This window comes from Psammomys obesus, unplaced genomic scaffold, assembly GCF_907164565.1.
Source record: "Psammomys obesus unplaced genomic scaffold, mPsaObe1.curated_primary_1811, whole genome shotgun sequence".
NCBI lineage: Eukaryota > Metazoa > Chordata > Mammalia > Rodentia > Muridae > Psammomys > Psammomys obesus.
The window spans coordinates 2469909-2541804 of NW_026595981.1; the positions used below are offsets into that span (position 1 = coordinate 2469909).

Consider the following 71896-nt stretch of genomic DNA (forward strand, 5'->3'; position numbering starts at 1 on the left):
TCTTTTGGGGTATCACGATTTGGGCACAACACTATTTCATAACTGTAAATTTTAACTTATTTTTATTAATTACAGTTTATTCACTTTGTATTCCCCTGTAGCTCTCTCCCTCCACCCCTCCCATTCTTTCCCTCCCTCCCTCTTCCCCTCCTGTGCCCCTCCCCCAGTCCACTGATAGGGGAGGTCCTCCTCCCCTTCCCTCTGATCCTAGTCTATCAGGCTCCATCAGGGAGTGACTGCATTGTCTTCCTCTGTGGCCTGGTAAGGCTTTAACCCCCTGAGGGGGATGTGACCAAAGAGCAGGCCACTGAGTTCATGTCAGAGACACTTCCTGTTCCCATTACTAGGGAACCGACTTGGACGCTGAACTGCCATGGGCTACCTCTGTGCAGGGATTCCAGGCCATCTCCAGGTGTGATCCTTGGCTGGAGTATCAGTCTCAGAAAAGACCCCTGGGCCCAGACTTTTTGGATCTGTTGCTCTCCTTGTGGAGCTCCTGTCCTCTCCAGGTCTTACTATCTCCTATTTCTTACATAAGATTCCCTGTACTCTGCCTAAAGTTTGGCTATGATTCTCAGCATCTGCCTCACTACCCTGCAGGGTAGAGCCTTTCTGAGGCCCTCTGTGGTCGGCTCCTGTCCTGTTCCCTGTTTTCTCCATCCTCCAATGTCCATCCTCTTTGCCTTTCTGAATGGGAATTGAGCATCTTAGCCTGAGTCGTCCTCCTTGATTAGCTTCCTTAGGTGTACAGAGTTTAGTATGTTTATCTTATATTAATGTCTAATATCCACTTATGAGTGAGTATATACCCTGTGTGTCTTTCTGCTTCTGGGATACCTCACTCAGGATGATCTTTTCCAGTTCCCACCATTTACCTGCAAATTTCATGATTTCCTTGTATTTTATTGCTGAGTAATATTCCATTGTGTAGATGTACCACAATTTCTGTATCCATTCCTCAACTGAGAGGCATCTGGGCTGTTTCCAGCTTCTGGCTATTACAAATAAAGCTGCTACAAACATGGCTGAGCAGATGTCCTTGTATACTTTTGGATATATGCCCAAGAGTGGTATACTTGGATCTTGAGGAAGCGCTATTCCTAGTTGTCTGAGAAAGCGCCAGATTGACTTCCAAAGTGGCTGCCCAAGTTTACATTCCTGCCAGCAGTGAAGGAGGGTTCCCCTTTCTCCACATCCTCTCCAGCATGTGTTGTAACTTGAGCTTTTCATTTTAGCCATTCTGATGAATGTAAGGTAAAATCTCAGGGTCGTTTTGATTTGCATTTCCCTGATGACTAAGAACGTGAACATTTCTTTAAGTGTTTTTCTGCCATTCGATATTCCCCAATTGAGAAACCTCTGTTTAGCTCTGTACCCCATTTTTTAATTGGGTTACTTGATTTGTTGCTGTTTAACTTCTTGAGTTCTTTATATATACTGGATATTAGCCCTCTGTCAGATATAGGGTTGGTGAAGATCCTTTCCCTGTCTGTAGGCAGTTGTTTTGTTTTGATGACAGTGTCCTTTGCTTTACAGAAGATTTTCAGTTTCTCGAGGTCCCATTTATTGATTGTTGCTCTCAGAGCCTGTGCTCTTGGTGTTCTGTTCAGGAAGTTGTCTCCTGTGCCAATGAGTTCCAGGCTCTTCCCCACTTTTTTTTTCTAACAGGTTTAGTGCGTCTGGCTTTATATTGAGGTCTTTGATCCACTTGGACTTCAGTTTTGTGCAGGGTGATAAGTATGGATCCATTTGCATTTTTCTACATGCAGACATCCCATAACTGTAATTTTGCTGTTATAAATTGTAATATGTTTTCCAATGGTCTTTGGTGACCCTACAAAGGGGTTGGTCAACCCCCAAAGGGGTCGAGGCCAGCAGGTTGAGAACCAATTGTCTAGGGCCATCTTCTGAGCCCAACTGCCACTGTCCTCAGGGGTTCTGCTGGGCTTGTTAACTGTTGGTGTTCCCTCATAGAAGGGAGGGTGGAGGGACTCCCACCAGACCACCCCCACACTCCTAACCAGCTATATGCCATTTTGCCCTAAGGAAAGGAGACTAGGGTAAGGGGCTTCATCCATGCTGGTTTTAGACCTTCCAGCGTGACTGTTTTAAGGTCATCCACACTCCTACCCATAACCCCCAAACCATTCCCCTGTAAGCAAGCCTAATAGACTCACCGGTTCCCCAGGCTCAGCTTTGGTGGAATTATCTTTCCATTTGCCATTGAGACCACAGGAGGGAGGGGTAGACTCTGTTGTCTTGCCCAGGGAAGGAATTTTATCTCTTCACACACTGTGCCAGACCTAGGGGGCCATGGACACTCCTCAACAGCCATAACAAGCCAAGGGGTGGCCAGGAGGCAAAGTTCAGCTGTTACACGCAGGGTGCCAAGAGAGATTAGACAGAGGCAGGATGCCTGCCCCCTGCAGCTGCCACAGCCAGGCAATGAGGCCCAGGTCCAGTTTGTGGGGCAGGGCAGGGAAGGAAGCAGAGAGGGCGAGAAGTGTACAGTGCCAGCTCACGTGGAGGTCTCTCAGTTTTGGAGACAACCTTTTAAACCTGACCCTCTTGGCACCGAGTTAAAAAGCAGGTACCCACCATACCCGTGTGCTCCCCTGGATGTTAGCTCTTTTTGCAAAAGGCTCGGTGTTTGAAAATATCCAAAACCAATGGGTTGAGGCGATCATCTGCTAAAAGCCACATCTCTTCAAGGAGGCAAACGGACAACCACCCAGACATCAGGATGACAGTTATGGAAGGATCATGGAAAGAAGAGTCCTCCAGTCATCATGGACATTTGTCTCAGCAAAACCTTTTCAACACCTGGTCTTTTTAGAGTCTAGTGTCTTCTGAGAGTTAGCACAGAAAAAGAGTGTTGCTCACTGAGCGGGTCTGCTGACCTGGGGAATTGTAGCCAAGGTGAAAAATCCTGTCGGCCCCAACTCCCCCACATAAATCTATCCTCCACAGGAGGAGGCTTGTTTTTCTCCTGGCTTTCATGCTAAGGAAAATCCCAGCAACAGACTTGCTACTTTTAGCCATCTCTTGCCGCAAGAGCAGAGTGCACTGGGCAGAGCTCAGGGCCTTTTGTGAGGAAAGGGCCGAGCAAGCGGCAGCAGCAGCTGTCTGTCAGAGGGCTCACCTTCGTAAAGGCATTGTTGCCTTGGCCAGGGTGGCCTGGCTGCTAGGGAGGGTGCGAGGGGCCGGGGGAGGCCGCACTCTAAGTCAAGTGATAGAAGCATTTTCTTTGACTTCATTGCAGTCCGCCAGACTCATAAGCAAATGTAACAAGTTTGGCCTCTTGTCAAGCACCTGGTTAAGTCTTTGCAATAACAAGGCTATCAAATTCTAAATGATTACTTTTAAGCAAAATTAGTGATTTTTTATTTTCCTTATTTCTTAACCAGGAAGCTTGAGTTAAAAGATTCTGTGGAACTAGTGTTAAGATTTGACATTAAGTAGCCCTCAGGAGCTGTGGACATGGCTCCGTGGTAGAACTTGTCTAACTTGCACAAACCCTGGGTTCTATTCCCATCTGGCAAACAAGCCCTCAACACTCAAATCCTTTTACCACCCAATGATTGGGCAAAGCTTCCTGGCTGTGAAATGGAAGGCTACCCACAGGAAGTTGCGGTGTTGTGTTTGTGTTTACTTGGGAGTGTGCACACAGTGGCTCATAATGGTCAGGATCCTCAAGGAGAGGCAGGTGGCGCTTCAGACGCCATGTTAGGGGGCGTGGCTGCAGTGCTGAGACAGGACAGAGTGGAGCTCGGGGCTGCTGTGTGAAGCCAGGCTTCCCCTGGAGTGAGGCAATGCTCTGGCTGGCTTAGCAGTTACACAACGAGAACATGGAGCTAGCATCAGTGCATTTTACAAGGCCAAACTTCAACGTGGATTGTATCATTATACTATCAGTTTATTGACTTTTGTGGTGCGGGACTCAAAGCTCAGCAAGTGCTGTATGGCTGCGCCAAAGGCGGCCCTGACAGTTTTATCTTCAAAACATGGGTTAAGAACATCTCAGGGCCTGAGAAATGAGGTAATTTTTATTTTCTGGAGAATCAAGTTCAAAAAGTCATTTAAGGAGGAAGAGGACATGGTTTCTGACTAAAATACACACTTTAGACTTTCATCATAACCCCTGACATTTTATATTCTCCTTTATGTAAAAAAACGTGTATGTTATCTGCATCATGTATATGCCCAGTACCCAGAGGACAGAAGAGAGCATGACACAGCTGTGAGCTGGCATGTAGGTGCTGGGAATTGAACCCAGGTCCTCTGGAAGAGCAGCCATTTCTTCAGCCCTCTCCATTCTTGAGCCCAAACATCACCCATCTGTTCATACAAAGGCCTGCAGCATTCTGAGAAGTCTGTGTAGTAGTGAGATCACAAGCCCAAGAGGCTCAAGATTATCTTGCCAGTACAGATAACTACAGCCACGGCTATTTAGATATTTAATTTATTAAATTATATAACAAAGTTTCTTCTATACAGTCAGAAAATGCACATTTAGATGAGAACAAAAATTAAGTACAAATACAATAATATTGGTTCCAAGAAGCTATTTTAAAAGCAAAAAATTAGAAAGTGCATTTGGAAAAGAAGAGATTAAAAAGAAATCTGTATTGGCATTTTTCATGAGGAATCATCTTCCATCCGGATAAATGTGATTAGAACTGATTCTCTCCATCTCTGAAAGTTACTAGGAGATGGTACAAATATTTTGGTACGATGATTTTAGGTCATATATATATATATTTTTTAAAAGATCCCTTGAGACACGGCTCAGCTGTCCCAGCGTCTCCCCCAGATTATCATGCTCAGACCTTGCTTCTTGTTGCAGATCACCCCGAGAAAGGGGCATTCGGGCACACACAAGAATGGACGAGTTTGAGACCACAGTGGGAAATTTTACATCTTTTTGGAGACAAGGCCAAATAATGACTCCTACTGTAAAAGGAGAATAGCGCACATTCAATCATTTGAGAAGGTACGTTTGCTCTGTCACATTTGCTACAGATGACTTGGGCACAGTCATTTATCTCAACAACCTAACATTACAAGTCAAGTACTCAATGAATTTCCAAAAATCTTATCTAGACAAAGATGGAAGATAAACTATTAGATTGGGCCTGTTCTTAGAAGCCACTCCCTCAGGCGATGAGACAGGGCAGTAATGGAGTAAAGGTCAAGGTACCTCAACTCTACAGGGCCCAAGGTCACTGTGTCAGACCAGCGAGTATGCTTTCCATTCACATGCCCACAGCCAACATGGAAGCACTCAGGTTCAAGAGAAGGTCTTCCTTACCTGTCCCCATGGTGATCTGAATACACACATCTAATCTGAGGACCAGGAAAAAGAAAAAAAAAAAAAAAAAGACATTCTCAATCAAAGTAAATGTTGGTAGCAAGGAGAAGGAAAAACAACAGGTGAGGAGTGTGGGTGGCAGAGAACCCTTCGGCATGATTACAGACCACATGGCCAGGCTGGTGATCACCACGCCTGACCTCAGCAACAATGTGCTGCACATCCTCACTAAGTCACTGGTGTACCAAAGACAAACTGGAGAAATCTGCTGTCTGGAGCCAGGCTTGGTGGTACGTATCAGGGAGCAGCAGTCCAAAGTTCTTAGGAGGCTGAGGCAGGAGTTCAAGGCCAGCCAGGGCTAAACCGTGAGATGCTCTCAAGACGAACACTTGAATTCCAAGACTTTAACCTAGAATTTTCTGTTGTTTCCATTTTTCATATTTTTTTTAGCGAAGTGGGAAGTTCTGAATGGTTACTAAAACTAGTTTTCAAAAGTATTCTATAAAAAACAATGGCTAAGGAAACAAATCTTTCCTAAGAAACATTTCATTGGGAATCACAAATCAAAAAATCCTCTTACCTCAGGCTCTGACCAGAAATTCTTAACAGCCAACTCCTAAGCCTGAAAACTGGGTATGTAAGGATAGCCCAAAATAAGAGAAATAAACTTGAAAAAAAGTTGAATGTCTTAAAACTGAAGTTCCAGTTGGCAATCACAGGGTCCCATGCAGGGCGGAACCGGAAGGGGAGGGCAGCCCCCCTCTGGGCAGCACACTGGGAGGTTAGTCAGACTCCTGTCCCCAGCACCTACAAGCAACATAATTGTATGTGTTCATCTGAGCACTGCCTCCTGGCGAAAGTCCACCTGCCTTCAGCTGCTGTGCTGTGGCCTAGGGCAACGAGCCAGGCCATGTCCTAGCTTAGGATCATTCATCAGCTTTAGTGACTGAAACAAGTAAGCAAACCAGTAGAAAAGACTGGCAGTATATTTAAATAAATAACTTTATTTACGATACTTCAGATTTTTATATAAGCCCACTATAGAACAACCAAAGTCCCATAAAGTCTAGCTGAGGCACAACCGCCAATCAAGGCCCTTTGAAAAAAATCAAAGATAATAAAGTGTCAGGGAAGAGAAGTTCTGTTCTCCCAAAGAGACTTTAACAAATCAAATTCCCTGATTCTTAAGGTCCACAGAGGGGATTTAATTTCCTTTTAAGGACATGCCCAGTCAAGAAGCTGATTAACCCATATTTAGAAAAATAAACCCCATAATTAAGAAAAATATATCAAATGCCTTTCATACCCAGAATGTACTAACACTTCAACAGCAGAATGACCTCTTGGTCAGCCTGCCCACGAGCGGCACCACCCTCACACCACGGTGTGGGGAGCTACACTCTACTATCTCACTGCCACGGACAGTGTGCCTGAGGACATCCCGGTGGGGCCAGAGCCTTCTCTCTCCGTAAGCACACACTGGAGGTCTTTAAAATATCCGCTGGTGCAGTAAGACGTTACCAATTTACCGATGCTGAGATACAGCTAACCTGAAAAGCATTACAACTCTGTCACTGTCCAGGTAGCAGTCAGGTGTAGGTAGGAGGCGGGCACAATATACCTCAATGGTGACACCGTGGCATGGCCTGCGAGTAGGGAGGGGCCTAACAGAGGAGGAATGAATAGATGTGCACAGGGCAGGGTTCCAGTGCCATCAAGCTCGGTCCCTCCCTCAGGTCCTGGGGTTAATCTTCACATGGTGAGGGACCACTAGGGCAATGACAGACACTGGCTGTTTGTCACTGAAATGCAGTTTTATCATGTAGAAGCAAATATTAACCCAATGGAAGAAATAATAAAGCAACGACCAGCTCCTTTTACAAGGCCTGCCATTCTGATGTATTCAGTTGTACAGCTGACCCATGCTCAGGGCTGAAGAGAGAAGACACCCTTTCTCAGTGCTTTCCATTTCAGACCTCAACATGAAGCTGGCCTATCAACTCTTACAGATTCGGTGGGAAATGGAACTTTTCTTGACTGCCAAGAGTTAGGGACACAGAATAGAATCCAAGTCACAGCTGATTTCTCATCACAAATGTTAAATAAAAGGACAAGAATTATTTTTATTTACATCCAATCTCGTGGCTGAAAGCAATGCCATCTTTGGATGTGGAGAGCCTGGTGCTGTGAGGAGTCCAGCTTTGAGGCCTGCTGGTCATCAGGCTTCCCCAGTCACCGAAGCCCAGGTTTGGCTTCTGCTTGCTTACCTCCTAGAGAGAAACAAGCAACTGAAACCTTTTGTTGTTGTTGTTTTCAAAATTAAAAACAGAGTAATGTGTATTAGAAAAGACAGCAGAGAAAAACTGTGGCTTCAGCTCAGTCCGACCAGGTCAGAGCCATGGGTGCAGTTGAGAATTCATCTGGCTGGCGGGCTCACGGCCAGGACAAGCTTTCCTTCCTACATTCCCCACTCCAGGTCAGGGCTTGAAGGTGGTGGGCAGAGTCCTGGGAGCATCCTCTCAGTGGAACGCATACAGCAGCAACAGGATGGTACAGATGCCAATGACACCTCCAAGGATGAGCGAGTCTCGTCGTTTCCTAAGGTTGATCCTTTGTATCAGGCTGTTCACAGCAGGAAAGCGGTCTTTGGGAACCTTGGTTAAGGTCACACTTGTGAGAAGCCTCTTTAGAAAAGTCACAGCAATGACAAACAGCCATCAGTGACAGCAGTTACAAACAGCAAATGATCAGACAGTGTGGGAAGAGAAGAGCAACACACTCTCCCATACTCAATCCACCCAGTCCGTGTAAAGTGCACAAGAACAATGGAAGAAAATCAGTGGAGAAAATAAAGATGGCTGCTGGAGTCCACCGGGGCTTCTGGGTTTCAGCATGGGTGGGTTTGCGGGGCGGGGTGGCCTAGCACTCACCTACTTGCTCCTTTCCCTTTCCTGTCCATTGCCCCCCCCCCTCAGAGACAGGAGTGCTAAAGAAAACCTGATTCTCTGCACCCTAGAAAGGAACCCTTGGACTCATGCAACTGGGTCCTAATGAATAATTAACAATTTTAGATTTACTGTAGCAGGAAAATGGGCTAAATGTTATAGTTGCTCTATTATGAGAAAGAGAGCGAGAGAGATTGAGAGAGAGCTGGGCACGGTGGCTCACGCCTGTAATTATAGCACTCAAGGAAACTGAGGCAGGCGGATCTTTGTAAGTTCAAATCCAGCCTGATCTACACAGTGAGGCCAGGACTAGGAAAAAAAGGGGGGGGGTAACTGCCAGGTGGAGGTGGCTCATGGAGGCTCACTGAGTTTGAGGCCAGCCTGTACTATACAGTTCCAGGACATCGAAGGCTGTCTCAAAACAAACAAACAAACAAACAAACAAACAAAAAGGGGGAATTAGGAAGTTTCAAATTTGACTTTGGTAACATTCTACCACATCTTAGTTATATGTGGAGTCATGAGCACACTCACTGTAGGCGTAGACCACAGTCGCACTGTTCCACACTGCTGGAAAAATGGCCTTTGTTGATAAAGACATCACATCAAGTTCAAAAGGAGCAATGACCACACCCTCCTTGAGAAATGTCAGTTGTTCCTCTCTGTGACTCTTACGTCTGCTTGTGTATTCACAGATAGTACATATCTTTTTTTTTTTTTTTTAAGATTTATTACATATACAATGTTATGTTTGCATGTACACCTGCAGGCCAGAAGAAGGCACCAGATCTCACTATAGATGGTTGTGAACCATCATGTGGTTACTGGGAATTGAACTCAAGACCCCTGGGAGAGCAGACAGTGTTCTTCTCAACCTCTGGGCCATCTCTCCAGCCCGACAGTACATATCTTACAAATTGGATGATCATGACTCTAGAATTTCTTCAATATCTAGAATATATGAATACATACTACTGGCATCAGTATATTTATGAATGGAGAAAAAAAAAGGATAACTGACAGAGAAACAGTTTTTAAAGTCAGGATCAGGACATGCGTATCAAAGCGACAAGCCTTTTACAAAGTAAAAAACTGCCCACAGAAACAATCCTTCACTTTTCCTTGTCCAGTGCAGGAATAAACAAACCCTTTGGTGGCATAAAATGTTAGCACGAGGGGCTAGAGATAGCCAAAGGGACTCTGCTAGCTTGAGCGTGGCCAGCACGGCTCTGGCAGGCCTCACCCTTCTTCACATTCCCTCTGCCTTGCTAAAAACTGTTAGAATACTTCCCTGAAGCTGGCCACCAAGGTCTACTCCTTCATCTGGCCACGTCCTCCTCCTGAGACTGACTACCAAGATCTAGCTATCGAGGTATTTAGGTCCTGCAAAAGCCCCCTTTGGCTCACCTAATTAAAATTGAACACCTCATCCTAACCCGGGTTTGCCTTGTACCTTTATAAACTGCCTCTTTCCTGTGGGCCACGTCTGTCTCCTATCCAGACACAGTCCTTTGTCCCCGGGACAAGTATCCCTACCCCGCTGCTGTTTCCCTCCCCTTCTCCCTCATCTTCTGTCTCCCATCTTTCTCTTACTTCCTGCCTGTCTCTGGGACAAATGCATCTCCTTTGTTCTAAGAACTTGGTCTTGGGGTCCTGGCCCTACTTTTCCTCTCACAGCTCAGAGGTTAAGAGTGTTTGCTGCTCTGCCAGAAGACTCAGGCTCTGTTTCCACAACCCACACTGGGCAGTTTACCTTAAATCCTACACTCTCTTCTTGGCTTCTGTGTTCATCATGCTCACACACACCTGCACACGCACACACATGCGAACACACACACACACACACACACACACACACAGAAAAGACCTGCGAGGAGAGGAAGGAGACCCTGGGAAACAGCAGTCCTGCTGACAGTCACACTGATATAAGACCCAGGTCTGAACATTTGGACGCCAGGCGCTCTACCACTGCAGCCATCTTTTAGGCCCTGAGCACACGTTCTTTTGGAATGATGCGTGCTCGTCTGCAGCAGGCACTGTGCTTGACTTGGGAAAACTGCTCCTTTAAGAAGACTTGGAGTTTAGGGGACACATGCACGAAACATAGTGGGAACAAATTTGAGTGGACAATTTGGTTTTAACCAGTATGTAAAATAATCCCACTCTCCAGTGCTATTTCTCTTTTATTTTTGAGAAAGGGTTTTACTTTGCAGCCCTGGCTGGTCTGGAACTTGCTTGTAGACCAGGCTGGCCTCGAAACTCAAGAGATCTGCCTGCCTCTGCCTCTGGGATTAAAAAGGAACGTGCTACCGCACCTGGCTTCTATTTTATTTCTTATTAGTTCTATGACTTACGCAAAGTACACTTTTGTATTCACTAAGTTGCCTCTGCTCTTGCTGGTGACCAAGCTTATAGTTTATAATAAATATACACCAGCTTCCTTTGAGGCTGAGACCGGAGGATTACCTGAGAACCCGAGTCTAGGACTTCTTACTAGCCTGAGTGCTGTTTAACAGTCTCCTCTGAGATTGAAACACTCCAGTCTGCAGGGAAGCTCCTTATGTGGGAGGTAAACAACTCAAAACAGCCTCAGGAAGTCCCTGAAACTGACCAGATCCCTTCGGGCCCTCCCTGTATAACTAACATGCAGAGACTCAAATAAACCAGTGGCAAAGACCTTCTTGAAACCAAACCAGTAACCTACAAGAGGTTTAGACCAGTCACTTGACAGGAACAGTCACCCAGCCGAGCTGCCTGCTGGTTGTGCAGCATGCTGCAGGTTCCCTAGCTTTCGTGGGCGGTCACTCCTCCTGGGTGAGCCTCGGTGATGCAGCTTGTCTGAGTCATTTCTGCTCCTGTAAGTAACCACAGCAAAGCTCACTGGTTCCCAAGGGGCACTTTAGTGGTGTCTGCACTTTGGTCTGTCATGGTCTCCCTGTAGGAGTGAGCAGATGAGTGTGTTGTACCGCCCCAGGAATGACTCACTCCGTATTGACCTGTATGTGAGTACTGGAGATTCAAACTCACACTGGGCGACAAAGAGGTATCACTAGGGATGGGGGTTGGGGGGGTGGGTATGATTTGACTTGATGGAGAATGTACTGGGTCTGGGGAGATGTTCAGTGGGCGAAAGTGCTTACTATAAAAGCACATGGAACCGAGTCTCCAGAACTCACATAGAGTGCCAATGTATAGTGCAAGCATCTGAAACCCTGGTGCTCCTGTGGGTAGATGGAAGGCAGAGACAGGCTTAAGGGCCAGCCGCTAGCCTGGTGTAAGTAATGGGACAACAACAGAAATCCTGTCTCAAACTAGGTGGAAGATGACGGCCAGCATCTGAGGTTGTCCTCTGACCTTGACATGTGTGCCATGGAAACATGCAATGCACACAAAGGAAAAAAATCATGGGAATTTAAAATATGAATCTTCAATTTATATAAGACATACTTCCAGTAGATCTGGGCCAGGCCACTTTTCTGAGCCTGGTTTTTTTTTATCTGCAAAATAAAGTTCCTGCCTTCTCCCTTTTATGGGCATGCAGAATGAGCTATGAATAGAATTATGCTGTAAAAACTGTACAGCACTGTGTGAGCTATGAGTGGTTTGGGATGTGTAGTTTTTACACTTGACTAATAAAATGCCAGGGATATCCGTTTTCTCAGGCAAACAGAAATCAGGAGGCAAGAGCCCTTAAATTACTGTGGGCCAGATGATACTCAGCTTTTGAAAATCCTGAGTCTTTCCTCACAGTCATCCGAGCATCTCTGATGCAATCCTATTTCAAGCTGAGAAGCTAAAAACGAAAGAAGTAGAGGTCACACTAACAGGGAGACTACTCTGACCTGGGTGTCAGTCACCACAGTCCACCAGCAGGTACAGCACCCCTGCAGCGACCTTCCAGGAACCTGTAACTGGCCTGTCCTCCCAAGCGGCAAATTCAAGCACAGTGTGGGCGTGGTTGAGAACAACACAGGAGGGAGTACTAACACGGAGCCAGAGCTTTCAAGGACAAAATAATTTTGTGAGCAATTTTACACATCTAAATCTAATTAACTCTCTGGTGTGCTGTCCTCTAGAAGTGGTGTTAAACATGAGTTCAGGAAGTCCTCACATGATGAGATTGCTTAGCGGCCCTACTGCTGCCAATGATGGTGACCTAAACCCTATCCCATAAAACAGAAAACAAAACAGAACAAACCCTTCACCTCAGCAACACAGTTCAAAGAGGATACTGGCCAAAGTGTTCATTTTGCTGTGAATTGACTTGAGCATTCCTCTCTGTGAAGTCATATTTTCTTTTGTTGCCATAGCAATGCTTCAAGAGGAGAAAAAAGAAACAGTTGAGTTGGCACTGGAGAACTACGTTGCTCAAGTCTTCACACCTCTAAAAGCAAACAAAACTCCTGTGAGCAACCAATCCTGGAATTATCTTTTTCTGACTTAACCCAATGAAGCCTTGTTAGGAGTTATCTTGAGTTTTCTTCAAAGTAACAAGGGAAATGCAACATTGAGACAAATCATAGATTGCAAAGCTTCTTCAATGGCTTTAAAAAAGGACCAACTACTAAAATAATTTTAATCAGTAAGAGGAAAGCAAAGAATTACAACCATTAAAAAAAAATCACAAGCATAAAAACAGAGCCCAAGTGTACAGCCCTGCTCAACCAGCTCTAAACACACAAATGAGGTTTCAAAATCACATGAGAGTCACCAGGCAGACCTCGGGGTTCACTGAAAACGCTGAGAGGGGAAAAGCTGCTCTTTTATAAAATGTAGCCTCTTCATATGACAACACTGATGGCCTGTTGAGAATATGAGTTATCACCTTTGCTATCACCTCCATGATCATATATTTTCAAGTTTTATTGCCCCGGATGTTAGAATCCTAGAGAAGAGGGTCAGTGTCCACTGTTACAGCAACACATTAGGAGTGCTTTAGATAGTAATAAAAAAATGAAAAGAGGGATTTTGGTAGACATGATTAAGAATCATTGTACACGTTTGAAATAGTCAAAGAATAAGAGACAATCTAAAAATTATTTTAAAAAGAGTCATATAAGCTGGGTTTAGTGTTGCACCCCTGTAGTCCCATTACTCCGGAAGGCCGAGGCAGGCTGATCTCTGTGAGTTCAAGACCAGCCTGGTCTACAAAGCGAGTCCAGGACAGCCAAGGCTGTCCTCACACTGGGGAAAGGACTGTCTTAATCTTTGGTTCCCTTGAGAGCTCTAGGCCAGACAGCCGCAAGTTAGAGCCTATGGGTACCTTCTCAAGGAGAGACCCACAAGACAGCAGGGGCCTGGGGACCTGCGAGTCCAGGGCGCAGTAAGGGGCTCAGTTTGCCTTGGCTCTTGTGCTTGCAGAATGGCTTGGAGACTGAGGGCTTCCAGGCTGGCTACTGGTGAGATGCTCAGCTCCTGGGCGGGGCAGTTCACTAGGCCATCCATTGGCAGTAAGCTGCTAGCCTCTCATGGGCAGAGCCTCACAGAACAAACTACCAGGTGTTTTACTGAAGAGATGTCAGAGGGATGACAAATTAATCAGAACTTAATTTCACAACTGAGAAGACAAAAGTATGTAAGGAGATACATACAAGAATATGTATGGAAGCATTTTGGAATTAAAAAAAAGAAAGGCAACAAGAATATCAGAGCACCCCACAGAGCCAATGATAAGCAGAAAAACATAAGATGAATTCAGTCTGGCACAGGCCGCTTAGAAAAACCAAGGAGAAGCTGTTCAAAGAGCTGGTCAGGAAATGGTCACTGAAGATAAAGGAAATTAACACAAGACAGGCAATACATAAAAGGAAGCAGAGGAACAAGAATGAGGCTGTCTTTTACGATGATGGCAAGAAGGACCAGAAAGCTAGCTGTGGGGCTCTGGCCAAGGAAGGCTGAGCAGGTTCTATGCTGCTGCAGCACATGCAGACTGGTGGTCTTGTAAATGTCAGTTCCTTCGTGACACAGCTCCAGACTGTGTCATGAAGATCCTAGAATCCAGGCTATCACTTAGGAGCTGAGGCCTCTGCTGGGATTACAGGCTTGTGTCATTACATCTTGTTCAAAGGATCCTTTGAAAGCAGCAGAAGAAATAGAAATTGATCAAATTCTGCTTGACATTACAACAAAAGCCTTGAATACGTTATAATAGGTTTATGGTCTTACAGAAAGTAATAATTCAAACCTGCACTAAAGACAATCTCTGAACCAACCATACAGACTTCTGTTTAAACCAGTACCATCATTATCTCAGGTGCACTCGGACTCACAAGTGGATAGGCATTAAAAAATTATTTCCTCAAAGCACTTTGTATTCCTTGGAGAATGAATATTATATTAAGCTATCACCTTGTTGTATATGCATGGTTTTCAGTACCACACAGAGTCTATCTAGACATACTCTCCTATCTCATCCCATCATTCGGAGTTGAGCTGAGTGAAATGTAAGCTATTATTTCAAGTTTCAAATACTTAAGAGATAAAACATAAGTTTCATATACTATATAATGCTTTTAAAAACAATAAATCATTGATATACTTACTGGAACTTCAGATTTCTTACCACTGTTATGAACTAAACATAATTACCTACTTAAAAAGATAATTCAGCTTGTATGTACGAGCGAGTGCATTTGTGTGCGTGCGTGCGTGTGTGCTCGTGTCCGTGTGTGCATGCTTATGTGTGCACCTCTGTATGGCTCAATGCACATGCAGAAGTCAGAGGACGGTTGTCAGGGTTGGTTCTCTCTTCCCACAGTGTAGGTCCTGTGGATCTGGGGGGTCAGATCTGGTGCAGACAAATCCTTTGAGCCATCTCACCGCTTCAGCACTGGTTCAGTACAATTGCTCTGGCTCCAGTGTTAGAAGACAAACCAATTTAGTAATCAGTGTGCTCAGTGTTAGTTATTAGTCATGTGACCACGGGCAAATTCTTTCATTTCTTCTTTGATGTGGAGAGGATATGAACGGCTCAATGTCTAGCTCATGAACCTAAAGGCCACAGAAACACATTACCATCTAGTAAATGCCAGTTTCTTAAGAAGGACGACTCGACCTTCTCTAGCAAACAGTGTTGGCTTGATCTGATCATTAAGTGTGCAAATAGCAAAGAAGCAAAACAAAAACTGTTCCTACCTTATTGTTTCTTCTATGAGACGATCAGAGCTGAAAAAATTAAAAATTTTGAATTATTAAACATATTTAAAGGCATTTATTTGTCTAAGTGTATAAACTTCACAGCCATTTCTGTATTTGGAATAATTGAATTTTTTTAGAGCATCTAGAGAAAAATCCTGAACTCTGAAATTAATTCAGACACATGTGAAATAACTTACATTCTGCTTTCATCAGCTTACGTCCTCTCTCTCTCTCACATACACAGAGAGAAAGAGACTGACTCCTTATGATTAAAGTCTGGCTAGTTTTAATAATAGCATCAAGAAGTGAAAGTTTAGTCTAGCTCACTCAGAGCTGTTACCGTTATCCACTCAAAAGATAGTAAGAATTACAATCAACTTGTTGAGACAAGGTGACAAAAGTCGTTTTGATGTCTCTGAGTAGTAGTTTTCAAGCCTCAGGGTGCCTTCCCTAAAAACAAACAACAACGACAACAACAACAAAGAACAACCAAAAAACTAAGCCAGATCCCAGCTCCTAAAACTTTAGAACCCAAGAATGTGAACAAAGACAAAAACTATGCACTTTTGATCTGCAGCCTGCACACATCCAACACCTCATGCCATGGAAGAAACGGCTGTTTCTGGGGAGAAGAGCTTGGTAAGAGGCATCTTTTAACACCAGAGCAAGGAAAAACATTTCCAGACATTGGCATTTATCTGGTGGGTGCAAGCCATGGGGTAGCACAGAAATAAGTATTTACAATTAAGAGTTTAAAAAGTAACAAAGACAGTGAGTAAAAGCCAGATGTCCTGGAACTCATTACACAGACCAGGCTAGTCTAGAACTCGGTGATCTGCCTGCCCCTGCCTCCTGAGTGCTGGGATCACAGGCGTGCACCCCTGCACCTGGCTTACTTCTAAGTATTTTGAGCAAACATTTTGGTAGGTAAAATAAAGACTTTAGAGTCAATGGGTGTGTCTAACTATAACAGAAGTGGGATGCTTCAGCTTCCCTTTGCTCGCTGTTACATGATGCTTTTACAGCACTGGACGGCTGGGGAGGCAGCTCAGTTGGTAGGGTGTGTAAACTGGGTGCAGTGGCCATGCCTGGAACCCCAACACCTGGATGCAGAGGCAGGAGGATCAGAAGCGTAAGGGTACCCTCAGCTATACAAGGAGTTCAAGGCTCACTTGGCATACACGAGACCTTGTCGCCAACAAACAAAAACCCACAAGAAGCAAACAGGACTAGAAACCTTGGAAATCAGATGAATCACAACATTCTATAAAAGAGTGAGAAAGCACTTTCTGACTGTTTTTGAATCCTCTTACATATCGAGTAAGAGCTAGCCAGAATTTGTTTTCTTCCACCTAACCTATGTATGGTCAGGGTTCAATCATGTGGCTGTCTGAACCCTTCTCACGGACCTCTCATGCCATAAAGCTTACAGAAATACCCTAAACAAAAGCTGCCTGCAAGTGCATGAGCCTATGGGTGTGTCCTCCCCTGATCAAGGCACTTTAATGCTTCTTGGCTGCTCTGTAGTGCACCATCTCCTTTTGCTGTGATGACTTAAAACTCTGTGTGTGTGCTGAGTGTGCACAGGTCCCGTGGAGGCCACCAGAGCTGTCAGTCTCTGGAGCGGGGAGCTGAAGACAGTCCTCTGGAAAGTGAGAGCTCTGCGTCATGCAGCTCTCTCTCCAGCCCCTCATAATTCTTCACAGACACTACCACATAGCTCAAAGTCTAACTTAAAATCTGTATCCTTATGAAGCATTCACAGATGCAACTGAGTATACAGGAAAAACGAATTTCTCTTCACATTATAACATTATGCCCTCATATCAATTCATTAATAAACTATTTAATGTATTTCAGATACTGTGCTACAGCAGCGGTTCCCAGTCTGTGGGTCGGTCCTGACTCCTGGTGGTCAAACACCCTTTTCACAGGGATTGCCTAAGACTGTCTGCATGATAATATTTATATTATCATTCATAACAGTAGCAAAAGTAGTTTGAAATAGCAACAAAAATAACTTTATGGGTGGGAGTCACCACAAAATGAGGAAGTGCATTAAGAGATCACAGCGTTAGGAAGGTGAGAACCACTGTGCTACAGAGAAAGAAGGGTTTTCACATTAACTCTCATTTAGGACTTTTGAAAATACACTCTCTCAGAGGGTAGCACACTTATTTGTTTACTACTCCTCTAAGCAGCAGGAGCCCCAGGGTAGAGACTGAGTCTGATGCATCTTTGATTCCCCAGAGTCTGGTATAGTACCTAGCACACAGGAGATACTCATTAAATGCTTAATTAATGAACAAATAAACAAGTAACAGAGATTTCTTGCATCAAAAAAATATCAATCAGGTTGTAAGTTTTCCACAGAAGGACATTCACACACATTTTTATAATCATAATCTTATAATAGCTCATTATGACAAAGTACCTCCATTTGAACTGTTCTGTTTAGTAAAGTCATGTACCAGCTGGGTGGTAATGACACACACATTTAATCCCAGCACTCAGGAGGCAGACACAGTTGGATCTCTGAGTCTGAAGCCGGCCTGGTGAGTTCCAGGACAGCCAGGGTTACACAGAGAAACCCTGCCTTGAGAAGAAGAAGAAGAAGAAAAAAAAAAAAAAGCCATGTGCCAAATGAAAATAGGTTTGATTGATTTCACTACTAAACTAACAAGCTCAAAATAAAGGAAAAATGAGCTGTGTATAATAGCTCCTAACTGTTAACCAGTTGTAGGACCTATAAACCTAGTTCTTGGAAGTAGAGGCAGGAAGATCGGAAGTGTAGGGTCATCTTTAGCTAACCAAGTGATTCTGTTTTGCCATCTATTTAAATATTGTAAATAATTGGGTCACCTAGACAAATTAGCTGTAACAGGGAACCTTGAAATACCCCATGAATGGAATGATAAACACAGAATGAAACAACAGCCACCAACTGCCAAACACTGCATAGTTCAAAGCCTGTGCTTACTGACAGTCCCTAGAATTTCTTCAATATACTTGTCAGGTTTCCACTGCTGAGCAGTGCTGTCTGAGGCCTACTGGACTATCGCCATGTCCTTCTTGTTACAATAAGCTGATATCTCTGAAATCATTAGCCAAACTAGGTCTTTTATTCCCTTTAAGTTTTATCTGCCTGGTTGTGTGGTTATAGCAATAAACACACTTTTTACCAAATATGTGTTTTGGAAACATTTTCTCTCTGCCTATGGTGTTTTCTCCTTGGAGTAATTCCTTCACACATGCACACACAAAACCAAAAAATATGTACGCATGTGCACAAATTGTTTCACTGAGTAGCAAATAAGAATGCAGAACCAAGGCTGAGGTAAACTTGCCGTCCATGCGGTGATATGACTATTCGCCAGACTTCCCCGACAGCATATAACATTCACGCCTATTTCAACAAAACTGCGCGAGTTAATAGAATTCCAAAATATTCAAGAGATGGGAGGTCAGATCCTTAAATGACAGGATTCTATATTATTTCGCTCATAGATGCTATACTTGGCCATTACATAACTTGAATTCTATGAGACTTAATAAACAACCTACAATGGAACCATACAGAAAACTTTTAGACTTATTTTTATTATTTTTGATTATGATTATGTGTGCGTGCACATATGCCTGACTGCAGGTGCCTGGAGGCCAGAAACCCTGGTTCTCCTCTACTTGGTGTTATCAGCGGTTGTCAACTGTCTAATGTGGGTGATGGACACTAAAACTGCAGTCATCTGTAGAGCAGTATGCACTCTTAGGTTCTAAGCATCTCTCCTGCCCTACAAAGAACCTTCTGATAGAAGAACATTGCTTATTGTAAAGGTCACTGTATTATATTATTATTATTATTTTTTTTTACAAATGGCCATGGTCCGTTAACAGAAGGTAACGCCAACATTAAAAGTATTTAAATTTCTATTAAATGAAATTGAGGTCTGGGGAAATGCTCAGTCAGCAGAGTGCCTGCTGTTCAGCATAACAACCTGAGTTCCATCCCTAGAACCCACATCAAAATGCAGCGGTGGTGGTGCACTTTGCAATCCTTGTCCTGAAACAGCACGCGCGCACACACAGCATAAGAGAGTTGTCACTGTAGTCTCTTTCTCTTTTAGTACTTACTTTTCTTGTCTTCTGGTTTTGAGCCTAGCCTTCAACAGCTGAGCTATCTATACAGACCTATTTACTTTTGTTAATCTTACTATATTCTCATACACAGAAAAGGCTGACAAAGCCTTGGACATGCATTATCTTAGCAACCCTGTGTAGCCTAGGACACCAGAACCACTGAGGAGCAGCGCAGACACAACAAATCGGAGGACCTGGGCTAAAATCTCTGTGTATTTCAGATCCTCCTATACACTACATGTACAGTGAGATCATGACTCAAAAAGGAAAGAAATATACTGGTGACATGGGCAGATTGGTAGAGGGCATGCATGAAGCTCTGAGTTCAATCCCCAGTACCGCCTTAGGTTGGCATGGAAACACACACCTATAATTTCAGCACTTAGAGAGTACAGGCAGGAGAATCAGGAGTTCAAGATCTTTTAACATGGGTTCATGGCTAGCCTGGGATACACAAGACCCTGTCTCAAAACGAAACAAGCCTATATGAAATATTTCTGCAAAAATCTTTAGACCAAAGGGCTGGAGAGATGGCTCAGTGGTTAAGAGCACTGTCAGCTCTTCCAGAGGTCCTGAGTTCAATTCTTAGCAAGCACACGGCCACTCACAACCATCCGCACTGAGATCTGATGCCCTCTTCCGGCATGCAGGTGTGCATGCAGAGAGATCACTCATACACATTAAATAAATAAATCTATTTAAAAAAAAATCTTTAGACCATACTAACAGTGTGGCTGGTATTTTCAAAATATCAAAACCCTAAACATACCCCTATAATGTCATATGGAAAACAGTTAAAAGGCAATAAAATAATTCTTTCTTCATTCATAGACATGTCAGACCCAAGGCAACACAAATAGATGAATACATTCTCAATAGTATCTCCTAAGTGGTTAATAGAACAGAAAGGTTATCAACTAAATATGTAACCAATCTTATTTAAGATGCTTTGTGCAACAGTCTATATCTGAAAAGTTACCAGAAGTAAAATCACTGCAACTTTAGAAAGCTTTTAACTTTACAAAATGACTTCGCTTCAGTGGCATTCATCCTTATGTAACACAGCTCTCATTCCATTCTGCAAGTGAAAAAAACGAGAAGCCAAGTAATGCGCTTCTCCAAGCAACTGCTCTTTCGGTTCTCTATAAAATCAGGCCATGATGGGTCCTTGGTACAATGAATATAAAAATTTAAAGAAACAACTTACAGGAAAGGCAATGAGGTGTGGGACACATCCCAAAACGTTAGAGTGTGTGTTTAGTAGAAGCTGGACTATTAAACAGTCATGAGGCTCTGACCTATGTCCTCACTGAGTCTTGTTCTGCTAGCACACAGAGACGCCTCTCAGAGACTTATTAAAGAGTTTAAAATTCTCTCTCTGCCTCTGCATGTGTGTGGTGTATGCGTGTACGCTGCCAGAGGAGGGTTCTTCCACCACTCTCTGCCCCTTTCCTCTGAGGTACCAGGGCCCACGCTTGCCAGCTACCTGGTGGCCAGAGCTGCAGTGATCACCCTGTCTGCACGCCCCAGGGCTGGGTCACGGGCACACGTGAAACCACATCTGACTTACAGGTGCTAGGATCTGAATCTAGGTCGTCACAGCTATGCAGCAAGCACTCTTCGCCATGAGCTGTCTCTTCAGCCCCAGAATTTAAAATTTAAAAAGGATTTCATAAGGAATTCATTTTACAAAGCAAAAGATAACTGGTTACATGAAAAATATTTCCCACAGTCTTTAAAGTTAATTTCATATTTATGTGTGTATATTAAATATTCAATAAATTCTTGGAGAATAAGTGAATGAATAAAATGAGTTTTCTACACTAGGGTATAATGTGTATCATTTATGAAAACAAAACTAACAGTCTTGCTTGTAACTGCTGATTTATACAGCAACTAGGTATTAAGTGTTAATGGTACAACCAGGGCTGGAGATGCAAACATGCTATGGCAGACTAATCTCTCTCATCAAGCTATACTCAAGGAGGGTCCAGCAGGGATAGACACAGAGCAAACCCTTACACACTGTCATAGTGCTTTGAGGGAAACAAAAAAAGTCAGCAAGGGTGGTAGCTGAGTTAATAGTTAGAAACGCCCTCCTTGAGGAGTGACAAGTGAGCACAGAGCCTAACCATGTCAATGAACAAGCTATCTGGAAGAGTAAAGTATTAACACAAGCGGATAGAGCAAAAGCACACAGACGACAAGGGACAGAGCTTGGCTTGTCTGGGGAAGAAAACAGGCCCGTGAGGCAGGCAGCTAGGTGCAAAGGGAGGAAGTAATGTGGATGAAACCGTGGAGTTAAGAGTTAGGTAAGATGACCCCACTTGGAGGGAGCTACCAGCCCAGAAACAGCTAATCCATTTGAGGGAATGAGAGTAAGGAGGAATATTAAAGTAAAGCCTCTTTCGGAAGTGGACTAGGGAAGAGGGTCTGCTGAAGCACACTCCACCTATGTTCACGGTTCTAGTCTAGCAGAAAACAGAAGGCCCGAACTGATGCCACCAGCTGCCTGAAGCTTCACCAGAGCCCTGCACATATCACATTCTGTGGTGCTTTTCCAACTCCCCTGGCAAAGAATGATCTGTGCCTCACACTGAGCTGACTGCAGGGAGCCACCTACTGGCCCAGGGATATTCAGACTGCTGACCCTTCACCTACAAACACGTGCACAATTTATACCTGGAAAATCTTACCACAAAGGGACCCTGACCTGGACGGATTCACTGGTGAACTCCACATAATTAAGATGGACACAACACTAAGTCGGCACGTACTGAGAAAAGAAAGAAAGGGACATGTCCCAAGTCACTTAAAAGGGACAGGATTCATCAAAACAGAGCCACACAAAGGTATCTCCAGAACAGAACACTAGATTTTATTCCATAAGGATAATGCAGAATTCCTACATAAATCCAACAGTTACAGAAAAGAAATACTTCATGATCAAGTGGGATTCCAAGTATTCAACACCAGCTTAATGTTTGAAAATGTAATTTATCACATTACAGTAATTAAGGAGAAACAAACAATTGTCCCCCTCAATAGCTACAGTTAATGAATTTAAAAACTGAACCCCGTTCATAATAGCAAAAAGGATCTTGGAAACAATCACCATAATAGCAATGAAAACCATCCTTACACCTAGATCTAAGATCCTGAGTAATATACGCCAATAAAAACCCTGAGGTTGCTTTGTGAGGTGACTGAGCAGAGGGAGGGAAAACACAACACAAGCCATAAATGTTACATGCTACCAGCAACTATAGGAAGTATCCCAGAACAACACATGTCAAACGACAGATGCTAACCCAAAGGAGGGCCAATGATGTAAGCAACAAAGCAACTAGAGTCCTAGACAAGAACCCACTGCATCTGAGTCCATGCTGATGAAGAGACAACTCTTCCACATAGATCTAAAACAAATATAGAGAGGACAAAAACAAAATCGCCAGAACACTGCAGTAAAATCCAGAAATGAACTCAGTGAGAACAGTTTGAGTAGAGAGCATATTTACAGAATCTCCAAGTACCTTGTTTTACATCTATTTGTTGCTGTTGTTGTTCTTAAATCAGGGGCTGAAATGGGCTCAGCAGTTAAGAGCACTTGATGCTCTTGTGAAGAAATTGAATTCAGTTCCCACCACTGACACGATGGCTTACAGCCGTCTTTGTCTGGCAGCCTCTTCAGCTTCTTCGTGTACAAGGCATGCATGCAGTACACATATATGTAGGTAAAACCCTCACACATATAAAAGTACATTTCAATTTAACCTGTGTGTGTACACAGTGTCACAGTGCATATGCAGAAGTCAGAGAGAACTTCCAGAAGTGGCTCCTTTCTTCCACCAAGGTCTTTAGATCGATCTCAGGTCATCAGGCTTGGTGCTAAGTGTCTTTATCCACTGAGTCATTTCTCTGACCCTGTTTCTTTTGGGGGACAAAGTTTCACTCTGTTGTTCAGTCCTGCCTCAAATTTGTCATCTGCACGCTTCAGCCTCACCTACGGATCTCATTATATTCATTACAACAGAAAATACAGTATTACACACACAGTCACAGGGCCAGGGGTGTACAAGCGATAACATGCTTGCCCAACGCTGCAGAAGGACCTCCATTCTATCTTACTGGACGGAAAGTAAGCATTAATCCTACAGCTGCAAAACCAGCAAACTACAATGACTGGCCCGGGAGGACACGCCCACTGATGCGACAGCGGCACAAACAGCGCGGCAGTAACCAACCACTCCCTGACTAGATGTCAGTCCCACTCCGCCAGCTCAACTCTACCTGACATCATGATGGGGCTAAGAGCATTCCGGGTTATAGACTTCAGGAGAGAATTTACTACTATTACTCTGATAAATGGACACAGTAATACTAAACTCCTAGTGACTTATCATTATATCCATGAACTAAGGCTCTGCTCAACGCTCAAGTGAGAGCTTTTGCTTGTGGCAGGTGATGATTAAAACAGACCCAAAACTGGCCAAGATGCAGAGACTAAGAGGCGACAGAATTTCCAGCCCTGAAGGGATCTTCTATATGCCTCTTCCAGAGGCTCAGGCTTGTTGTGGAAGACAAGGAAGAAAAAGTGCAAGAGCCAGACTTGCTTGATGACTACCAACCAGTGTCTTCTGGACGCAGAGGGTAGACACACATAGGGACTCACACAGGCTGTGAGACATGGCAACATCTGTGCAAGCCCAAGCTAGACCAAATTCCAGGTAGTGACAACGAAAGGGTCAGTTTCCTCTACAAGTGTAGCCCACGACAAACAGACCACACTGCGGTGGAAGGTCACATATCCAAGAATATCTGGACTGCACAAACTGATCTTGATGGGAGAAAAAAAGGACACAAAGTTGGGTGGGAAAGGAAGTGGAGGTGGATCTGAAGAGCTGAGGGAGGAGGATGAAATAAGGCCAAACACATTCAGAAACTGTTCTTCCCCTGAGAGTAATGACTACATCTAGTTTCTACATGTTAATGGTCCCTCTAACTCATATCAAGACCCTGTTTCACTCAACTTCCTCCTGCTTCAGTTTTTTTTTTTCACAAGAAAGTTTAAAGAAATATATATAAGGTTCTTTGAAACAAAACCAAGATACAACAATTTCTATTTTCTCATCCTTGTTTTTACAACTTTAGACAAATTGGATATATGTACTTAAACTTTTCCCATAAATAAACTCCTAAAAGATTAATGTAAATAATCAAAATAAAGGTAAAACTTTCTGAAAAATTACTATAAATATAATGTACAATATGTTCTGAAGTCCTGAAATAAAAGTATTAATGTGAATTGTTATTCTGGCATACCTTTTTAAATATCAATATTTTAAGAATATTTTTCATTACATCTTAATTATTTTTGTGTGCACGTGTGTGTATGATTGTGAGCGTGCACATACCACAACACACTTGTGGAAACAAAATGACATCTTGTAGAAATCAATTTCTTTGTGGATCAAATTCAGGTTGTCATGCTTGGTGGTAAGTGCCTTTTACGCTCTGAGCCATCTTGTTGGATTTCAAATAATTTTTTCCTTATGTGTATGTGTTATATACATATACACGTATATGGTGTGTGTGTGTGTGTGTGTGTGTGTGTGTGTGTGTAGAGACCAGAAGACAACCGTGGGTGCAGTCTCATTGCTCACCTCACTTAGAAAGGACTCTTGTCTGCTGCTGTGTAAGGCAGGCTGCTGGCCAGGAACCTCAGATTTCCCCATCTCCTCCCATCTCACTGTCAGAGCACTGACATTACAGACTCAGGCTACCACATCTGGTTTTACATAAGCTTTGGAGATTTGAACTCAGGTCCTCATACCTATGCAATAAGCACTTTACATACACTGAGCCATCTCTCCAGCCCAAATCATTCCTGTTGAAGTAAATTACTATATTTCTGATCTTTAATGGTTTCTACTTTTTTTTTTTGGGGGGGGAGGGGGTGAGACAGGGTTTCTTCCTGGCTGTCCTGGAACTTGCTCTGTAAATCAGGCTGGCCTCGAACTCACAGAGATCAGCCTGTCTCTGCTTGGAAATAAAGGTGTATGCCACCATGCCCAGTGTTTCTTACTTTGAGAGAAGGTCCCACTGCCTACCCTAAGCTGGCCTGGAACTCACTATGTATCTCAGGCTGGCTTTAAAATAGATAGGTTCCTGTCACAGTTTCTTAAATTCTGGAATATATAAGCATGTTACCATGCCCAGCTAACTGTCCTTTTTTGAGGCAATAAATACAGAAACACTAACACAATCTTATTTTTACACTTGGATATAGCACCTTTGGAATAACTCTACTCCAGGAATATACTGATATAGTTCTAGATGCAATGCAAAGTTTTTTTCATGGTCATCTTAATCCAACAACTACCAAGGCTATATAGGTCTACAACTAAACGTTCTCTAGAAGAAACTGCCCCTTGTAATAATCAATAATACTCAACAAATAATAGAATAAGTAGGGCCCCAAAGGATGACTCAGCATGCTGCCACATGGTAGAAGCCCACATGGTAGAATGAGGGAATAGATTCCCAGAACTTGTTCTCTGTTCTATATATATGCAAGTATTTATAAGATTATGGATGGAAGGTAGCCCGGATAGAAATGGTTAAGGTGGGTGGCGTTGGATGGGGGCTGGGAGGTGGTGGATGGAAGGGTCATGAGATAGTGTAGGTAGAAATAGCTGCCCAGCCCAAGGTAAATAAGGCAATTATAAATCTAACAGGTGTCAGTGTCTTATTAATTGTGATAGCAGGTTAAATAATACTGCCATAATAATTACAGGGATAATAATAACATTACTTAGCCCAACACCAATTTTTATTACCAACAACACCCTGCCTTAATGAGTAAAGTGGAAGTGAGAGGCTTATTCCCAATCTCAGGCCTCTATACTATAAATGTAGTACATATATATACATATACATATATATGTATATACACACATACATGTACACAAACATACAAAGAGAGATAATAAAAGTAAAAAACAATACAAAAATAACTAGTTCTAACACTAGAAGAACCTTGACTTCTAAAAAGACCTTAATTGGCCACATGGGTAGTTCATGCATGATTTCAGTCCTCAAAACCACATGTAAGACTTTGGGGTGTGTGTGTATACATGCGTACATGAGTTCTGAGACACACTCTTACTCTGTTGCCCAGACGGGTCTTAAACTGGTGGGCCAAAGCAACATTCTGACTCACCTTCTTAAGTACTGGGATTACAGACATGCACCACCACCCCTCTTTTCATTTTATTTTTATGTATATGGATGTTTTGCCTACATGTGCCTGGTGCTTGTGTAGGCTAGAAGAGGGTATTAGATTCCCTGGAGACTGGAGTTCCAGATGATTGTGAGCAGCCCAATAGATGCTGGGAATTGGGTCCAGGTACTTTGCAAGAGCAGCTATGTTCTTAATCACTGAGCTACTGCTCCAGTCCCTTGTGCCTTGATTTTAACAGTTTATATTTAAAGTGGTGGCCTTTAAAGGCCAATGAATTCAACACCGCCTTAAGCTTAGCAGGCATAAGTAATTAATGACATTCAGTAGCAAATGGCAAACTAATTCCTAACATTTACTATACTCAAGGGCTAACAAGCTGAGCTCAGAGCTAACTATTCTGATCATTAGGTTCTACCACAAAATACAAACGAGAAAAAAAAAGTTCTTTATTTTTTATGGAGAAAAATGATACAGGAGTAGAATGTGGGCTTGTTCTAAAACACATATATACTTAAATCATTTTCTCCTGAAACCTTGTTGTTGTTTGTTTTGCATCTGATATTTGGCCTTATTCCTCTTTATAAAGTTTCTTCAATAAATAAGTGGTAAGAGACCATTCAAACCTAGATTATCATTATTATTACTATGGATACCAATAATAACTTGCAGTAGGGATAACAGCAGCACAGCAGACTGCTGGTTAAAAGGTAAGACAGACAAAAAGCAGAGTGAAATCCTCAAAGGGCAGCTTTAACTTTTGGCTGATGCACTGCCACCCACCCCCACTCAGGTGAAGTCACTGCAGGCTGGCTTCTCACCAGCCAAACCCTTACCCTAATAACCGTCTTTAGGGCTAAATGGACCAGCACAGAGGGGAGCAGGCAGTACTCACTTTCGAAGGTGGTCATGTTCTTTCAAGAACAGTTCAGTTCTCCTATTGTTCACTCCAGACCCGCTTTTATATGACCTACAGCAAAGTCAAGAAAAGGCGAGAACATTTTAGAAGATCCTGCAACATCAGGTTAAGGGACTAACCCGGTGATAGCAAAAGAAAGCAGACTTCTCTCCACAGTCAAGTAAACCACCAGAATACAATTCTTTCATTTCCCTCAAAAACTAGTATCACAGAGGCCAAAGACAAATGTTTCTCCAGCTTAGATCTAGGTTTTTTTTTTTTTTTTTTTAACCAACCCAAGCTTCTTAACAAGGGATCTTACTTGTCCTTTGTGTATTAACTTCTGTATCGTTTTCTCCAGTAGTAGCAAAACTTTGCACATGGGCCAAGAAAGCTGCTGAACTGATGTTATCCTCCACAGCAGCAAGAGCCACTAAGCAGCCGAAGACTGAGGAACACTGCAACCCAACTGTTCAGTCTTGGCACACTTCAGGGCTTCCATGTTGATCAGACACATTAAGATTAACAAAGGCGACCTTTACTTCGATCCACACTCTCCTGCTTTCCACTAATAAATATCAAAAGCATTTTCTTTCTCTCTCTCTCTCTCTCTCTCTTTTTTTTTTTTTTCAAGACAGGACTTCTTTGTGTAGCCCTGGCTGTAGACCAGGCTGTCCTCAAACTTAAGAGATCTGCCTGCCTCTGCCTCCTAGGTGTTGACATTAAAGGTGTGAGCCACACATGGCCTTTAAGAACAGATTTTTTAAAATTCTGAACTCAGAGCACATATACACGTACTAGTTTGTGATGAGTGCATGTCCTAGTTGATAACACAAATGAGACCATGGTAGTATCATTAGATGGTCCAAAATGGGAAAACTGTCTAGGTGGAAACACACCTACCATCTCAGCCCTTGGGAAGCAGAGATCAGAGGTCCACAAGTTTGAACCAGCCTGGCCTACTCCTCAAGAAAACAAAACCAAAACAGGAAATCTTCAGCATCAGATACTCCACAGGACTTACTTTCATCAGTCAAGTTTAGATGTGAAAACTTAAAAACAAATTTTCCAGACTGAGATCACTGTAAAATGCTGGAAGTCCTTAGTCTCAACTAAGGCTTTGATTTTGTATTAAACCTGGAAACCCCTGGCCCCACACAAACATAGTTCAGAATTTCAGGAAAGCTTATGTAAGTGCCAGGGCAAGAGAGAGAGAAACAAGAGACTGGGAAATGGAACCTTCAGTTATGGCAAGCATGCCTTTCTTAGCGTCGGTGGGAAGGGATCATTCAAGCTGGACTTAAGATTAAGGTTGGCAAGGGTTCACAGAAAGACTGAGAGATGACAAAGTAGATTCAGCCCACACTGTAGCAAGGCACAGAATCAACAGAATGGAAATCAGAAACCCCGAAATCTAAACTCTGGTTGTGCTACTCAGTTTGCAATTAACCACAGACACAGTCTGAACCGACATAAACATTCTATACAGCAACAGAAAGGTAACTTACTCAATATCTTTTCGTACTGATCCCAAGAGATTCTCCCTTTCCCGTATTGCCATAAAGTTTGCTTTGGTTTTATGGAATTCATGTGTATAATCCTGAAATAAATCAACATCCAGTCTCAACACAAACTATTAATGCACTTTTATCCTTCTAGAGTACTTGTGCATGGTCATCAGGAAACATTTCAAAACACTAAGTGCTCTACTACCTTATCACATACAACAGAACTACAAGGAAAAATATTCTAAGACAGAAAGACTTCAAATAGCCTAGGGTAAAAAGGGGAGAGATTTTTCTCCTGAATGGTGTACTTTAATAAGGCTTACAGCTTATGTTTTCAAACCCTCACCCTTTTCCCCACCTTCCCCTCAGTGTTGAGGATCCCACCCAGGGCTTTGCAAATGCAAAACAAATGCTCTACAACGGAGCTACACCCTCAGTTCATTTTTAAGTAATTTTTTTTTTTTTGTCCATTTAACTATTGTCTTTCTTATTTACATTACTTTTGTGTTAAACAACTGAGTCATTTGTTGTAGTTTCTCACATTAGATCTCTTAGCTCTTCACTGCTCAGGAATGTAGACATTTCATCCATGCTTTATTCAGAACTCTTAAAGATTTTCTTTCCTCCCCTCCCTTCCTATGCTTTTTCTACATTTAAACCTTTGGGGAGAGGAGGAAGAAGGAAAAGGGAGGGAGGGGGTAGGGGAAAGAGAGAGAAAAAGAGAAAGAGAGAGGCCCTATCTGATGGCATATGGGCTGTAAAAAGCTCGGTGATAGTCGACCCTGTAACCCCAGCAGCGAGGAGGCAGAGATGGAGGAGCTCTGTGGCTCACAGGCCAGTCATCTTAGCCAAACTGGCAAACCTCAGGTCCCAGTGAGACCCTGCCTCAAAAACCTAAGGAACAATAAACTACCAAGGCCTGACCTCTGCCCTCCACACACTTGCGTGCCTGCACCTGAGTGAGTATGCACTCGAGGGCACACATACAACTATCTTTAAAGAAATTTCACCGTTTATTATGCATGTGCGTGTGGGTGTGAGTGCATGTGCGGAGGTCAGAGGACAACTTCCAGGAGTTAGTTCTCTCCTTCCACATTGGTTCCAAGGAATGAACTCAGCTCATCAGGCTTCACAGCAAGTGCCTTTACCCAGAAGCCTCTTGGCTGGCCCCTAGAAACAAACTATCAATTATCTTAGCTTTTTAACAGGCTTTAACATCTAGTAGAATTAAATACTCATCTTCACTTTCAGAACTGTATTAAGCTTTATTCTTGGTTATTTTTATAGGATTCTAAATGAACTTTGGTATCATCTTGGCATTCTAAATTAAGTAAAAAAAAGGTATGCTTGGTGGTGCACACTTGTAATCCCAGTACTTGGGATGTAGAGTAAGAGGGTCAGGAGTTCAAGGACAGTTTGTGGTAAAGGAAACTCTCTCAAAAGTAAAAATAATTACAACAACAACAACAACAACAACAAAAAAAAAAAAAAAAAAAAAAAAGGAAAGAAAACAAAAATCTGAGCATGGGCACATGCCTGGAACTTTATTATTTGGATGCTGAGGCAGGAGTATTGAAAATCAGGAAAAGTATGGATTACAAAGCTAGAGCATAGAACCTGCCCCAAACAAAACTAATCTCCTATTTTTTTTTTTTCCTCCTATAGGTGTATGTAAGGTTTCATTAACTCTACAAGCTGGTCTTGAATTCCTGATCCTCTTGTCTCCACCCCCCAAATACCAGGATTACAGGTGAACACCATCACTTGGCTTTGTGTGTTTCATTTTTTTGACACCAGTGACTGAATAAAGGCCTTATTTATACTATTACTGTGCTATTCCTGCCCCCAACCCCTTTCATTAAATTTTCTAATAGGTCATTGTGTGTATAGAAAACAATGGCTTTTCTTATATATACCATCTTGCTGAATTTGTTTCTAACTTTTTTCATTTAATTTTCTTGATGCATCAGACATACATGATCTTATGCCACATATTAGGTATTTTGCCTCTTCCTTTCTAATATTTATCTCTCAGATTTTGCTGGGTTTTTTTTGTTATTGTTGTTGTTTTGTTTTTAACTGTACCAATGAGAAACTCCAAAACAATGTCAGACATTTATAGTGGTTATAAGTACCCTTTTCTTTTCTTTTTTCTCTTCTTCTCTCATTCAGGGCCTAACTTAGTCTGGTCTGGCCTTGAATTTCTGATTCTCCTGTTTCTTCCCTTTAAGTGCTGGGACTGTAGGTCTGAACCAGCAGAACCGGGAACTGAACTCGGGGCTTTGTGTACACTCTACCCCCTGAGCTGTATTCCCTATTCCCTTTTTCTTTGGTGAGAACACTTTTAGTGTTTTACCTACTGGTCATAATCCCAGCTCTCAACCGGATGTACACATTTTTGCATGAGGCAAATTGTGTGAGCGAGTGCACAGGCATGTACCTGCTCTGCTGAAGCCTGAAAGTAAGGCTTGTACATGCTAGTCACAAACTCTACCATTCAACTACTCTTCATTCCTTCTGTTGTTTTCCTCAAGATGAGGCCTCACTGTGAAGACCTCGCTGGCGTGGAATTCACTTTGCCGATCAAGCTGACTCCAACCTGCCTCTGTCTTGTAGGTGGGATTATAGCGAGGTGTCATCACACTCCAATCTCTATTTGTGGGCCAGCAAGAAAGCTCAGCAGGTAAGGGCACTTGCTGCCGAGCCTGACAACCTGAGTTTAAGACCAAGTAAATAAATGTAAAAACACAAAGAAGCATCAAAACAGATTCCTATCCTTGCTTGTATGTGTGTATGCATGTGTGTTTCCTATGCACGTGTATGCAGAGGCCAGAAATGAACATGGTTCTCTCCTTCTATTGCTCTCAATCTAGTTTTTAAGACAGGATCTCTTCATAAATCTAAAGCTTACTGTTTGGCTTAGATAGCTGGCAGCAAGGTCGTAGGATCATCTGTCTCCATCTTCCAGAAGGTATACATGGCCATCTTGACTTCTATATAGGTTCTAGAGATTTGATCTCAGATCCTCTTGCTTTCACAGCAAGTACTCAGACCCACAGAGCCATCTCTCCAGGCTCCTATTCCTGTCATCCTCCACCACCTCCACCACCACCACAAGATAGGGTCTCACTGTGTAGTCCTGGCTGACCTGGAACTCATTATATAGACTAGGTTATCCTTCAACTCGCTGAGACTGGCCTCCCTCTAACCCTGAATGCTAGTTGTACACCAGCCAGGGGTGCAGTGGTGCACACCTATAATCCCAGCACTCAGGAGGGCAGAGGCAGGCAGATCTCTGTGAGTTTGAGGCCAGCCTGGTCTACACAGCAAGTCCAGGACAGTCAGGGCTATACAGAGAAACCTTCTCTCAAAAAAAAAAATAAAATAAAATAAGGTTATGTACCAATTTTTAAAGTGCTCTTAAATCATATGGCTGATTAATTTTCTCAGTAATAAAAAGGTTTGCCGTCCAATCCATATTTCTGTACTTTAACACTACCTAGTGACTCTTTAAACATGTGTTCTGTCACGCTGTTGGTATCTGCTAAGATAATCTTCGATACAGTTAATCAGCCCCCCTCACGGTGCCGTGTGAGGGTAGCACGCCAACCGACTATCGCGCCATCTCACCTGCAGAATGTCCCTGTGCCGCTGCAGCGTGTGCAAGAGCGCTGCGTTCAGCGAGGGGACCCCCGCGCTGCTGCTGTACTCTGCCATCTTATCATTCACCCCTGTAAGCTACAAAGGAAAGAGGAAAATAGTTCAAAAAGCGCTAAAAATGGCTCAGGTACGTTACCTGCCGACAAGTCCTCTTGGCTGACAGTAAACAAGACAAGACCCAGTCAAACCAGCAATTCCCAAAAAAACCATGTTACAATTTGGCTAAAATTCAGGTGGCTGGAGGAAAAACACACCCTGAAAGGCTGGTTTCAATGAACAATATAATGCAGAACCATAGCTGGCAAACAGCAAACTACTGTTTACCCACAGAACTTACCCTTGCCAAAAGCTGTTCAATTTCGATTGCCATTGTCTCAAACATTCTGTCTTGATTTGATCCATTTAATAGGGGTGTTGTGTCAGAACTAAAGAGAAGTTCAATTAAAACAAAAAATCCATTACTTAGCCCTTTAAAACATCCTTCAAATAACGGGGTGACTTTCCTTAAGGAGGTCAAATGAACCCAAAACATTCCTTCTCTTTCTTTAAAGACTGATTTACTGGCTCAGTGGGTAAAGTGCTTGCTGCTGAGCCTGATGCCTGAGGGAAAGAATGGACTCCCAAAGTTGTCCTCTGTGAGTGCACACGTCAGTCCCTCCACATAAATAACTGCAACTTTAAAAACGCAACTATGACTTTCTCCTTCTCTCAAAACAGTCCCACACACCCTAAACGCTGCACTAAAACACGAGCACTAAATACTTATATAAACATCAAAATGTAAGGACTGAAATACTAAATACAGTACAAAATATAAGTGAATATAGACATTCTAAATGCTGTGTACTATTCTCCAAATGATAGAAAATTGTCTAAGTAACTTAAATTCTGAATTTGAAAGAACAAATAATGAAAAAGAAGACAAAAATTCCTTATAATAGTGAAGAAAAAATGGGTTATAGAATATGTCATGGGGCCTATGAGAAACAATCTTCAGCTTTTCTCCCAAATCACAGTTTCTGATGCCTTTAAATTCTCTCTTCCTTTAACGACTCCTATCCAGAAATAAACAGATTTGCCTCAGTTGATGAGGTAAGCAGTTAGGAAGGAATGAGGAGACAGCATTCAGGGAAACTGAGCCATGCCCAGCATACTTTCACCAGCTCTCCACAGCTCCACTCACAGCATGCACCCACTTCAGACTAGCTTACAAAACGGTTGACCGTCTCTTTGTATCACAATAGCTGGCCAGAAATCTGACTTCTTACAGATGAAGATGTCTGACAAACTCAAATTCTCGAAGTTTCACTTGTCTCTTCTGGCAAGCCAATACCTTTTATCAGGGACCTATGCTGGACCTATGCCCACGTAGGCCAGTTACTCCCAACACAAACAGAATGAACTACACTCTCCAACCTGAGCGGCGGCCTACTCCCGACTTTATACAGCATCTGAATGTGGCAACCCAAAGGTTAAAGGGTAGCTACCACTGTTCCCCTTATCTGTTTACTTTCACCACAAACCAATCAGTGAAACAGCCAAAAAGTGGCTAAGAAGAAGGTTTTAGAGACTATTTGTTAACTTTAGTTATGAGTGTGCTTCTCTGCCTGCGTGAGTTTAGGTGCATCGTGTGCACACAGGCTGGGAAGACCAGGAGAGGGCAGCAGGTTCCCTGGAATCAGTTACAGGCAGTTGTGAGTGTGGCCGTGTAGTTGCTGGGAATCTACCCTGGGTCCTCTGCAAGAGCAGTAAGAGCTCATACATAGCTGCTGAGCTCTCTCTCCAGCTCCAGATTTTTTCCCCTTCAAGTTGGAGGTTTGCTTTGTGTACACAGTCCAACCTAACCTGGAACTTGTGCTCTTTCTGTTCCATTCTCTAAGTGCTAGGATAACAGGAATGTACCATGCCTGGCTTTAATAAGGATTCTTATTTTAGATGTTTATTTAACCAGGTCTTAAGCTTTATTTCCTCCTTAAACATTGCCATTTGTATGTCATGCAACATGACATAAAAACATGGAAAGTAACAGGGCAAGTCCAGCTTGGGCTACACAGTGACAAGAGAAAATAAGAGAATAGTGTGGGGTTGGGATCAGTTCTTAATTGTGTCACAACTAAGCCAAAGCTGTGCAGTATCTCCTAGAAAAAGAGCTCTGTACACCACTAATAAACCCTCCTGCCAGATACATTTAAGAACAATGGGCCAGTAGAAGTCAAGAAGAAAACTGCCTGTCTTTTTCATAGACATATGCCAGCACCTGGCAAATGGTGACTATTTACTGTTCTTTAAAGATCTGTTGAATGAGTAACAAGGCAATCTCTACTACTGGATGGTCCATAATCGCCAGTCTTAGGGAAATAGTCAAAATCGTTCTCTACAATATCAGGAGTCAAGAGTCACATTTAATCCACTTGATAGGTGTGTGATGATCCTATAAGAAAAGTTCTGCCCACTGCTGACTCTTCATGTGACAAGCTTCAAACAGGCACCAGATGGAGCAGTCAGACTTTCAGTCTTGCCTTTACTCTCCGGTGCTGGGGATTACAGTCCCTGCACTGAGTTACAGCCTCCGCCCACGTCCTTACAACCTTAGGCTCTGTGGAGAGCAGAATCAGTCCCAAGCTGCTGCTGAAATCTGAATGTTTTCAAGATGTGGTTTTTTTTAAGGGAATCTCCAGCAAAGAACACAGGAAAAACACCCTGCAATAGTATTTCCTGACAGACTTGAGTTTTAAAATTGTATACTCACTGAAAAACAAATGTAAGCCTTAAATCCAGGAAAAAAAAAAAGCTTTCTGAAAATTTACTCATTAAAAAAACAAAACAAAAACCTCATGATTTCCTTGTTTTTAATTGCTGAGTAGTATTCCATTGTGTAAATGTACCACAATTTCTGTATCCATTCCTTGGTTGAGGGAGATCTAAATTGTTTCCAGATTCTGGCTATTATGAATGAAGCCGCTATGAATATAGTTGAGTCAGAGCCAACTATAGAGTGCAGGGAACCTTTTGAAAGAATGGGGAGACAGAAAGATCTGGAGGGGGAAGGAGCTCCTCAAGACCAACAGAGCCAAAAAACCTGGGCTCAGAGGGCCTGCAAAGACTGATACGCCAACCAAGGACCATGCAGGGAAAGGACCTAGACCCCCTGCTCAGATGAAGCCCATAGACTGCTCAGTTTCTAAGTGGGTTTCCTAGTAAGGGGATCAGGAGCTGTCTCTGACATGAACTCATGGGCTACTTCTTTGATCACCTCCACCTGAGAGGGGAGCAGCCTTACTGGGCCACAGAGGAAGATGATGCAGCCCAGTCCTGATGAGACCTGATAGGCTAGGGTCAGATGGAAGGGGAGGAGGTCCTCCCCTATCAGTGGACTAGGGAAGGAGCATAGGGGGAGAAGAGGGAGGGTAAGTGAGGCTAGGAAGAGACAGGGGGAGGGGCTATAGCCAGGATATAAAGTAAATACATTGTAATAAATAAGAAAGAAAAAAAAAAAAAAAAAAAAAGAAGGAATGAATGTTAAAAAAAAAATCCTCACTCTCCTTACTTGGTGAATGAAAGTGTCCAAAGCCATGCTGGGCATGCTACTAACTTATGTTTAGGTCTGAAGATCAACACAATGGCCCCGTTAACTCTGCAAGCCATATGCCCTTATGAAAAAAAGAACAACACTTTGGCTGCAATAGTGAAAGAGATTTTGTTGGAATGTATATAATATGGTCATGTTTAGAACACAGGTTCTAGAGAGAGAAGGTGTAAGTTCAGATTCAATCTCAGTTTTGTTGTTTTCACTATTAGCTAAAAAAAAAAATTCATCCTCCACTAGCCTTTGAAAAATACAGAAATGCTGGGTGTGGTGGAATAAGCCTATAATCCCAGCACTCAGGGAGGCAGAGGCAGGTGGATCTCTGTAAGTTAGAGGACAGCCTGGTCTATAAAGTGAGTTCAGGACAGCCAAGGCTACATAGAGAAACCCTGTCTCAGAAAAACAAAAACAAAAAGAAAAATACAGAAATGACAACTCTGCTAGCAACGATCTCAGGCAGCGTGTATACATAAGTATAATCTGGATGAAAATATTCAGAGAAGCATTCATACAAAGCTGTAAGAGCAGAACTTACAGCATAGTGATTATGTTAGCTATTAAAATTATTAATTAGCAAAAAATAGAAATGTCCACCAAATAATTAAATTCTATTGTTTAATATATGTAGCAAATAAAGACAATAGAGTTAAAAACACTCACAGCTGAACTTCAAAGATAATGTTAAATCATAAAAGCCAGCTGCAAAATAGCTTTTGTAAAATACTATGGGTTGCCTAGAAATACCATTATATGTAACAAAAATAGTGACATTTATATGTAAATGAGAAAAACAACGTGGGAATCTATTAGCAGCTTCATTTCAATTTGCAATAATTATTTTTTAAAAATAGATACTAACAAAAAAGGGCTCACAATGCTATTCCTTATATTTCTAAGTATCTCAAATATTTCCTGATCTTTAAAATAATTGATTAACTTAAGTAATCATAAGATTTAAAAATATGATTTTCCTTGAGTTGTAGTATGCGGAGTTCTGAAAAGAAAATGTTAAAACTGGCTCCCATGATTATGAGGACCCCACACTCGATTCACTCGAAAGTGAGCCCCAGAAAAAGTTTGCACACTTTGCATTTGGGCAGCCCCTCAGTTCCAGTCAGAAATTCTCCGGGGAGTGGTGGCTCGTGTCTTTAAACCCAGCAATGGGGAGGCAGAGACAGGTCGAGCTCTGAATTTGAGGCCAGCCTGGTCTATAGAGTGAGTTTCAGGACAGCCAGGGCTATGCAAAGAAGCCCTGTCTTGGAAAAACAAACAAACAAAACAAAACAAAAATCTTTGTAGGCAAAGCTGACACTTCTGCGGCCTGCCTGAGAAATCTTTGATCTGTCATGGAGTTCAGAATGAATTTGCAATCGTGTCTCCCGTCTTGGCCTCCAAGTGCTGGAACAGGTGTGCACAGGCCTGGCTTCAGAAACTGTTATTGACAAATTCATCTTTAAAACTCTAGAAGTTTCTTACTGAGCTATCACAAGCTTTGTCTAAAAATCTCAAATGTTAGTCTCAAGAAATACGAAAAATTTCAGTAAGATACACGTAATGACAACGAAAGCAAACTATCAACAATTCACCAGCAGATCAAGTCACAGAGTCTGTATCTCAGTTTACTTTTAAAAAGTCACATAGTTTAAGGTGAACAAGATCCGGCAGTACCTATACCTATCCCGTCCTCCGTCCCGGGTGCTGCTGTGACTGTAACTCGTACACAGTTTACTGAAGGAAACTAGTTTCAGGTCAAGTTCATTTTCCAGCTGTCGAGCTTGTTTCCTGAGATCTTTAAGAAAATTACAAAAGTAAATCATTAGTCCATCAGTAAATGTTAAAATCATGACTATTTTGAAGAAAGCCAACTATGAAAATGATCACATACTCTGATCTAGTTCCCCAGAAACCGAAGACATCCCAAGAAAGTAAAGTAGCCAAGTCCGTAACCTTCAGATGGGAGCAGTGAGGGAAGTGGTAGGGGGGAGAAACAACCTGTCACTTTTCTTTCAAAGACGGCTTGACAGCCAGCAGGCGCATGATTATAATCCCAGCACTCGGGGAGGCAGAGGCAGGCGCATCACTTCCAGTTCCAGCCAGCCTGGTCTACAGAGCGAGTCCAGGACAGCCAAGGCTACACAGAAAATCCCTGTCTCAAAAGACCAAAAAGGAAAAAGAAAAAAAAAAAAAAAGAAGCTTGCCAACAAATGCTGTAATATCCCTGAGATTATTTTACAGCAATAAGCAAATGTTGTAACATGAAAAACAAGCAGACAATATAAATCATAAAGAAACAAAAATGGTTTATAACCACCACATCAATTTACCAGCTACCTTTATAAGCAGCCAGTATTCCTCTTGACAGATTTTTCTTATGTTTCAAAGCTCTGTTAAGATTTTGGGATTCTTTTCGTACAGGCAAAATACCTTAGATACTAAACACAAAGAAAAAGCAAATCAACAAAAAATAATTGCTTTTTCAAAAACACTGGAGGGGAAAGCAGAGGTTAAGAACAGCCAATGCAGTACGAACAAAGCAGACTACAACTGCAACAGGTTTTTTTTAAAGCTTATGTTTTAAAAGTAGAAGCATCAGCAAAGACATAAACTGATGCAACAGCTTGGCTTCTAAAGGGCTGAATGAAAGAAGCCAGACCTGGAATTCTCCACCCCCCATATATATATGTATGTATGTCTGAGTGTTCTTACTCATAGTAGAGCTCAAGCGAAAGGACTAAAATACAGAAAGAAATAACAATGTCTCAGGACTAAAGAATATGAAAACATGGTTTCACTGTATTTTGCAATCAAAGGCAGGAAGCAGAATTGAAGGAGACTATCTACCCAGAGACCATATCCCAGTCCCAATGTCAGCTACTGTTGTTGAGATTTACTGACAATTCAGTTAATATAAAAATCTCAGCCTTCAGGGTTTTTCTATACATGCTTAAAGCCTTGGCACAAAGGTATATTACAGCATGTGTGTCAATAACCCAAAGCCAAATGACTATCAAGGATGCCAGGAGTCACTTCTACACAATTTAAAAATAAATTCTATCTACTACAGCTATTTCCAAAGGGCATTTTAGGTAAATGCTTTAAGCTATTGGCATGTTTCTCTGTAGTTCTACTTTGTTTTGTTTGTCTAACAGAAAACATCAAGTAGAAAGCATTTTGAAAACATGACGGATAGGAACTTCAAATTCAGTCCCTTAGGTCAACTGGCTGATGGTGACAATACCATACTTCCCAGGTGTTTCACTGGACCGAAAGGGGAAATAGGTTTTAAAAAGTAAAGAAACAAACAGTTAAATAAAAAAATGTGGGCCATTTCTGATTTTTGTGGATCATCGTGGTCTGGAAAGTTTTATATGACCTCACTTGAGGGGACCAGATTTCCAGGAATTAAATAGACACGAATGAATGTTTTCTTGGCCGGAGAAGAATGGCAACTGTATAATTAGAACCCTTTAACTTTATCATTTTTAACAAAATCGATCTTGGACTCCAAGACAGAAGGTAAAGTTATTTTCAGTATTCTGTCACCCGATCGTCGCTGAAGTCTCAATCTCCAGTTGCCAACAGAGATCCAGGAGGAGACATTCCACTCAAACTCCCCCCAAGGCCGGTACTGACAAGTTCCTCCTCAGTCTTAGTTTTCTAAGTGACCTCAACTCCAAGGTTCTGATCACTGGTCTTCCTGGCTCTGGATCTTGTCGCTCAACACTGTCCCCCCAAGAGTTGGTCTCCAAAGCCCTATGCTTGATGTCTCCCCACCCCTCAGAGAGGTCCACCTGGAGACGCAGGCGCCTCTTGCTGTCCATCCCGGCTCCCTCCACGCCACCCAACCCCTTCCCGGATCCGGTTCACTCCGCCCCAGCCTCTTCCCCGAGTTCCCGAGCCCGCGGTTCCTCCAGGACCTCGTCCCGCAGGGTGCCGGCCCCGAGGCCTGGCTCTTCCCTCCGCGGCCTCCCTCACGTCCCCCCTGCACTTGGCGGGACCCACCCGGAGGCCTCGCCCTCACCTTCCCAGTAATTGCTGGTTCCCGCCGCCATCTTTGTTGCCCAACGTCAGTCGGGGCAGGCGAGTGGCGGCGTTGAGGGCCAGAGAGTCACCTCCGCGCCGTCTTCCGCCCCGAGCGCCGGGGTTGACGGGACACGCGAGCCTCCGTAGGTACGGCCACCTAGTGGACAATTCGTTATCTTACAGCTTTAAGTAGCGGGTTCGGTTTCGCTTGTTAAGCTGCCCGAATGTCTCTGTCTTCCTGCGCCTTCAACCTTCAGTTCGTTCATCGCGGCTTGCTCCTCCTTTCAGCAGGTGACTGAAAGGAGAGACACAGTTTCCCTCCTCTTCCTTTAAATAGGATGTCTTTAGACTTGGCGCGCGGGGGTGGGGTGGGTGTTAACTGCTAAATGGGTAATGTGCCTGCCTAGATGTAAGAGGCCTTGGGTTTGTTCCCCAGAACTCCATAAACAGAACATGGGGGCATATGCCTTTGATCCTAGTACAGAAAGCGGGGATAGGAAGACCAGAAATTAAAAGAGAAAGAAAGAGAGAGGGAGGAAGGGAAAAAAAATGTAAAAAATGTATCTTCGACCATCATTTTCCTTCCTCAGAGCCAGTTCTTTTCCTTCTCCTACCTCTGCCTGCCCATCTTCCACTGTCCAGCATGTAAGGCTCTCTTCTCCGGCTGCTTCCCTATATCTGCAGCGGAGCCTTAGGCCCCTTTCCTTTCTAGTCAGCAATCTAGAAAGGGTGAGCTAACTGCTTCCGTGTGCCCACACCTGAAACTCGCTGGTTGGACTAGCTGGCTAGCAAGCCCCGCTTTCGCCTTCCCGGTCCTGGGATTACAGACGTACGCTGCCAGGCCTGTTTGTTTTTTTGTTTTTCATGTCTGTGTTAGGGATCTGACCTCATGTCCTTATGCTTATAAGCCACTTCACTTCACTGGTTGAGCATAACACGCATTATATGAATAAACTGTTGCGTTGTTTAAGATCACTGAGAAACTGGGAGTGGACATAAGGTTGCCACCCTGGGCCCCCCCACCCCACCCCATACACACACTCAATACGGCAAGCATGTCTCTCTTAAAGTGTCTCACAGGACCCCATGTCTTGGGGATGGGCTGGCTGGCTGGCCCTGTGAGAAAAGTTGGACAGCAAAATGTCCCAAAGAGTAAAAATACCAAGTCCAGGAGAAAAGAAGGAGAGTGAAGTATTTGAGTCAAAACACTGTCCTTCATCCCAGCTATAGGCTGCTGGCTCCCAGTCACCCTCCGAATGTAGGGATCCGGTGGTAGGAACGGCTCACTGGAAGTCTCACCTCAGAGAAGACATCCTTCCTGGAGCTCAGATCAGGGTCTCCAACTGTCTGTCTCTGCTCTCCCAGCTTCCTCAGTCACTTTCTGCTCGATGAGGTGAGTGTCTGATCTCATGGGCTGCTATCCCTTGTTTGCTATTTCAGTCTTTTGCTTCTTCTTGCTGTATACAGAAAAAGAACATTCATTTGAAAATAGCATGGCGATTGCAGGCCATTCTTCCTTCAGGACACTAAGCCATCTCCTCAGGCCCTAGAGTACTGATTTGTAAAAATGTTTTTCTCAACGTTCTGGTTGGAGAAAGAACATCTACTGTTCTGTCTTTGGGTTGATTGACAAGTAGATTCTTCCTCTGCCCCTACCATGTTGCTACTGAAACCATCTGGTGAGTTTATTTCAATTATTGGATTTTTCAGATCTGAAAACTGCACTTTCTTCCTCATTGTCTTTTCTTTGTGAAAACTATTCATTCTCTGCTGAGACTTTTTTTGTTTGTTTGTTGTTTTTGTTTTTCAAGACAGGGTTACTCTGTGTAGCCTTGGCTGCCCTGGATTTGCTTTGTAGACCAGGCTGGCCTCAAACTCAAGATATCCTCCTGCCTCTGCCTACCAGAGTTCTGGGATTACAGGCATGTGCCACCGTGCCTGGCTTAAGTCTCTTTTTTAAATCATTTGTTACAAGTTTGTTTATAGCTGTACATAATGATGACCTCCTTTAATTCCAGCACATGGGAGGCAAAGGCAGGCAGATTTCTGTGAGTGTGAGGATGGCCTGGGTTACACAGTGAGTTCCAGGACAGCCAACCCTACGTAATGCAATGGTTCACAACTTCTTTGGGGGTTGAACAGTTCTTTCACAAGGGTCACCTAGGATCACTGGAAAACACAGATATTTATATTACAATTCACAACAATAGCAAAATTACAACTATGAATAAGCAACAAAATAATTTTGTAATTGGAGGTCACCACAACATGAGGAACTGGATTAAGGGTTGCAGCATTAGGTAGGTTGAGAACCACTGGCTTAGAGTGTTTCTTGCTTGTACCTTTTGCATTTCTGGTGAGATGTAGATACATAAGACCAAAAATAACTCTCAGGGAACTCACCTACACCTTGTTCTTTAGATTCTGAGGTCTCTGGCCACTGACATCTTTCCTCCCTTTAAAGCCTGTTGTTTTACATACAAACACAAGTTCTCACTATCCTTAGTGGGAAGAATGGAACCATCTCTATCTTGTCCAGAAATAAAGTTTTCCATTTACATTTAAACTTCCTGCAACAACTCACCTTACCTCTTTATATCTTCTACATTCTTGAATTTGTTTACTGCCATTATTTTAATAATGTTTTTGTGAAAGTTGAAAAAAAGTGTGCCTCCCAGAGGACTATTGTTACTTTTCTGGGAAAATAGTGACATGTATTTACATTTCACCCTGATAGACCAGAACACAGTGATTTCACTTTGTGGAAAGTCTTATTAAAAATGCACAAAGTGGCCAGGTGTGGTGGTGGTTCAAGCCTGTAATCCCAGCACTCAGGAGGCAGAGGCAGGTGGATTGCTGTGAGTTTAACACCAGCCTCATCTACAAAGCGAGTTCAGGACAGCCAAGGTTACACAGAGAAGCATTGTCTTGAAAAAAAAAAACATAAAAGAAGAAGAAGGAGAAGAATATGGAAAAGAAAGAAGAAGAAAAAAGAAAGGAAAAAAAGAAAGAAAGATCACAGAGTGTGCTAAGACAAGATAAGTCTTTGGTTCTACTGGTCAGGTGGGTGTGCACTTCTCGGGTCTCTCAAATGAAGGTTTGGGTCAAACTTTTTTCCAAGAAACTTAGCCAAAGACCATCAAAAAAACTTCCATAATCAGACTAGAGATAAATGACTTGAAAGAGTGAACCCAGGAGCTAGGGGAGATGACCCAGGAGATAAAGTGTTTGTTGTGCAAATGTAAAGACGGGAGTTCGAAGCCCCAGCACCCACATAAATGTCACACAAGTGTGACTGCTTGCCTGTAATCCCAGCACTTGGGAAGGAGAGACAGGAGATCTCTGAAGCAAGCTGGCTAGCTAGGCTATCCAAATCACTGAGCTTTATTCAAGTGAGAGATCATGGGGAGTAGTGAGGAAGTCACATGACAGTAACCTCCAGGCTACACAGGCATACACACATGCCCACACGCATGCAAACATGCATATATACATGCACAGATACCACACAAACATAGGCATGCAATTAAGATGAATCAAAATCCGAGGTATTTTTGTGAGTCAGAGGATGTGGGGGAAGAATGGATGGGAAATGACCAAGTGAAAGGTGAGGGTCTGGATTCTCTTCCAGACGAGGAGGCAGGAGCTCCAAGATGTAGCTGAGGACCAAAGGCTAGACCACATTACAAGGTTAATAGTGGGGAAGAGGCTAAATAAAAAGCGGGCTCTGGCATGAGGACCCACTTCTATCAGAAGTGACCCCATCCCATGGCTAGTTTCTTCATCTGTTGTGTAGGTAAGCTGCAGGAGTCAAAGGCTTCTCGCCCACATGTAACAGCAGCCTGTCACAGGAGACAGACAGCAGGGACTCTGCTCCCTAACTGATATGGCATACACTTATGCCTGACTCAGCAGCTCTCCAGCACTGCAGGCCTTAGGAGTGGAGGAAGCTGGCGCTGCTGCTGGCTGTGTGCTGTGAAGCTGTCCCCGAGACTGTTGGGCTCTCCCTGGGGCACTGAAGTCCATGCTGGGCAGACCCAGTATCAGGAGTGCTGCAGGGCAATCCTCAGTGTTCTGATCCTTCCTGACCAAAGTTCCAGGGGCGTGAGGACAAGGCAAGGTGTGATAGTGCAGACACAGCTCAGCTTGGCAGAACAGTCACATCCGTGTGGTAGCCTTTGCACATTCCATCATGTCCTTTCTGGTATTTGGAACAGGGAGCCACACATGAAGATAGAGCAGATTTCCCCCCATAATGCTGGGCTTGGACATAGGGCTTCCTTCCATATCTAGGCATGTGCTCTACCACTGAGCTCCAGCCTCCCTCTGTATGTTTTCTATGTGTGCACACGTGTGTGTGTGTGTGTGTGTGTGTGTGTGTGTGTGTGTGTCTGTGTCCCTGTGTGTAAGCCAGAGGTTGAAGTCAGTGTCTTCCTTAATGGTTCTCTGCCTTATTTTTGGAGACAGGATCTCTCACTGAACTGATTTGCCAGCAAATCTAAGGATCTTCTTGTCTCTGTCCTTCCAGCACTGGGCAGTGTATGCAGAGTCCGCAGGGATCTTATGTGGTTACTGGGGAATCAAACTCATGTCCTCATGCTTGTACTGTACCGAAGGAGCTGTCTCCACTTCCCTTCCCTCACCAGCTTTTTTTTTTTTTTTTACTTTTAATTTTGAGACAAGGGTCTCACTAAATCACCTGATCTGGTCTTGACTTTATTTGGTATCCTACAAGCCTTGAACTCTCAATCTGAGTAGCTGGGGTTATAGGCCTGCAATCTGGCTGGGGCTGGAGGATTCTCCAAGTACCTGTGGACGGTGCCTCTGCTCTCTGTTTCCTGTATTCCAGTGACTTACCTTGATGTCCACCCTGCTCAAGTCCCACAACACAGGTTTCCCCTGCTTCCTGGCACGCCTCGCCGTCCCTGCGCCCAACCCCCATTTGTTGTTTTAGACAGGCATGTTCCAAGCTGTGAATTAGGACGGCCTCAAATTTGCAGGGATCCTCCTGCCTCAGCTCTCTAACTTCTGGGATTACAGGTCTTTCTGACACAGGCTTCCTTTGATTTTTCTTTTGATAACTCACTTTTGGTAGAATGGAATTTGAAGCTGTAGATGGTTAGACTATTATCATCCAGTGAATAGAATTATTGCTATTGTTATTACTGCTGTGGGTGTGGGTAGGCACGAGTGCCACAGTGTGTATGTAGAGGTCAGAAGGATGGCACGGAGATGAAGCTCAGGTTTAAGGTCTCTGTCCACATGCTTTCCCTTCAAACCATTTTCCCTTGCTGGCAGTTTGAGGAGGGGCGGATCAGCTCAATCCACCCTGCGTGAACGGATGCCGGGGGTGGGGGGTTCTCCGTGGAAGCTCATCTGGGTTGGGTTAGCCCTTACTTTCACTGTGCAGCCATCAAAAAAGCGTGTTTACCTGTGTCCACTGCGTAACCTGCCGGGCTGCTGTCACTCACCCGTGACCAGGTGTAAACCGGTGTCCTGCACCTGCGTGGTTTCTCTGCTCTCGGAGGCCCTCTCCTACCTCCATTTGGGAGACAAGTGCTTAGGCCACTGCACTCTTAGTAGCAGCTCCACACTTTAGTGTGTGGTCCCTTTTCCTAATCTAGACATGGCCGGTCTCACTCGGTAGCCCTGGCAGCCTCAAAATCCTCTGCGTAGATAAGCTGACCTTGAACTCACAGAGGTCCACTGCCTGTTTCTCAACTACTGGGATTTAAAGTGTGTGCACCATACCCAGCCCAGGTTTTCTAACTACTCACAAAGTCTGTTCAATTCAATTCACCAAGAGTTACAAGTTGAACTAAATTACATTTACTTATATTTGATTGTAAAAATATATTTAATTATATTTAAGTTTGTGATTTGTCTATGGATCATTTGCTATCTTTCCGCATAATCATATAGCTGCCATTTATTTTAAAATCTGTATTTTTTTTCAAAAACAATTTAGTTTTATGTGTTGCCTGCATGTGTGTGCACTGTGTTTGGACCTGGTGTGCGATGGTAGGAGGAGGATGTCAGATCCCCAGGAACTGGAGACAGGGGTGGTCAGCCACCACATGGCTTCTACAAACCGAACCAGGTTGTCTGCAAGAACAAGTACTCTTAGCCACTGAGCTGGGCCGCCAGCCCTGGTATGCAGCTCTCATTGTCCTGGCTGAGACTGCTTGTCAAAAGAGGAAAGTTCAGGTACTTCAGTGGGTGTTTGTCTTTGGTGACAGGGATGAAAGTGCTTCAACTCTGCCGTTCTCACCTGACAGGATTCTAAACCATGGCTTTGGCTTCTCTTTCATCCCTAACTGTCAAAAGGGGGCTTCTGTGTTCTGTGCTCCATGGGAAGCTGTGCTCCCGGCCAGAGGTAGCATTCACCAAGATTTGATTCAAAATCAAATGTACTCAGATTCCAAAATATCTGGGGCTATGCTTGCCCATATTTTCTTAAAATACTTCACTACAATTTTGGTTCTGAACATACAGTCCACACTTTGCCCTGGCACGACGTGACACTACACAGGACAATGACTACCGCTGGGAGCACCCCCGCTCAGCGTTGCGGCATCTATGTGAGACAGTGCAGTGATTTTACTGTACAAAGTTTTCTGCCCTTATTTAAAAAATGGCTTAATTACGGAAAAGACTTTATTTTTTTCCCTATTTTCATTCCTCAGCATGCGAGCACATGATTACTTGGGCTGTAGTGTTAGAGTGCATGACTTTAAAAACTACTGTTTGAATGGTTGATGAGTTGCATAAACACGGGCTCAGTGAGTCTTGGCTTGCGATTAGGAAAGGATTGGCAACAGCTTCTGAGGTGGCCCTGACCATATCCGTGTTGCTTCGTACTGCACATTTCTCAAAGCAGCACGCTCGGCACTGACGATGCTGTGTCTGCATAGCACACACCCCGCCAAGATGTAGGTGACAATAAATAAGCATATTTATCTCATGAGCATATAAATGTCCTTATCTATAATGGTGAGATTATGTCTACCAAAGGACTGTTTAAAATAAATTCTTCATGATTGATTAGCACCGGATGTTTGGTTTGTATACCTGCTCGTTATTCCCATACACCTAGGATTGTGTAAACATTCCTTGGGCAAAAGGAGCTGCTAGTGGCCATTGCCAACAGCTCTGTAGAGACGAGCTGCCTTGTCTTCCTGGCAGCTCTAGATCGACACAGAGCGTCACATCCGCTTGCTGTCATTCCTCCCATCTTCCCTCAAGTTTGCTTCCTAGCATGGTGGTGGGACTGGGTTCAGGAAGGATGTGTGTGTGTTGGGGGAGTGTTAACAAGTGACAGTAACGTTACATGCTTAATGTTATTTTTCTCATTTTGTTAATTTTGATTATAACACTCTCTACTTTCAAAAGTATATGGTTTCTGTGTACTTTCTTTCTTTGAGACAGGTTCTTGCTGTGTAGCCCAGGCTGGCCTCAAATTATGGGTCCTCCTGTTTCCTTGCCTTGGACTGCTAAGATTACAGATGTGCCGCCATGCCCATCCCTTTTCTGCTTTGCATTTATTCTGTAATCAAATACTGGGAGACTGCTAGGCTGCTAATGGTGTTTCCATTAGCAAGGTCACCTTCCCTCCACAAGATCATCTTCATCCTTGAAGAATGTGTTATATATTCTATGTTGGAATCACTTAGGTATTAGCTAGCACTTTGAAAGCAGACTTTCAGTGTATATTAGTCTCTGCTGTTGGGAATGCGTCAAATTCTTAGACTCCTAAGAATTTCTACATGTCTATCTTCTGGCCAAAACAACTCTATTTTTTTTTTTAAATCTTTCATTTTTAGACGTCTCTTATTTTATAGTTTGTGATAGTCTCCATTGACTGTCTTTTGTTTCTTGATTTATAACATTTGATAATGCCAATACTTGAAACAAACAGATTTTCTATATGTCTTTATGGTGGTAAAAAAGTCATGAGGTTCCCTCTGTCTCTACGATGGAGACTCCTTCCACAGAATCTAAGTTCTGCATAGCTGGCCAGGTTCCAGGAGTCCCTCCTCAAATGCACCTCATTCAAGTCCTGTTAAACAGAAAACCGTCTACAGTCGCTCCCTCCTCGTATCCCCCAACATCCACATCCTCCACACTAAACTCAGCAGTCAATTCTGCACTCTTTGCAACTTCATCTATCTGAAACTCTGCAGCAGTCGTCTGGTTCAGCCATCTCTGTAACCCACCCACGCCTCATTCATTCTGTACTATCTTGAAGATCAGTTCTAGGTTTCTCACGTCCTTCCAGATCCTAAATCAAAAGCCTCACTGATGTTGGGCTCTTCGAAAAATGATATGATCATCTACACTTTCTACTAAGTGTTGACTTTATCTTGATCTCTTCATACTCTTCTATTTGAATACATTGTTTTCTGAGGTATCTGTACTAGCTCTGCCCTGCCTTTGGAGAGAAGGGATCTTATGTGCACCAGATTGGCCTTGAACTCATAGAGGTCTGCCTGCTTTTATCTCCCGATTGCTGGAATCAAAGGCATGCACCATGCCCAGCTATGGTAAAACTTTAAATTACCATGATGCCTTTAATCTAATCATGAACCTCAGACCCTTTTGTCTGCAGTCTTCTTTCAGGATGGACTCAAAACTGCACTATACTCTTAACACCTCTTAATTCCACTCTCTGCACTGAGGCCAACTTGCTCATCTCACCCACATTTGTTTCCATTTGATCCTAGCCAAAAGGACTAAGTAAGTGGCATGCTTGCTTTAAACCTATTACTGGTTAATGAGGGTGGAAAGTATAACATGAAATGTTGTGCTTTATCAGATTCTATTGCTTTTTAAGATTTAGGTCACTCATATCATAGTTATTTAACATTTATAGTAAGTAATAGAGAATCAGTAATAGAGTTGGCATTTTAAATGCAAGTGAGGACAAGATATGCAGACCTGCATGCTGGCATTTATTCATATCTGAGAAGCATGTGAGCGGTGACCACTGTATTTACATTGCTGGTAACAATTTATAGACATCTGAGACACCGAGGAGAATCAGTAGATTATATTTATAAAACCAACCAAAAGACTTCTGGATTCAGATATGAGAAAAATGGTAAAACTCAGGTCAGGATTTCAAACAGTTCAACAAGCCTTCACCAAAGAAGTATAAATACAATCTAATCTCACCTAAAGACAAGTATGAAGGACCTGGAAAATTGAAATTCTTGTCAGACTTTAGACAGCCTACTGGGCCACACAGTGAAAGAAAGTTCCAGCAAGTTTTCTATCTAAATGGAAAAGATGACCTCTTTGTTCATATCACTGACAACATACTTCCACGCCGATCAGGAAACAACAAATGAAGGAAAATGGCACTGGTTACCTGGGTATTCAGTTTTCAGCCAATGACCATGCTAACTGCATCTCGCTCAACCCACACTATCATTCTAAGACTGTTCCTTAACAGATATGAATCCAAGACTCTGAGCCTGCTCTGAGATTCCTGCAATTCAAGCTCACGTTGCAAATGACGTTAATCACAGACTAGGACAGACTGAGACCTGTGAGAACTTCCCCAGGAGGCTTTTGAGAGATGCTAAACACTGCATAAGCACAGCCTATTGCCATTTCTGCTCCTCTAGTCTGGACTATGCGTTCCCATGTTTCTTTATAGCTCTACTTTCCCAATCCCTGTTAGGGCAGCAACATTGAGAAAACTTATTAAAGGGGACACAGAATTCATCACCGTGCCTGACATGCCAGGACAGGTCATTCTAACTTAGCTTCACCTCAACAAGGACCCTAACTTTAACAAACAAGTTTAACATGGGTATATTAGCCCTTCAGGCTTTCCTGCTCCAAAAGGAAGCACGCAGGATGGACGTGAAGTGGGCACAGTGTCAAGGCCTGTGTTGCTTCTGTGGAGTGGCTGAACACGGCACTCTGGATGTGCTATACAACTGTGGCTGCTATGTCCACTTTTGGAACAAAACCTTCTGCTAGTCGATTCATAACGATGGGTGGCTCCTGTGGTCTGACTCTGCTACTATGGTCTACTCAAGTTAGACTTAAAACTTTCAAAATTAGAGCAGTAACTTTCTTTGGTCTACTGGTTTTGAATAAAGATTATGAGACAACACACAAAGACAAACATCATAAAATAACTTTTATACAGGATTAGTAGATCTGTTTACATATAAAAAACAAAGGACCTCATTACAGTTAATTTCACATAAATTACACAGATTAACTTTTTAAAACTACTATTTAATTTTTTTAAAGTCCCTTTTAAAATTTTCATTTTGAAGGCACAGTGCATGAAATAAAACAAAAGACTGAAACACTTAAGCTGAACAGGTGTTGGGCATGTCATATAAATAGCTATGAATTGTTTTGGATCTGGGGAAGTATTCTGATTTTAAAAAGAGAAAGAGAGGTTAAAAGAACAGGAAAAAAAAAAAACCATGTCATACCTCCAAAACTCTGCAGCATAGAATGTAGCACATTCAGACTTTGCCATTTATAAACATCGTAATTGTCTATATTTACATAATTTCTATCCACTTGTCTCAAAATGGTAACCTACTTTCAAATTTCAAAATCAACCAGGATAATACTCTGAGAGTCAAGTGGAACCATTAATAAATATTTTGCCAAATATAAAGGAGAAGTGGATGTTGGGAGGGTTTTCTTCAAGAACTAGAAATCTAAATTCAATTGACATTAATCAAAGGCCATAATCACCCCCCCAGAACTGCTATAATTAAAATAAATCAGAAACCTAAAGTTAGCAACAAGTTGCTAGGCAGAAAGATCATTGAATATTTAACCATTAGTAGAACTTTAGTAATAATAAAGGAAAATTTGGGGGAAAATGCTGGGCGCTACAATAAAATAATCCCACCAGAGACATGACATACTCATAGCCAAGAAGCTTCTGAGAGAGCAGGGACAAAACCTGGCACACTCGTGAGTCTGGCAAGACAATACACCTATTTAATGCTGGAATAAGTGGAAATACATGGAGTAGCGCATTATGGCTACTGGTGATCTGGTGCTAGCTCAGAAGCACAGCAAGCTCAGGCATAAACACTACCCTCTTCTTTTCCACTCATGATCAGTTTCAAATTCAATATTCACTAATTCAGCAAATCTCATTCACATGAGACTGCCAAAGATTAACTAGTCAAGCACACTGAGCCAAAAAGACAATGTTTCCTTCCTCGAAGCTAAGAGTCCCCAAACCAATCCCTTCAGTGAGAATGGCGAGAGTTCTCCACTGTATCAGATCCCATCACCATCCAGAGTTCCGCTGCTGCACCAAATGTGGTGTAGCTACTCTCGAGACGTCTTACCAAACTTTATCAGCACAGGCAGATGCTGTGAACGGTACCTATCCACCATGTTGCTTCTGCTAAGGAGCAGGGAGGGAAGGCAGCTTATAAACTCATCACCAGGACAAAGGAAAGGCACATCTCAGACTGGGGCAGGTTTCCTAATACTGCGACACTAGGTCCATGACACTAAAGGAATGGAAAGTCTCCGGGAGAAGCACTGAGGAAGTGCATCCCCCATCCCACATGGCTTTAGTGCCTTCTGCTGCCAAAGCAGTCTGAGATTAGATTGGCTCCACGGATAAAAGAAGGCAAGGCTAAGAGCACAGTCTTAGTAGTCATGGATCTACATTCATGTTCATAGGTAACAGAGGAGGGGGAGGCCTGGTTTTCCAGCTCAATGTATTACAAGTTCATTAACAACTTGAAACTTAGAGCAGAATTTGGGTTGGATTTCAGGAAAAAAAATGACTAGGAGAGCTACTGTGTATATTCATCTCTAAAAAAGTTCTATACATACTTAAGAAGGCGTGGCCTGTGACTGCTGAGATTTACTGCAAAAGACACACTGAATTCCAGAGAACAAGTGGAAAGTGTCCTTTAGTAAAATAAAGACTGTCACATGAACTTGGTTTCTAGTTGTAATGTCCCAAGCAGGGCTCAGCCACAGGCCCCTTGTTGGTTTTCTGAGTTGGCACTTTTAAAAATAAAGCTGAAAAGAGCAATCAATACACATCATTTAGAAAAACACAAAGAGTTATTAGAAGAAGTGGAATCATGTGCCCTTCATTAGCATTAACTTCCATGAACGTTCTGTTCATGCGGCAGAACAAGGATTCAGATAGGCTGATGCCAGGACTGACTCCAGAATGGCTGGACCTGAGCCATCTAACTGACCACACATGTCACCATCTCATTATTCCCTTCTACTACCCGAGATCTCGACTTCATACAGCCACTTTCATGCACCTCACAAAGTGTGGCCAAGTGACCTCGATGAGTGAGGCTTTGGGGGTAACTGATACATTAATGCTATGAATACAGTTTGGAAAGGTAAGAGCTAGTTTTTTGATCCCCTGATTTAGTACAAGTTCAGCAGCAACTTGGCCATTAACACATTCAAAGATATTAAACTATTACATCATTGATAAGACTCACACTCACAAAAAGCATCATTCCACTGACTAGCATTAATGCAGACACAAGAAAATGCAAATCTTTTAGGTCTCTGCACGGCTGGCAGTGAAGAGGATCCCTTCACCCCAATGCTCTATCACATGGCAGTCTTCAGTTGACTTTTTAAATGCAGAGAGCCATATTTAAAAGCTCTGAACTGAAAATTTTAACATAATTGCTTGATTAAAAAAAAAAGAGACCATCAAGGGAATCATCAGGACAAGAACCAAATCACTTGCAGAGGCCTGTATGCAGAGGCCACACTATTCCAGAGCAGTGCACCATCACAGGTGAAGGCTGGGGCTGGAGCATCAAGTGTAGACACTTTGGATCCAAATGGATTAGAATGCACAAGTAGGTTTCTTCCATTTCTAGACATTTCCATCAGTAGAATTGAGAACCTTTTGGTGCAAGATGGTATGGAAAGCATAGGTGTACAACAGGGAAAAGGCTGAGCTTCAGGAAACATGAGCAGGCATTCCTAGAGTGAGCGCTTCACAGAGGAAGCAGCAGCACCTGTGCGTGTCCCCAAGGAAAGACAGCAACGTCCTCGCCTCTGCACCGTCTCCCTCTCACCTCTACTCACTGGGCATCTGGTGCCTCCGCAGCAAAGCCAGTGAGTTCTCCTTTAGGATGAGGGTATTTAGAACTTTGCTAAACCTTACAAGAGAGGTAGTAAAATCCTGCTTAAAGCACAGCCCACCAGTTCTGATCCAGCTTGGAAACAGGTAGAAAGACAAATACGGAAGCCCATTTATTCCATTTCCTAATGTCATATATGTGTAAGAATTATCCAGCCTCCATTAAACCTGAATAAGAGAAACCCCAGCTATCTGCTAACTGGAGAAGAGAACTCCTCAGTAGATGGAGAAAAATCTCGAGTTTTTAAAGCTTTATGTCAGAGTCTGACTGGTGTCCCTGCCTTAATGTTTCTGGATTCTTTTGGCCTTTAAAATAAAGAGAACAAAACTGAAGCCACTAGTATATACCCGATGTGCAAAATACAACATCTACTAGCTGGCTTTATACTGTTACTATAAACTCTGAACAGCTTATCTTACATTAAAAAGGAAAACCAAGCGGCTGTCCATCTTCTGCTGCATAAGTAGAAACCAGATCTTTTTAAAGAAAAGGTTAAGAGTACTTTAAGGAAGGGAAGTTCAGAACTGCCCGTGGGATTCAGGATATGGATTTAGCAGGTTAAATCCCCAAAGCTCTTTGGAGGAGGAAGGGATCTCTCTTCTCACTGCAGTGGCTCCCAAGAGGAGCTGTCTTTTTGCCTGGTGCTTATGCAAGGAGATACGCAACACATGCTCTTCAGTGTTTGCTAGAATATAATGTTTCCTCCTCTGTGTCCGTTTCATCCTGGAACTCATGGCTTAGGAGAGACTTCTTGGAGCCAGTTGACATCATGCGAATTTCATCTTCATACTCATCATGATGCTGCCGGAGCCGATGGAAGCCATCTTTGTGTCTGTTGGACTTGATGGAGCAGATGCACCAAATAATGCAAGCTGTTAGGACCAGTGCTGACATGGTGGCACCTGTCCGAGAAGACCACATGGTGTTAGCAAGCCACTATCTCTTATGGCACTTTTAATAATATGTCATTTCTTTTAATTTCACGCAATTGAGAATAGTTTGCTTGTCTGGAGATGGTCTCGTAAGGCAGACTGTTCCCTGGCAGGCAGGGGACCCAGGACCCAAGCTCTAGCATCTCAACAAACCTACCCTGTCATCCTAGAAGCAGCACACTTACTGAACACACGCTGGCAGACACCGATAAACAAAGCAGCCAGACTCAGAGCCCAACACCTTTACACTCTGCTATCCCAAGAGAATCTTCAATACCCCAGTGTTACTTTCCAAGATCTCTTTTCTTGCTTTCTCTTCTTCCTGTGCTGGGAATTATTCCCACGGCAAGCTCTCTATCAGTGGGCTGCTCTCCCAGCAACCCAGATTGTTATTTCTTTCTTCATCTTCCTTTCTTTTAACTTGAAGATGTTTAAGTTACATTTTGTTTATTTATATTGTGTGCATACACACACACTGTAAGAGGACAACTGGTAAGCGCTGGGTCTCTCTTTTCACTGTGGGCTTCAGGGATTGAACTCAGGTCATCAGGCTTGCGAAAGATACCCTTAAGTCACCTTGCCAGCATTCCATTCATTCAGTTATTTGTTTATTATTTATTTAGACTGGGTTTCACTGTATCTCAGGCTAGCCTGAGACTCTCAGGTCATCAGCCTTGTATAGCAAGATCTCCTACCTGCTAAGTCATCTTGCCAGCATGTGTTCGTTCATTCGTTCACTCATTCACTCACTCATTCAGTCATTCATTCATACTGGGTCTTACTGCATATCAAGCTAGCCGAAGACTCAAAATGTAGACCTGACTGGCCTCTAACTTGCATTTATTCTATTGCCTTAAGTTTGCTTTTATTTTAAACTTGTATACAAGGTTACTGAAACAACAGCTTTACCAACAACAGAAATAACAGTCATAAAATAAAAATTGAGTTCACAAGAGCTAATGGCCGGTAAAGCTACACTTAAACCATGGCTGAATCCTGGCTCCCATGCCTTTAACCACCAAGTTCTCTGTAATTTTCCAGGTTCAAATGAGAACACTAAGCACCCCTCAAGAGGCTCTGAGACCTCACCACGTTCCCAAGATGACACTTACACCTGAGACCCCCATGCTTGCAATAGTTCTTGGGTTTTTGCTTTAAATACAAGTTGCGCTTAGAAATGAATGGAAGATCATTGTGTCAGCAGATGCAGTACAGTGGAACATTGCTTTTTCCACATATTTTTTCCACTTAACCTTATAGTAATTCAAACAATGGCACAAATTAACTCTTGGGGGGGGCATTTCCTTTTTCCTGGACCTTGAAAAAGCAAACATAAGTTCAAGCAACCAGTGTGATCTTGATGTAAAGTGACATGTGCTTGTTCAACAATATCCAGTAAGATCCACCTGTGCCAACTATGGCTCTAGGATCTGGGGATCATGATGATCAACTCTCTGTTGCCTGGAGTTCTGTTTTGGTGGGGGACATTAAATGTAGACAGATAGATATGGTATCAGTGATGACTATTATGATGGAAAATGGCTATTGTGCTAGCTATAGTAATGAGAGAAGGCCTCCAGTAGAGGTAAATTTGAGTATGAACCTGAAAAAGTTAGGGGCAAGACAGGAGAACATATAGAACAATAGCTTGGAAAATCAAGTTTAGAGAAGTAGACTCTAGGGAAAGCAATCGGCTAGAGGTATTTGTGGGGCTAGCCACTCTCAAAGCATAACAGCAGAACTGGTTCTAACTTCAAGTATGAAAAACTAACAATCTTTACCTGACACAGTTACCACGAGTTCCCTTGGTAAACCAAATATCCGGTTATCTGTATCAAAGACGATTAGCACAGAACTGGCTGCATCGTGATGCACAAAGACCTAGAAAAGTAAAGTGTAAGGATCATAAAAAAGTCACTTACAGGGCATGGAGAGATGGCTGTGCCACAGAGAGCACTGGCTGCTCCTCCAGAGGACCAGGTTTATTTTCCTAGCACCCATGTGGGGCTCACCACTATCTCTAACTTCGGTTTTGGGGATCCAGGAATCTAAACCCTTTTGGCCTCTGCTGGCCCTGCATGTGCATGGTGCAGAGACATATATGCAAGCAGACGTCCATACACATCAAAGATTAAAATGAAAAATTTACCAACTACTTATGGTATACTGCAGCCCACATCACTAAATGCTTTGGGCCTATAAAGCAAACCAGGAAGGTGATGTGTACAAAATGCTATTCAAGTTATTCTCTTGTTGGGGATAGAAAAATACCTTGGGCAACAAAAAGATAATAGATGCTGTAATCAAGAGCTCGACATACTTTTTACTTCTTTATTCCTTTCACACTTAACAAGAGTTTCAAAATAAGACGTGTTATTAACAATAAGCACTCATATAATCCTTCTTGAATTTCCTACCTGTGAATGTTGTTGCTGGTATCCATCAGCAATGGCGTTGATGTTATGGACTCCAGGAGCTAAAAGCACATGGAAATAACCGCCCTCCTTTGTGTGCACTTTTATTCCTTCATTGAGTACAATGACTGCTTTAGAGATTGGTTTACCAGTCTTGTCTTTAACCAACCCATGGACTCCTTTGTGGACCTGAAAAAATATTAACATAATTTATGTCTTCACAATGTCAGCAGATTTTAGAGGCAGTAGCTTGAGGATTGATCACAATCAATCAAACACACTGCCTGCTCACTCATATACCCTAAAATAAACAATGATAACAAAATCCTTGTAGTTATGAGTAAGGCACATTCTATAATCCTACTTACTTAGGAGCCAGATGCAGAACACAGAGTTCAAGGCCACTGTTACCAGATAAACAACAAAAACAAAAACCCATGTCAAAAAACCAAAAAGTAAGCGTTTGGTGGGTGTATTACAGCTCACTGGTAGAGTGCTTAATGAGCATGTAAAGGGTTCCCAGTACTGTAAAAGCTAAATCAAACCACATATGACCCTGTCCCCATTGACCCTGACCGAATTTGTTAATCAGTCAGTGCTTCAGACCCAAAGAAAAGACTTCCGACACAATGAAAGCTTAAAGCACTAGAAGCCAGTCTTCAAATGCCTTGAATGAACTCCTTCCAAGGTACACTGACTGTCACTGCTTGACCTTCAACTTGAAGAACATGAAGCTCCTAATTACAGCAGATTCAAGAAATGTAAATCCATGGCATCTATGGCCTCTGTTTTGGCAACAAAAAGATGAACATGTACACATGTATATTATGGCCCATGTGTGAACAGCATACATATACACACCCTTTCACACACACACACACACACACACTTAAAAAAAAAAACAAAAATCTTCACTATATACATTAAAAATAATGTTTTGATAAAAGTTTTCATTGAAATACACTCCTGTGATGAAGCCTAGAATGTATGAGGCTCTGAGTTTGATCCTCAGTATCAGAGAGAAAGAAACAACTGAAAACCAGCTCACCTCCACCAACATGCTAAGAAGAGACCTCTTATTCTCTGCCCACAGGGCGGGGAGTTGAGCTGCACTTGGAAAATAGCAGCAGCTAGTGTACACTGTGATTTCTGGGCAATGGCCATAGGTGACACTGTAATCCTGAAAGATAAAGTCCAGAAGCAAATCAGTACATGCGAAAACTAATTTTGTAAAACAAACAAACAACAACAAAAAAAGAAATAGGGTGATATAAGCAGCATTGGTGATGCATCTTACGACAAACACAAATAAGTCATTGTGTATAATAATGGGTCACCAACAGGGCAGCCCCTCGAGCGCAACCCTTGAGGACAGGGACTCTGTGTCATCCCTTGTGAGGTGACAGTGCCTGTAAGTACAGTGATGTCCACTGTGTATGCTCCAGTGAGTTCACACGGCGATTGCTCCCACAACGCTGGAGGTGGAGGACAAGCACCTGCACCTGACCCCTTCGGTCTGCGCCTGCTGTGACAATGACAACTGCCACAGCAGAGCACTCAAGCACAGAACCGCCTGTGCAGAAGAGTCCAAGCTTCACTTGCCATCTTCCCCTCCACTTGTTCTTTTTCACATTTACCTGATACTAACTTTCTCATTATTGTCATGAAACTTCATCTCTTTCTGTTACAACTTTTCTCTTATTTTTGAGATTATAATGTAGTTATATATAATTTCTTCCTTCTCTTTTTTCTCTTCATACCCTTCCTTATACCCCTCCTTCCTCTCTTTCAAATCCATAGCCCCTTTTTTCATTGATTGTTGTTACCCATATTATCTATACATATACGTATACGCATACAGATTTCTAAATATAACCTGCTCAGTCTATATAACTATTATGTATGTTTCCAGGGCCGTCTATAACCAATTGGTGTGTTGTTCCTTGCGGAATACTATTTCTCCAACTGTAAGCATTTCTGAGTTGCCTGCAGAGCTGAGGCTCTGCGGTTTTCCCCGTCCACTTTGGCAGGTCTAGTGCAGTTGCCCTTGTTCAGCTCATGTTTAGGCAGAAATGTTGGTGATATTTTTATGGTTCAGCTTCTAACATCACAAGGAAACACAATTGCATAGCAGACTCCTTGATCCTCTCTGGTTCTTATAATCTTGCTCTGTCTTCTGAAATGTCCTCTGAGCCTGTGAGTGCTGGATTTATTTATCTAGACTGGGACTGGGCTCTGCAACTCTGCATTTTGATTGGTTGTGGTTTCTGTAATGGTTTCCCTCTGTTGCAAAGAGAGGTTTCCTTGATGAGGGGTGTGGTTATAAGGATAAATACTTAAATGTAGTTAGTTAGGGATTATGCCAGTTCAGTAAAGTGGAGTTGTAGATTCTCTTCCAGGATTGGTGTTTTCACTAGCCCTAAGTAGTTAGCTAGGTTTTTAGTGCTAGGCATGGTTTCCCTCTTGTTGAACTGGTCTTATGTCCAATTAGAGAGCTGTTAGTTACTGCCAAGGTATCCGAGCCACTACTACATGCATGTACCTATGTGCACCACATATGTGGAGTGCCCAGAAAGGTCAGCAGGCATCTGACCGCCTAGATTGAAATTGCAGGCAGCTGTGAGCCAGCATGTTGCCAACATGTGAGTGTGGAGAACTGACCCAGTGTTCTTAACTGATCAACTGGCTGTTCAGGACTCCACAGAGTAAATTCTTAAAAAATAAGGGAATAAAGTCAATTTTTCTGTGGTTTTCTGTGACCAGTTAAACACTGTCTAATTGTTAGTGCACAAACAAACCAGCTAAGTGCTGTCAGAAAGAAGAGCTATAGATCCAACACAACCATTAAGTAAATCCAAACAGCCTTTTATATGCAGAAAAAGAAAAGCCAATTTCAAGTTCAGCTGCAACTGTAAGGACCCTTAAATACCCTAAACAATCCTTAAGACGAGCAAAGTAAGAAGATTTATAAATCCTGGTTTTGAAGATTATTACAAAGCTATAACAAAACAGCATAACAGCAAAAGGACAGACTGTAGATCTGTGTGTGAAACAGAAAGTCTGGATATTAACCCATACTTCTGAGTTCAAATGCTTTTTGAATAGACACCAAGACCATTGAATGAGGAAAGACTCACAGTTTTGACAAAAAGATAACTGGATCTCCACCCTTCCATGGCCTGAGCTCCTGCCTCTCACCATATACAGAATGAACCTAAACTGTGTCAGGAACTAAAGCCATAAAACACTGACAACAAATCATGAGAAAGGAAAAAAAAGTTAGATAAATTGGAAATCAATTTAAAATGAAACTTTGCCTGTGAAAAGGCATGATCAAGAAAGCACAAAAGGGCCAGAGTAAACATGGCTGTCACCAAAACTGACCACCTCAACTACATCCCAGGGCTCACATGGGGAGGGCACGAACTCCCACACGCTGTCCTCTCACTTCCACCCCAATAAATGGAATGTTTTTAAAGTTGAAATGGCAGCTTAGGGGATGGTAGCTGAAATTCTCTGCAAGTCATGTACATGATAAGGATTTAATATGTACAATACACAGAAAACTAATAACCCAATTAATTAAAAAATAACTTTACCCTTAATTTATGTGTGTGCGCACTGTTTTGCCTGCGTGAGTGTCTGTGCACATGTGCACGTGTGCAGTATGCACTGAGGCCTAAAGAAGGCCGTGGGCCCCCAGAAATGGCGTTACAGATGGCGGGAAGCCACCGTATGGGTACCAGGAATCGCAGTTGGGTCTTTTGGAGAAGTGCTCTTAACCACCGAGTCATTTCTCCAGGCCCCAACTAAAAATGTAAAATCAAGCTGGGAACCGTGGTGCATGCGTGTAATCCCAGCACTCAGGGAGGCAGAGGCAGGAGGATCTCTCTGATCTACAAAGTGTGCCCAGGACAGACAAGGCTACCCAGAGAAACCCCGTCACAAACAAACAAACAAACGGAATTAAAACAATATCTAGTAAGCTGGGTGGTGGCAGCGTACTTGGGAGGCAGAGGCAGGTGGATTTCTGAGAATTCCAGGCCAGGCTGGTCTATGAAGAGAAACACAATCTTGAAAACAAAACCAAAGCAAACAAACAAACAAACAAACAAACAAACGCCCCAGACCCAATATCCAGCAAAGCCACTCCCACGTCTCCACCCAAAGTGAAAACTCAGGCTTAAAGGTACTATCTGCCCATGCCTGTTCAACACATAACTTGATAAACAAAATATGCTATGACAGAATAATATTTTGTTCTAAGAGCATCTGATATGTGCTATAAAATGAATATTAACATACAAAAAGTATGTTAATATAAGAAGTTAGATACAAAAGGATTAGCATGTAAGTCCACTTAGGGCAAATTCCTAGAGACTGAAGTCAGGTTACCAGGAGCTGTGGGAAGAGACAACAGGGAGTCACTCACTGCTTGACAGGTACAAACGCAGTCTGAAGTAATAGAAAAAATTGGAAGTAAACTTGGAGGTAGTTGTATAAGACAGTAAGTATAGTCAATGTTACTAAATTATACACTTTAGAATGTTTAAAATGGAAGATTACTGTCAGGTTAATTTAAGAGCTAAGTGTGTCAAGGAAGTCACAGACAAACGTCAATCATGTTCCTGTCTTGGAAGTTCCTGCTTTTTCATTCAGTGACTACCATTCCTAAGCCCATTCTAACCGTGTTCTCTAGATCATACCTTCATGCTGCCCAGGTGACTGTGCCATTCTGCTCCACGCATCACTCCTCCCGGAATGTTCTCATCTATAAAAACCATTGGGAGATGGAGGATCAACAAGACCAAAAGCAACCAACCAAAATGGGTAACACAGGGTAGGGGAAGGGCCTACCTGACTTATTTGGGCAACTGGGCTGGCCCATGTGCATCGATGGATGGTTGTTTGCATAAAGAGATGCCAGATGCTTTAAAGTTTCTTTGTTTTCCACTACCAAGAAGAAAAATTTGAAAGTCAGTGGAGAAATTGAAAAGACTTTTGTTCAAGTTCAGTATCGTGGACTGGAGTCCTCTTCCACTCCTAGTTAAGTTTTGCACCCCACTCAAGTTTACTGAGGAATTACTATAAATAACAGCGTGGTTTTGTTTAGTCCAAGACAATCATACTTAGGAGCAAACACCCTTACATTAAAAAAATTCTAATGGTGAATTTACACAACAGGCTAGTATATATACAATCTTTCGGTTTTACTGTACCTCAGTTATGGACAACTGGGACCTAATATTAATATCTGTTGTAAGCTGCACTGAAGACAACGCAAACTGTCTGCACCTGCTATGACCTGCGGTAGCTTCAACAAGCAACTGTTTAGCTTACCACAAGGCACAACCTACTTCTAGGTACCGTGCCAAGTATGGGAGGCAGTGGGGAGACTGTTCCTATGAGCACTGGCACCGTGCTTTACTCAGTTTTGTGTTTATAGCACACAAATCTCAAAATCACTAATTTCTCTCTCTTTTTTTTTTTTTTTTTTTTTGGTTTTTCAAGACAAGGTTTCTTGAACTCACAGAGGTCTGCCTGCCTCTGCCTCCAAGTGCTGGGATTAAAGGCCTTCGACACCACACTTGGCTAATACTGAGTTCTCAAAGCCTGAGTGCAGACAGTACTGAACAGAGGTGACCAGATGCTGTGATTAAATACAGCTTGGGCTTCATCAGATCTTCCCTCTCCCACCTGCCTGAATTCTTCAAGTTTAGTAGGGACATTTTCTAAGGTTCATTATTTGAGCATAGAGCAAATCAAATGCTCAGTGAGTTGGAATGTCCTACCAGGCTTAACTACTACACGTTGAGAACTGGTACGCAGCATACCTGTCTGAACTGGCTTGTCATATGGATATGTGACCAGCACGGAACCGCCATCTAAAGCAATGGAAAGGCTAAAGTCCTGTTTTTGAATCAAGTTTTCAATGATGGCTTTGGTCTCAGGTTGGGAGGCATTACCTAAAAACCACAAAAGTTAAATATAAAATATCAAGTTTTAAATATTAGTGAAAGTATAAAGACATACTCTGTTTGAATTCTACCACAAAACTGGCTTATAAAACTTTGTGGGTGGCCAGGCTGTAGTGGCACACGCCTTTAGAACTAGCACTCTGGAGGCAGAAGCGGGTGGATCTCTTGAGTTCAAGACCGGCCTGGTCTACAGAGTGAGTTCCAGGACAGCCAGCTACAGAGAGAAACCCTGTCTAGAAAAACAAAAACAAACAAACAAAAAACCCAACCCCAATCCAAACTGAATGAACTGTGTCTCTCCATGCTGCCCCTCCAGGCTGCAGACAGGGAAGCGTGCGCACAGCAGCACAGTCGTGGTGCCTGCAGGTGTGCTGTGTGTAGACACATTGAGGAGAGCAGGGAAAAGAGGGCCTCTGCTGCCTCTACATGCGCTGCGACAGCACAACACTAAGTTTTTTCCTTTTGTTTTTAAACACAACACAACACAACACAAAAAATTCAATTACTTTTTGCAAAGTAAAAGAAAAAATGTTCAAAATGTTTGCTGGATGTCTGTATTGATTTGTTCTTTACACTCACAGCCTAGACAAGTAGCACCCCATTACTCATCCATGAAGTGGAGCTGAACAATTGCCAGGCACAGAAAAGGTTCATTCCAAAGCACTAAGTGGCCTAAAGTTTAGTCCTACTTGTGAAGTCTGTGTCCAGGTCTTTGCCACGGGCATTGGTCTGCCCAGTCTTTGAGGTACAGTCTTTCTCTTGTGCTCGCTCTCGCCCATCTGGATTCAGAGAAGGAACAATCACAATTCTAGTCCTGTCAACCAACTAAAATAAAAAAGAAATGAAGAGTTCATTAGCTCTATGTGGAACTGACAGGTGCTTCCCCCCAAACAAAAAGTCTTTATTGTCCATTTTAAATAGTTTTTTTAAAAAGCAGAACACTAAAAGAAACTTTTAGTGAATAAATTTTAAAAGAAATGAGACAATACTGTATAATTAATGTTCCTCATTACTTGTTGGTGACAAAGAATAGGGGTCATACAGAAGCAGTCCCAACACACAAAATCCAGTTTTCTGGCTGCTTTTTTGTGTAAATTTTTATTGGGCCATAACCACACCCACTCATTTGTGTTTAATTACTTTTGTGCATTATAACGATGAGGCTGAGTAGCTGCAGAATGTCTGCTGCTGCAAAGCCCTTTTAGAAAACATCTGCTGATCACTGCCTTAGTAGAAATGGTGGGACTATTTTCTGGATTACAAGTGGGAATATAAAATCTGAAAATAGCAATGCCTTTTCAGACAAGTTGAAAACAGCATGTCCCAAAAAACCAAGGTAGGTAATCTGCCTTGCTATAATTTCTCCTCTCCATAGGCATTATCGCCTACACATATGACATGAAATACTTTCCTAGTGCTTCACCCTACCTGTTTCTAATAGTGTGATACTTAATCTTCACTGTCATTTTGACTGGACTTAGACCCACCTCAGAAACGCACCTGTAGACATGCCTGTGGCACAGAGGAAGATACTATCTCATTTTAAGAAAAAAGAAACAAGTGTCTGGGAGACACTTTTGCAACCTGTAAGAAGTTGTCAATGGACTTTGCTTTGGTGGAGATAATAATTTTTGATCAAGTCTGGTCTCACCTAGGCACATCAATCCCTCTGATTCGGATTAACACCAGTTATTTCCTGGTTCTTTTGGGGAAAGGTGGCATACTACAGCAACACAGCATGCACTTTAGCACAAGATATACTTGGTATTTGTTTGTTTTTGGTTATAAGAAAAATAGACTTTATATGTTGGTTTAGACTTGTCTGACTAATTACTGGCTTTCAGATGTTTAGTAAACTAACAAATACTTCTATTCAGTTTCCATGTGTGTGACAGAGAGCCTTGAAAGGATGCAGGCTGAAGAGCAGTGAATGTACAGTGTATGTAAAGTACAGGGTAACAGTGCTTGACACAGTCAGTTTATAGTCAACAAACATTAGTTCTTCCCACTTTCCCTAAACTCGATATAGACAGTGCTAAATACTGAATGTTCTTGCCCCCCTTTCCCTATGACAACAAACAACAAGACTTCTTAATCATATATGACTAAGCCCCTAGGACAAACTTCTTTTCTATAGCCACAGACAGTTAAAGAGATAATGCTGTATCAGTTTGTATATAATTGCTTGCAGCCAAGATTCCAATGATTTTATATGCTACATGAAAAGGTAAAAAGAATGTCTTTCTATTTTTCAATATAGTGACTCATTTATAAGTAACTGGGACTAGGTAAGGCTAAAAGGAGCTTCAGCTTACAGGACTGAATGCAAACATTTAGTGTTTTCTTCTTTGTTTCTCAATAGAAACAAGGAAATAAACTAGAAAGATATTATGAACAGTAAGTATGTACAAAGATGGTTCTTTTTCTATATCACAATGTACTAAAAGTGCTTCTGTGTAAAATCCAGTAAGAAATGTAAATCTTTTAAATGATGCCATGATATCAGTGATTCTGGAGCCTTTGTCTGTATGGCAAAAGAAGCTATTCTCTTACTTGGGTAACAACTGGGTTCTTTTTGTAATTCAGGCAAAGAAATTCTGCCAGAGCCAAAAGTAGTTCAGTTCCAACTGGAGCGTTTCCATGGATACCAGCAACAAAACGAATCTTTGGTTCTTCAGGTTCTGATATGTTGGGCTTATTGGAGATTTCGAGGGACCAAATGTGACGGTACTCAGCACTCTGCCCCAAACTTTCAGAAGCCAGAAACAAAAAGTCAGTGAGTAATCAGGGTTATGTTAAACTTAACTTACAGACTTTAAAAATAGAAATGGAGACGGAAAAAACAACAACAATAAAGCACAAAAACCCTTTAAAGTCTTTGAAAGAGTGAGACAGTATCAGAAAGCCTTAGGAGGAGCAGCTTTCTTTGGGTCTGGCCAGACCCAGCCTGCTCAGCAGCTCTCCACACTCAGTCCTCACGTTCACAACACTGCCTGGCTCTGTCTTCTACACCGCGTTCCTTCGATTCTTATTATGGAAATATTTAAATATACTAAACATATGAGTCTCTCTTTTTAAAGTCTAAATAATCTATATGAATAACAGTTTATAATAAAGGCAACAAAAGTTTGACAGCAAAAGGTAAGTCAGTAAAAACAAATTATCAAATTTCCAATTTCGAGCACAAAACTGTCTTTCTTTACTATGACAGATTTAGCAGAGCTAGACAGGAATGATGTGTTGGCATTAGTTGAAAAACATAATAGGGTAAGTCATTGCTTTTTCATAATGCCATTCAATGACACTTAGTGTCTGTTGATACACCTCCTAAAAGTCCTGTCCCTACCAATCAATGGCAGATATGCTTTATTTTAAGGAAACACCTAATTTTCAAAAGTACATCTTGAACGAGAAGTGTTAAAAAATTAAGTGAGCTAAAAACCAAAGTTAACTAGCAGGATAATGTCCAGCTTGGGCTTCCCTTAAGTGGGGAGACTGAAAATGGTATGCAGTTGGTACGGCAGACTTCAGAGCCTAGACAAGGTGGAAATAATAAAGTCAGTTAGGAAAGGAAGTTAACGGGCTCTACCGTGTTAAATATTGCTCGGCATCTACAAACACTGTAAATCGGAGTTTAAAAAACTAAAGTTTCTGGCAAAATTAAAAGAATCAATGAAATGAGTAAAAAACAAAAGGTTAAAGGATGCTCAGTCAGGACGCTCAGTAGGTATACAGAAGACAGCCTGTAAGCTTGTGGCATGAACACCCTCCCTACAGGGGGCAAAGTACCGCTATCAGCTCTTCATGGATGCTTCCGGAACAACTGCAACAAGATGTGAAGAACTAGAGTGATGCAGGGGACTAGAGCAGAGAAGCCCAGAAAGGAAGGAAGAGCTGTCCCAAGCAGAGTTTGACATGAGCTACAGACTGTTCCAGAGTCACAACCTCAAGTGGCAGGTGAAGGATTATAAAGGGACCAGAGCGCAGCAGTGGCAGTACCAGGCCTCTTTTCTATACGTGACCTCTGACAGGTAAGCTCAGGTCCAAAATGTGGCCACTGCCCTCAGCAAAATAAAATAAGTTAAACAACATCTAGTGAGAATAAAAATCTGCAGCTGGAACTCCGCAAGCATGTGAAATCAGTCAGAGAAAGAGATAGAAGGGAAACTTTCACTCTCGGAAGGCTCAGTCTGCACACCTCTAACCTAACTAGTAGTTTCTGCCAACATAGGAAGACTCGCTGTTAGAAAAATCTCCTTGGGAAAAAAAAAGAATCCAATTCGCGTATGTTCAGTTCCCCCAAATAATAGCTCTAAGAAAGTGTAAGAGCCATTTGGATGTAGCAAAGCATGAATGAAACCGCTTAAAGAAAAAGAAAAACAAGGTGCGCTTACGTGGTAAGGTTTGTAATGTGTGGGTAGTTCATTACAAGTCCTCTCAGGAACTCGGATAAGTCTTTGTATGAATGGTAGCGATACAGAGCCAGGTCTGAGGATGAGCTTAACATGAACCCTTCTAAGCCATTCTCAGCCGAAAGGTGTTTGATTAATGCTTCAAACTCTTTAGTTGTGGGGTCGCTGGCATCGTCAGTGCTGGTGCTAGCCCCCTTTCCTTTCTTTGATTCACGGTTTGCATCTGTTGAAGATCGAACAAGCGTGAAGTTGACCTGAACAGCACCTTCACTCTTGACGGTCACGTTCTTGGTAACGGGGTTATACCTATAATAAAGCAGACAGATCAGACCCATACTTTCTCAGTATCCTAGCACCAAGAAATAGAAATGTGTAGAGAATGCATGATCCAAGGAATAAATGTGATGTAGGTTCCAAAAGGGTCAAGTTTTCAACTTTGAGTCAATTTATTGTTAAAAAAAATTAATGAAGAACAAACATAGGTAAATGTATACTATGAATGAGTTTCTAAGATTCAAATTAGGATTTCATGCCGGGTGTGGTGATATGCAACTTTAATCCCAACAGAGGCAGGCAGTTCTCTGTGTTGGAGGCCAGCTGGTTGCCACAGTGAGTTTCAGGACAGCCATGGCTATGTAGAGATCCAGCCGGAAAACAAATAAAAAATTAAAAAAAAATAGGATGTCAGGGGCTGGACAGATAGTTCAGTGGTTACGAGCACTCACTGGCTGCTCTCTCAGAGGACCTTGGTTCAAATCCCATGACCCACATGGTGGCTTACAACCATTAGTAACTCCTGTTCTAAAGAGCCAACATCCTCTTCTGGCCACTGTGGGCAATGGGCATGCACAGACATACAAGTTGGCAAATAACCCATACATTTAAAATAATAAAAATATATGATTTCAAAAAAAAGCTTGAGCTTATTGCAGACACCAGTGGCTCCTGGAGTCTGAGTCACCGGCCAGCTTTTAAGGAATGTGAGGTATCAACCCAGGACACTCCCTGCCGAAGACATGATTTTTGCCTGTTTCTAAGACACCCTGGTGCTCTAGTTTCTGTAATTATTCTACCAAAGTAGAAGAAAACAGAATAACCTTCTAATGCAATTGTGTGGGATTCTGAGCCTATTTATGAGCCACTCACTACATACTTAAAAGCTCTGTTCCACATATTTAGCGCTTTTCCCCAATGGATGGTCAAACTAACTTCACAAAGATGTTAGCTACAAAGGAGAAGGAAACTGCAGTGAGACTTTTAGTTTCTTAAAAAAAAACAGCAATGGGGGCTGGAGAGGTGACTCAAGAGTTTAAGAACACTGGCTGTTCTTCCAAAGGTCCTGAGTTCAATTCTCAGCAACTACATTTTCTTTTTGATGACATGGTGACTCACAACCATCTATAATGAGATCTGGTGCCCCCTTTTGGCCTGCAGGCACACATGGAGGCAGATATTGTATACATAATAAATAAATAAATCTTTAAAAATAAGATAAAAAAACAAAAAACCCCAGCTATGTTGGGAATATGTTTTTTGTTTCAAATCCAGGGGTGGGATATGGGGCTGCCTCAGATTGCTCACAGCAGCTGACTAGCAGGAGCTTTAACTGACAGCATGCTCTAGCAGGAGCATGATTTTGCCAACTGCAGATAGTTTACTTTTGGCATTGTGGGGACTCTTCAGAGGATGTACGCTAGAGGCCCAGAGGACTGGCAAGTGTTGCTCTCCCCGCTGCTGCTTTTGCTGTTGACAACAAAGACTGGACTTGTCACAAGAAACTTAACAACCCTAGTCAGCAGGAAGTAGTCTAAAGAGGTCTCTGGCCTTTTCCTCTCTATCCTTCTTTCTCTCCTACCTAATGCTGGGGGTTGGAAGGGAGGGGGGTGGTGTAGGGAGGTAGGAAAAAGAACAAATAAAGTAGCCAAAAGCCCAGTCTCAGGGAGTATTCTGTGGAGCTCTCCTCTTGTTAAATCATCAACAAAGAAAACCAGCTGAGTGTGGTGACGTGCTGTGACCTCGGCACTCCCAAGGGAGAGTCTCAGCTGCACAGGAAGCTTGAAGCTCAGCCTGGACTTCACCAGCTCCTGGCTCAAAACAACAAAACAAACAAACCCAACAACAAAAAGAAGTTTCAGATTAAATAGGTGTTTCTAATTCTAGGGCAGTTGTAAAGGGCTACAAAGAAAATCAGGTTGTTTTAGTTTTCTCAAAAAGAAAAAAAAGCCATTGGCTTGTTTTCTTTTTTTTTATGTTAAAATTTAACTTTAATTTTTACATTTTCTTTTTGATCAGTAGCCCAGCATATAGTTAAAAATACAAAAATGAAATTAAAATGGCCAGTGGTACAGTGGATAACACATCTGACTACAGATCAAAAGATTCTTCTTTTTAATAAATAAATCTAGTTCAGCAAGCACTTGTGAGAACCAGGATTTGGGGGATCAACAGGGGCTACATGAGACTCTGTCTCACAGATAGACAGCCAAAAAGGCAAACGAGTCTATAAAGAGGATAATGGCCTTACTTTGGGCCTGCAATGGGCAAAAATTTTCATAGAAGCAATGACGTAAATGTATCACAGAAAAATGAGTGCATAGGAGAGCTTGGAAAAGCTATAAAAGGGAACAAATACAGACGGTGGTCTTTGTGGGACAGCGTGAGCTTACTCAGCAGAACATGAGTATTTGTACTTTTTTCCCCTACCTTCTTCCAACAAGTACATCCCAGAATTACTAACAGTGAGGAAAAGCACAAGGAGAGGGCAGGTGGTCAGAGCAGAGGAAGGCAGATAACTATGACTGCAGAGACCTATTTGATCGTGCAGCACCATAGGCAGCAGGTGCGGCCCAGCAGAACTAGCTCTAACCCTCCCTGCATTAAACTCCTCGGTACTTAGCAGGCTCTTGGGACCTTTCTGAAAATAACCTTCTGTAGGGGAGCCATGTCTGTCTTCTTCCCAAGCCCTCGCTTTGAAAGCACTCATCACTTACCCTCGGGCAGATGCTGTGATTTTATATGTCCCTGGGACCAGGAGGCGCCAGTAATCTCCAGCTTTATACGTAGTCACTGGGTGGTTAATTTCAGCAACACTGAGGGTGGCATTCAGTATGCCCCTACCGTCTGTGGCATCAAGAACAAATCCTTTGACACCCTGATGAACCTGGATAAAAAAACAACAATACAGATTTTAAGGGGAAAAGATCATCTGATTTACTTTGGAAGCTCATATCCAAAATAACAGATTGCTAATAATGCAAACAAAGGAGTTACCAGAACTTTGGGGTTCCAAACAAAGCCTCTGAGAGCAGAGGCTGTGTGAAGAACATTATAACAACAATACTTTACGTTTTAGGACATTAGGACTACTTCAGAATATAGAATGCTCTAAAAGAAAACATCCCAGGGCTGTTTTGAATGATATTTAAAAGGAAGAATATTCTACATTGAAAAGGTTAAGGAGATACAACAAACTATACCCTGCATATGTATGTATGTATGTAGGTAGGTAGGTAGGTAGGTAGGTAGGTAGGTAGGTAGGTAAGTAGGTAGGTAAGTAGGTAGGTATTACAGGTAGGGCATGTAGAAATTTGAATGTAGACTGGAAATTATATATTAGAGAATAGATATAATTTTCCTAGGTGAGATAATTGCATTTAGAGATGACATATAAGTGACAATATTTTTATTTTTTAGGAAATAGATGTTTAGATGCCAGAGAGATGGCTCAACAGTTAAAGCACTGGTTATACTTCTAGATGACCTAGGTTCATGTTCCAGTAACCACATGGCAGCTAACAACTGTCTGTGACTTTAGTTCCAGAGGATCTGATGCCCTCTTTTGGCTTCCACAAACACCAGACAAGCAAAACACCCATACACATAAAAATAAAATAAAAGTAAACAGATGTTCAGGTACTTAAAGGCTCAAAGGTAAAATCTCCTAATAGCTCTGTTTTCTATTTAAATAGTTCAGCCAAAACATATAGATGAACCAAACCAAACAAATACAAATCTGTGTATTTTTTCATATAAATAAAGTCAGAATGACAAAATATAAACATTGTTAAATCTAGGTATGAAGAAGGAATGTTTATTGTACCAGTCTTATGCTTTTTCTATACGTCTCAATAATTAACACAAAGTGTTTTTAATGTTAGTATACAAATGCAAGAAAATGATAAAAATGTGGCAGCGTAACATATTAGGTTACTCTAGTTAACCACTCATATGTTGCTGAAAAGGCTTTACCTGTTGGCCACCATGCACATCCACATTAAAAAAAAAAAAACTTTTACATACACACACACACACACACACACACACACACACACACACACGCACACGCACACACTGGCAATAAGAAAACATCCTATCTATTACCTGACAAATGCTTGTAAGTAGCTAGTGTTGGGATCAGTAAGCAGGCATCTCTACGGCCAGCCCCAAGGGACCCGACAAACTGGTTATCTGGCATCTGTGAGGTCACCTGCGGACCACTTGCAACTACCTGCACATGCTTTGGGTTGCCTTATAAGAGAACTCAAAGACCCTCCTCACTCTCTTTCTCTCCTGCCCT

General features: G+C 42.5%; 2 protein-coding genes across 4 annotated transcripts in view; both read right to left on the reverse strand.

Annotated features, from left to right (window-relative positions):
- Window positions 1-4446: 4446 nt before the first annotated feature.
- Window positions 4447-40749, reverse strand: Gosr1 (golgi SNAP receptor complex member 1). Of its 3 annotated transcripts, none has more exons than XM_055619867.1 (9): window positions 40444-40749; window positions 38097-38211; window positions 33174-33261; window positions 32807-32914; window positions 29177-29268; window positions 27666-27740; window positions 15391-15420; window positions 12489-12571; window positions 4447-7955 (listed from the first exon to the last, which is right to left on the reverse strand). In XM_055619867.1, the coding sequence occupies exons 1-9, from the start codon at window positions 40472-40474 to the stop codon at window positions 7831-7833; spliced, it is 747 nt and encodes a 248-aa protein (XP_055475842.1). In that variant the 5' UTR covers window positions 40475-40749; the 3' UTR covers window positions 4447-7830. The 3 variants fall into 3 exon arrangements, with proteins under 3 accessions (XP_055475842.1, XP_055475841.1, XP_055475843.1); XM_055619866.1 differs by having other exon boundaries at window positions 38091-38211; XM_055619868.1 differs by lacking the exon at window positions 4447-7955 and adding an exon at window positions 7962-11111 and having other exon boundaries at window positions 12462-12571; window positions 38091-38211.
- Window positions 40750-50581: 9832 nt separating this feature from the next.
- Window positions 50582-71896, reverse strand: part of Cpd (carboxypeptidase D) — a 73602-nt gene continuing 52287 nt past the window's right edge. The window contains exons 12-22 of the mRNA XM_055619704.1: window positions 70311-70480; window positions 67303-67626; window positions 65462-65657; window positions 63598-63733; window positions 62765-62896; window positions 61788-61883; window positions 61637-61701; window positions 57979-58110; window positions 56934-57119; window positions 56298-56397; window positions 50582-54486 (exon numbers count right to left, since the gene is read on the reverse strand). Of these exons, the coding sequence (XP_055475679.1) occupies window positions 54260-54486; window positions 56298-56397; window positions 56934-57119; window positions 57979-58110; window positions 61637-61701; window positions 61788-61883; window positions 62765-62896; window positions 63598-63733; window positions 65462-65657; window positions 67303-67626; window positions 70311-70480 (1764 nt within the window). The 3' untranslated portion in view covers window positions 50582-54259. The remainder of the gene's footprint in view (window positions 54487-56297; window positions 56398-56933; window positions 57120-57978; window positions 58111-61636; window positions 61702-61787; window positions 61884-62764; window positions 62897-63597; window positions 63734-65461; window positions 65658-67302; window positions 67627-70310; window positions 70481-71896) is intronic.

What these genes read in the sequence shown, in the direction of transcription:
- Gosr1 (XM_055619866.1), bottom strand. Translation starts at nt 40,474, where the DNA reads ATGGCGGCGGGAACCAGCAATTACTGGGAAG. An exon ending in AACCAGCAATTACTGGGAAG is followed by an intron (nt 38,212 to 40,443) that starts GTGAGGGCGAGG and finishes ATTTTCTTAAAG; the next exon opens with ATCTCAGGAAACAAGCTCGA. An exon ending in GAACATGACCACCTTCGAAA is followed by an intron (nt 15,421 to 27,665) that starts GTGAGTACTGCC and finishes TAATTTTTTCAG; the next exon opens with CTCTGATCGTCTCATAGAAG.